The sequence below is a fragment of the Ruditapes philippinarum genome, unplaced genomic scaffold, assembly GCF_026571515.1.
Source record: "Ruditapes philippinarum isolate M1 unplaced genomic scaffold, ASM2657151v2 ctg2565_1_1_1_1, whole genome shotgun sequence".
Classification (NCBI taxonomy): domain Eukaryota; kingdom Metazoa; phylum Mollusca; class Bivalvia; order Venerida; family Veneridae; genus Ruditapes; species Ruditapes philippinarum.
In genome coordinates this window covers 269-72,357 of record NW_026866921.1, presented here as the reverse complement: position 1 = coordinate 72,357, position 72,089 = coordinate 269, and the positions used below count along the sequence as shown (strand labels likewise).

The following is a 72,089-nucleotide window of genomic DNA, read 5'->3' as shown; positions in this document are numbered from 1 at the left end:
TATGTAAAAAATCAAAAAACAAAAATTAAATGGTATTTTGTAATTTTTGGCGGCCATATTGGCGGCCATCTTGGATTTTTGTACCTTTTCCCGGGCTGTGTAACTTAAGAAATGGGTTTTTAGAAACTACTAACAATATGTTTCATAATGGCGATGTTTCTTTTGGTGATACGGTAAATTGCAATAAAACCCCGCCATCTCTTGGACTAATAGGGATGAAAGAATAACATACAGCTTATGAATACGTTTGTATTCTTTATTTCCTCTAGTACAATTCATGAATGGAATAAAATCAATCTGAAAGATTACAATCTTGCTTTATTGCACAGCTCTCCTGTGTATTCTATTGTTTCTGTTTCAAATGTGTGACAAACTTACTCCGATAAGATTCGTCTCACGCACTCCTGAATATATTGACTTCAATTTATTTTTGAAAAAGAGTAAGCTATCTCTTTTTGACTGCACTAATATTCAAAGATAAATGAATGAAAGGGCAGTGCATGAAGGTACCTAAACTCGAGTAAAATTGAGCAAGGAACTTAAGTTTGTGATTAACAGAAATCATTTTTGAACATACCCACCATCAAAACCTTTCAATATTGCACGATATAGCACTAACGTATTTTTATGGTTTATAGAAACTGTGACGTGTGTGGCCACTGTGCGGGCGTTTACGATTATGATGACTACGACAGCGATAATTTTAGAGATCGGCCAGAAATAGAACCTAAGATAAACAGTAACTTTGGAAGAAAGAAAAGAAACACAGACATACGTATCAGTGCGACAGCTCAGAAAAAATGCATTCGTTTCAGCGTAAGGTAAGCATTTTCTGTATAAGCTTTTGGCTAAGTAAGCATCACAAAAATATGTATTTTTTAAGGAAGCACATTTAATTGAAAACTGATAAGATGAAACATGTGTCTGCCGCTAACACTTTTAGATTCTCCGTCATCCAGGGGTCGCTACCAAGATCGTCGGGCAAGACGAAATTGTCAGAATAAATTTTCTTTCGAGCATTGAGTCTAATAGTTATTTGTCTATCAACGCTGATTCAGAAATTATGATGAATAAGTAATTGGCTACTTGCTAGTAGTTGGTGATTTCTTCTTAATTATACAGGAAAGTGGGTAAGGTGGACTGTTTTCTCACATAAACCAAAAAAAAAACTGTGTTAAAGATAGACGTTTAAACAAGATACAAGTTGTCAATATGCACCAGTCGTACATTCTTAATTCGGTATCAAAAACGATGAATGATTTATTTGTAAAATGGTAACATTCATTTTATAGTATTTTAATTTCAGTTAAGGTCATATATATATAACCTTATATAATAATATGAATTGTATTGTAAAGTTATACAGAAAGCGTTAAGACCATATCGGGACTATGCTGAGCAATGTTGTCCGTTAACACTCCGTGCAATAATTCTCAATTTGAATATCAATTTTTGTATAAATTGTCGTTTAAGGTAATATTTTAACAAGAAGTATGATAATATGTGTATTATTGCAGTTTGCTGTACAGTTAACTTACAAGATTTCTATTGAGAGTTCGATTCCATTTATAGATAAGCTGAAGTGAATTGTTTTTTCATAACCCTGCGCCGCTGTGTAATCATCAGAATATAAATTCACAGATACATGTATACCGTGTTTGAGACATTTTCTTGAAAGTTTGTTAAGATATTTAAATTATTCTGTCAATAACAGATTGTAAATTGAGTCGTCATTGGTGGCAGAAGTGTGAAGAAGATGTTTTATTTGTATTTTTGTAGCTCTATGAATGATAAAACATATGGTATGTCTATTGTGAAGTTTGGACTAGAAACAGGTGTTGAAGTGATCAAGTCTGATATAGAAAAGGTTAATATTTTGTTATTCAAATTTTTCTTGATGACTAAATAATTCTCACACTGGTTCTAGGTGTCAGTAGTGTGATGATACACTTTCCATTTAATGTCATGATCCATGTGAGTCAAACTTGATCAATGATTTTTAGGGTAACTATAAAGTGAAACTATCTTATTTTTGTTCGACAATACATGCATTTTTGTCATGTTCGCAATGAAAATGTCAAAAGCAATATGAAATAACTCAAGGAAGGTCTTTTCATGACTATTAATAAGTAGATGATTATCTTCTATGAGTAAAGTGTTAAAACATTTAAGTTCAGTGGAGGCTTGGTAGAGTGGTTAACGAGTCGGACTAGTAATTGAATTACTGTTGGCTGCGTGGATTTGGACCCAGTCAGGAGCAAGACGTTTTTTTACTTGAGCAAAAAACTTAACATTCATTGCTTAATGCTAATTGGCTCGAAAGTGTTTCAATAAGCTAAAAGCTTCCAACACAATTGAACTAAAATAAATTTGTATAAACAAGCAGTTATTCTGCTGTTTGTGATAAGTGTTCACTTTGCCATGATGCTTTTGATTTAAATTAGAATTTCAAATAGTTAAAAAACATTGTCTCTTCACATGCCTTCATGTTATATTAAGAAAACTAATAAACGGTTGTAAGACATTTGTTAAAAGGTTAAACAAGATTTGTTTGTACATGGCAGATAACTATATAAATGATTTGTTTAACAGTTCTGAAAGTATGGTTCGTAAGAAAACAATTAATATGTTTTTGATACTTCAAATTAATAAATAATCATTTTTTATTGCAGCTCGTTAAAGAGAACAACACAAACATTGCACACTACGAAATGCCATCTGACGGAAAAGGTTTTATTGTGTTCTACTTACACGAGGTTTGTTCTCATTTCCATTGCTGCTGCATTTTAACAAAGCACAAACTGCTCAAGATGGGCTATTGTGATCACACACAGTCTGTTCATACATCCATCTGTCCGTCAACATTCTCTTCAAACATCATACCGTTAACTGTTTTGCAGGAAGGTACTTTTGATGAATCCCGGCCTGATAAATATATTTAAATAAATACATATTTATTGAAGGAAAATAGCTGCAGTGGCATTTTCAAAACAAAACTAAAGTAATATATGGAGGATAAAATATTGAATGAGTGCAGGTTCAGCGCTGAATTTATTGAACGAGTTGAATTAAATAATATGCAAGAGCCTTTTGCGAGCATTAAATTATTCTTTTCAACGAGTGAAGTAAATTTTATAATTTCCGACGATATTTCCACTTATTTAAGATACACTCCTTTTATTGGCATTTAGATATAGTCGATGTACAACGAAAATTGTATTTCTTTAATTTTTACTATGAAATTATCAAAATGTTATTTCTCTTATTACTAGAAAACATGTGATTAAATTGATAAATTGTTATTATATTTATAATGGTATAAAGAGAGCAAAATCAAGTGACTTGCAAAGTCAACAATTACCACCATCCTGATATCAAGGGCAGTTGACCCAGAACCCCAGCTGTGAGGAATTTCAATGAATTTTTAAACGTGAATGTAATGTATTAATAAGGAAAAGAGGGATTGAAAGTAAAAGGTGGAGGAAAATACTCTTACACGATTGAAATATATCTGACGATAAACCATTTACAACTACACAATTAATTGATAGCATCAATCCATTAATTAGAACAACCAATCTTTAATCAGAAGTCATTTGATTATTAAGGATTCTTTATTCAACAGTATCTGAAACCTTCTATCAGATTTGAAAATGGCGGAAGAATACCGGAAGTTATGTCGGTCTTTAAAGCGTCCCATATCTACGGTTTCCTCCACCTTTTACTTTCAATCCCTCTTTTCCTTATTAATACATTACATTCACGTTTACGTATTTTACAAGATTTAGGATGAAAAGACGAACACTCAAGATATTAATGAATATCATTCTTTTGTTTATGGAGTTTAGAAGATCATCTATAAACCTGTTTGAAAACCCTTAATATTATTCACAATTTTTCACTGCCGAAAGTCATTTAACAAGAGCCTTGTTTGAGCCGGGTGATGCTCCCCGAATAGGTTTTGGACACAGGAAAGTACACCTCTCATAGTTTCAGAGTTATGTCCCTGGAAAAAGTTCAAAGTGCAATAATTCGGAAATAAGGCAAGGCAGAGTTACTGTTCTTTGCACTGTACTTCTAATCAATGTGATCGATCAACCTACAAAGTTTCCTGATGTACCTCTTATGATTTCCCAGTTATGTCCCGGACAACTTCAAAAAGTAAAAATAAACAAAGGGCAATAACTCCAAAATTAGGCAAGGCAGAGTTATGGTTCTTTTGCACTGCACCTCTACTCAATGAGATCCATTTACCTACAATGTTTCATCTTGATATCTTTTATAGTTTTAGAGTTATATTCCGGACAAAGTTCAAAGTGTTAAAATTAACAAAGGGCAATAACTCCAAAATTAAGACAAAAAGAGTTATTGTCCTTATGCACTGCACATCTACCCATTGAGATCTATTGACCTTCAATGTTTCATGTTAATATCTCGTATAGTTTTAGAGTTATGCCCCGGACAAGAATTTTCTATAAGGGGAGATAATTCAAAAAGCGGGCAAAATAGAGTTATGGTTCTTTGACACTGCACTCCCCCTCAATGCCCTCTACCACTGTATGAAGTTTCAACAAATTATCTCCAAGGCTTTTCAAGTTATGCTCCGGACAAGACAACGAACGGACAGACGGACAAGGCGCAGACTATATGCTCCCCCAAAATTTTTCGGAGAGCATAAAAAGTGATCCTAGATAATAAAGAAATCACCTATTTAATATTTCCTTAGATATATATTTTTCTCAAAATTCATATTAGAAAATATTGCTAATTTCTATATAACCTCTTTATAAATAAAAAAAATATTTTGACGGCACACAAAGTAGATAATTATGTTATTTTTTTTGCAATCCTTCACGCTGTAGGTGGTCACAATATGAATATATAGTGTCATTAAGAAACTGACAGTTTTTTATAAAGAAAAGACCAACTTTACTTGACCTGTCCTAGAGAAACACAGCTTCCAATACATAGTTTATTCATTCTTTATTTCAAGTTAGTCACATTCAGTAAGAATTTGGATTTCAATAAAAAAAAAAATTTCTTTTATTAACATATTTTACTCAAGAGTGAGCACATCTTTATTATTTGACATAACATTTAATACAAGTGTACATTCAAGTAATCCTTATGTTTTCATTTATACTTTACCAGATTTCTTCTAAAAAGAGACGAAAATTCATATTTTCGGGGGTTAGAGGACACTTTTGATGGAGAAAAAGTTTCAAGACAACCATCTTCAATTTATGTATAACGACTACTACAACCCAGGTTTGTTTGTTTTAGTTGTTTAATATAAGTCGATTTTAACACATTTTATTCATATATTTGCTGTTGCTCAAGATTACCGAATTTCCTTGAATTAAAAAAAAACATTATTCTCTAGCTTTTCCACAAAAGGACTGACAAAAAAAAACACGTGATGTCTGAATCAACGGTAAGATGACTATAAACCATGTATTGACAAGAATAACTAAATTCAAACTAAAGGACATTACGCCTGAGAAATCGATATTTTGTAATCCTTTAGAAATGACAAACATGTGTTTAATGATGTTTAAAAAATGGATTCATAGCGATGTTAAATGTTTTACAGCTGAACATGCAGTTATGTTTCATAAAGGTAGCAAAATGTAAACAAAAAAAGTATTGTGGCAAAATACTTATTTACTATAATTATTGTCAACAGAGATAAAGATGCGTAGCCTCCATTTTTAGCTCACCTGTCACAAAGTGACAGGGTGAGCTTTTGTGATCGCTTTTCGTCCGGCGTCCGTCCGTCGTCCGTCCGTAAACTTTTACTTTCAATGACATCTCCTCATAAACCACTAAGCCAATTTCATCCAAACTTCACAGGAATGTTCCTTTCGTGGTCACCTTTAAAAATTGTTCAAAGAATTTAATTCCATGCAGAACTCTGGTTGCCATGGCAACCGAAAGAAAAAACTTTAATTATCTTCTTTTAAAGAACCATAAGAGCTAGAGCTTAGATATTTGGCATGAAACATCTTCTAGAGTGAGTGGTCTACCAAGTTTGTTCAATATAAAAGCCCTGGGGACAAAATTGCCCCGCCCCCGGGGGGTCATTGATTTTCCTATATGCATATAGTAAAAACTTAAAAAATCTTCTTTTAAAGAAACCCAAAGAGCTAGAGCTAAGATATTTAGCCAATGAAACATGTTCTAATGGGTGTCTCTACCAAGTTTGTTCAAATAAAAGCCCTGGGGACAAAATTTGGCCCGCCCCCGGGGGGTCATTGATTTTTCCCTATATGCATTTAGTAAAAACTTAAAAAATCTTCTTTAAAGAACTCAAAGAGCTATGGCTAAGATATTGAGGCATCAAACATGTTCTAATAGGTGTCTACCAAGTTTGTTCCAGATAAAAGCCCTGGGGTCAAAATTGGACCCGCCCCGGGGGTGTCATTGATTTTCCTATATGCATAAAGTAAAACTTAAAAAATTCTTCTTTTAAAGAACTCAAAGAGCTATGGCTAAGATATTTAGCATCAAACATATTCTTAATAGGTGTCTACCAAGTTTGGTTCAAATAAAAGCCCTGGGGGTCAAAATTGGCACCGCACCGGGGTCCATTGGATTTTCCTTATATGTGTATAGCAAAAACTTAAAAATTCTTCTTTGAAAAAACCCAAATAGCGCTAGAGTTAAGATATAAAGCATGAAACATCTTTCTAAGTAAGTGTCTGCAAAGTTTGTTCAAGATAAAAGCCTGCTGGGTCAAAACTGGCCCGGCCCCAGGGGTGTCATTGTTTTTAACTATATATGTGTATGAAGTAAAATACTTAAAAAAAAAATCTTCTTGTTAAAAAGCCCAAATGGAAAGCTAGAGCTTAGATTGTTTAGCATGAAACAGGTGAGCGCCCTGCAGGGCCATCATGGCCCTCTTGTTTGTGATACTACTCCGTCCGTGCTGTGAACATTGTGTCCCATCTCTCTCGTCTCTCGTCCCCCCATGCTGCCTCGCTCCCTTCCCTCTCTCTCTCTCTCCTCTTCTCTCTGCTCTCGTCTCATTCTCTCTTCTCTCTCTTCTCCTTTGTCTCGTCTCTCTTCTCGTCTCTCTCTCTCTCGAGTCCATTAAACGCATTGAATTAATATCATTCAGGATTTTTCGGATTTTTCTGGATAGTTTTTTGCCTTTGGCACCATCATGCATTTGTTTTCACAATTTGATTATGCCAATGTGGAAGCAATCTGAATAACCAGTTTCGACAGGTCTCAGTTTGCAGATAAAATTGGTGAACCACTGGTGGGGTGTCCATTATCATGGAATATGAATTTTACCGGATGTGATAAAGATTTCGCTCTCTTCTATAGATCATATTTTTGTAGTCAAAGATTAACAGTTTTTGATAAAAACCATGTATGTTGTTCTTTTAATTTTTGAATGATTTCCATTTTAATTTATATAAGAGCATTTAGGATTTTTTTTCATCAGGCAATTAGCGAAACTTACGAAAAGATTACTATTTATAAGGAGAATGGGTGTCTGTACAGGTTTTTACCTCCAATTGAAAAGCTGGCAAACTTATTATAAATTCATTACTTTCCACCAGTTAAAATACACGCTCAGTTCCCAAATCTGTTCCAGACCATAATGAAGATATTTTAAACCTACTTCTTTCTCTTGCTCTTCGTTTATTTGCTGTATTATATCAGACATTTGACGTAAAAAACATATTTACATTTTTTGTTTTAAATTCTTTTTCCCTCTACAGATAAGGCATTGGTACTCAGATATATGGAACTGGTCAAAATAAGGGCAGACAGTGTCTCGTACAAATGCGGAGAAAAAATACAAAAGGAAATGCAGGTGTCTTGACAAAGTAAGTTTTTGTTAAAATTTCTGGTTTGGCTTCTTTGGTTTTATTTTTTAGAAGATTGTGGGGCGGGTTTGGGTGGGTAATTCAATTCAAAAATGTCAAATCAAAAATAAATAAACACAAGGAATGTCACAATATGTTGCCACTATAATATTGTCTATAAAGTATGATATTTTTTATTTTATACGCATTGAACAAATTTGTCACCAAAGAGTTTTGTCAGAATCTGACATAGTTTGTAAGGGCTTCATGATTCCTTTTTGGGTAGCGTTAATAAAGTAATTAATGGTCTTTCAATGGTGTTTTATTTAGATAAATACAATGTGTGAAGGTAAGTTAAAGGTTTAACATTAATGGGTTTTCGTAGGTAAATGATTGTGTTCAGCCAGTTAGAAAGAACGAAATTGCAAAGTTTGGTCAAAGAAGAAAAAACCTGGCACTTAAATTGTAACCGATACACAAAATGGGGGGTTAACTTCGGGGCGAACAAAAAAGCAAACTATTGGTTAAGTTTTATTAAAAATTTTTCTTTTTTAATTTGTTTCCAAATGGACTGCTAAATAAAAGAAAATTGTATTTATTCGGATTCTTTGAACATAGAAAAATGTCTATAATGGCATGATTGCATAACAATTTATTTGATGAATATAATCTAATGAAATGATAAAAATTATTTTATTCTATTGTATAAGACATTGTTAATCCGGCATTGCATTTTTTTCAATTAACATTTTTTCACTTGTATATAGCATTTTTATTGTGATTTATTTCATAAGCAAGGTTGAAATTTCTTTATCATTACATAATATGTGTCAAGCTAAAAGCTTATTTGATTTTGTTTCGCTGGCGTATCACTGAGTTGTATTAATAGAAGCACTGTTACTTAAAGATTCAAGTACATTTATATTGATCGTCTGCTTGTTTTTGTTGTTGTTTTTTGTTTCAACAAAATTTGGGTAAAAAAGGGGCACCCTTTTTGTAGTGTTACATGTATTATAGATGATTGGTAAGGGAATGGGAAAAAGTTTTCCAAAATGAGCCAAATAGCGGTAAAAAGGAAAAAGGCTTATAAGGAAAAACAGTTTACGATACATGAGTATTTTGTTTTAAAATGTTTTTTTTCAATCACTACTTAAAATGAATTACAGGGAAAGTATTGTTTATCAAGCATTTATCCCCCCTTTAGTCATTCTTCGGATAATGAATAGTAGAAAATGCGTATCGATTGAATTTTTTTTATCGAGGGTGAATGGGGAAAACATTTGGGGAATTTTCTTAATCCCTACAGTTTAATTTTTCGAAATAAAAAATTTTTATTATATACTATAATAAAATTTTAGAAATATTGATGAATAAAATGCGTTTTTACTGAGGGGAAAACATTTTTTTTGTTTTTCAAGGGTGTTTGGGCCCGGAATCTTCTTCAAATTTATACCAGTAAAAAAATTAAGAAAAATTTTTTTAAAATTCAAATGTAAAAAAGGGAAAAATGTATAAGTAAACAGAAAAATCAATGTTTTTGTTAAAAAACATGATATATTTTTCATTTTTGGAATAAAAAATAAATTTTACTTGGTAGGGCCCTACTTGAAATATTCATTTTCTACCACTAAATGAAAAAATTTAGTATTTATAAAAAAAAAAACTAAATACCTGTAAGGAAAACCCATGACTGTCTTAGTGACTTTGTTTTTTGCTATCGGGAAACATGATGTTATTTTGTCGTTTGAGAAAATTTACGGTGAATTCACATAAAATTTTTTTAAAAAGGGATCATGCTCTTGTCAGACACATGTTAACTTGCCAAAATTATCATGATGACATGTGCAATAAAAATTTAAAACTTGTAAAAGTAGCGTTGAATTGGGGGCCAACATTTTACTTTAAAAGTAAAATTTACCAAAAAAATGTTAAAGCGACTGTAAATTTTAAAGACCGGTTATCTTGTCGAATTATCGTGATGACACGTGCGAACAGCATGCTTGTCAGAGTATCATGATGACTTGTGCAAACGACATTATTTCTACATAATCACCATTTCTATCAAAAATCTTAGTCTATATTCTAAAAGGTAATTTCATCAATTACAATTTAGCGTTAAATATGACAAAAATAAATCTCTAAATAAAAAATGAAAAAAAAACTGAAGAGAAACTTTTAGCAAAACGTTTGAACTGAAACCCTCAGGCAACTTTAATAAATAACTAAACAAATAAAATAATAATTAAATAACCGGACATTTTTTATTTTAAAAAGTCCGTACCGACTATCAAGTTATAAAAAAGTTTTGAATTTTAAACATTCTGTCAGATTTGTTAAACAAAAAGATAGGGATGAATAATCCCATTATGTAATCTTCCCATTACGCTGTAATGGGGTATCTTTCCAGTTACGCTGTAATAAGGGATTTTGTCCCATTCTAATTTACAATAATTTAGGGAGATTTCTCTCATTTTCTTATTGGGTAAGTTCCGCCAATGGAAGGATTGCATATTTTTTTTAAATATGTTCCTTAAATACTTACAAGCTCGTAATAAGTATAGAATAATCAATACATGTGAAAATACTTAGGAAAATATTTTTGTTTTCTTCCATTGATTTTTAATCCCAATATATGAAAATTGGGTTTTAATCTAACTGGAGCTCCATAGGGAAACGAACAATACAATGGGAGAATAAAAAAAATCCATAGGATACAACACTTTGAATGCTAGCCCAGCGCTTAATTTTTGTGCTATCTTTGTACAAACGGTCAATAATCCTCTATTTCCATCCATTACTGTCTGATTTATTGTTTTGTTTTGAATTTTTATTATAAAGGGTAGTTGAGTTTGTGAAATCCGGATTTGCAAACTTATTCCGGAGGCTGTTATATATTATCATGATGACATGTGCAAACAACATGTTAACTTATCAAAGATTAACAATGACTTGTGCAAGCGACATTTTAACTTGTCAAAATATAATGATGACTTGTGCAAACGACATTTTAACTTGTCAAAGTATCGTGATGACATGTGCAAAAGACATCTTAACTTATCAAAGTATAATAATGACTTGTGCAAGTGACATATTTTGTGCATGTCATCATGACATTAAGACAAGATAATATGTCGTTTTGAACACGTCATCACGAAACTTTGACAAGTTAACATGTTGTGTTCACATGTCATCACGATAGTTTGACAAGTTAACATGTCGTTTGCGCAAGTCATCATTATATTTTGACAAGTTAGCATCTTGTTTGCACAAGTCTTCACGATACTTTGACAAGTTAATATGCTGTCTGCACATGTGATCATGATAATTAGACAAGTTAACATGCTGTTGGAACTGTTCAGCATGGTCCTTTGACAAGGCATAATGTAAATTGCACATGTTAACATGCTTAAACGACAAAATAATATGATCTTTCAAAGATAGCAAAAACATTGATCTCATAAGACAGTCATAGCATTCCATAATACATGTACTACTCTATTTATTCAGTCGTAGTTATTCATCACGACTTCCTTAAAACAGATAACAACTTGCATATGCAACTAAATAAATTTTATTTCAGCTGTACGCGTGAGAATAGAAGAGGTCACATATAATGTTGACAGCGAAGATAAAATTGCAAGAGGCACCGTAGTGCAATCTATCAATCAAGGTAAGAATAGCCAAGTTATATTAATATATAACGCAAACTTGATAAAGAAAATTATATTTAAACCTTAAATTGTGATTTTTCCTCTGCTGTGAGAAAAATGTTGCACATTACATTATATCTAAATGGGCATACTAAATTAAACTGAGTCAGAAGTTGTCAGCTACTCGCTTCGTAACATTTGCTTCTGAGTGATTATTTTATTTAACGACTTCAATAGAATAAGTAATGAGTCTACACAAATTTTCTATTCATAACATAGCCTTACAGTAAAAAAATACTTTTTTTGTCATTGACTCTCCTATAGTGTTGCGCTAACATTACCGGGTCTTTACACTATGTCTGAATAGCGCAAATAACATCCTCTTAAAATAATTGTATGAACGGCCGTGCAATATCGTTTTTCAGAGTCGTAAAAGCGGCAAGGATATGTGATAAATAGCGTTATGATATATCACGGCTTGCATTAAAATAACGAGCGTTTCTAAACGTTTGGTTACGTTTGCCTGTGGCGTTTTAATTTCTGTCTCACATATTTTGTATTTACAGCACGTATTGTGTATGAACATGTAGATCGCTAGGAAAATGTCGAAGATTTTTTTATGTTCCATCTGCATTACGTATAAAGAAAAGAAAAAATATACACGACACATTTTACGTCATTTTACAGGGATAGAGGCTCTTGAAAAAGACGACGAGATGCAATTTTTCTGGAAACACTTTTGTGACTTCCCATCATTGAAAGAGAACAAAACTTACATAATAATAGGCAGAGATGGCAATAAAGTTAATGCTGATAGCGGAGTAATGTAAGTAAACCAAATGTTTCGCATATTGGGTTTTGAATGCCTTTGTTTTGAATGAATGTTGATCGTACCCTACGGGAAAAAAGGAGATTTAAGATAGTGTTAAAATGTATGGTGAATAAAGTGATTTCAGTTTCTTTTAAATCAAACCCTATGTTTATTGAATGGCAAACACAAACCCAATTTTATTTACGTTACTAACATTTTCCTTCTTACTTAAAACACCGTATGTAATTGATAAAAGATTTTTCACAAGTTAAATATTGTTTAAACTTAAATACATGTATTTATAAAGTAAACTTGATAAAAAAATATATATTGAAATCTTCAATGGTTTTCTCCCTGTTCTGTACAAAACCATCACACCGTGTTGTGAGAATTATTGCACATGGCATTACATCTTACGAATAGACTAAATAAAAACCGAGTCGGCAGTTGTCAGCTATTCGCTTCGTGACCTATGCTCCCGAGTGATCTCCCCTTTTCAATACTGTAATACTGGTGACTGTTATCTCACTTTTTCAATAAGGTTTTACTGGCGACAGTAATCTCCCGCTTCCCATACTGTTATACTGGTGACAGTGACCCACCCCTTTCAATACCGTTATATTGGCGACAGTGATCTCTCCTTTTCAATACTGTTATACTGCTGACATTGATCTCCCCTTTTCCATACTGTTATACAAGTGACAGTGATCTCCCCTTTTCTCACGATAGCAGGTGTCAATGATATCGGGTATTCAGGTGATAGACGGCGTTATCTCTCATAGACGGACTGATTAAAACCAAATATTTCGCTTTTATTATACTCACACGAATTGCGCGGTTTTCAACTATTTGCTTTGTTTATATCACAGGGAATTCCCTTTTGTCCGTATTTGAATGGCTTTCCTGTGTCACCAGCATTTAGTGCAAACACCGCGCACCGGTTACGCTACGGCCAATAATTTAATCCTGTTAGGGGAGTTCACTGTGTGGGAGATTTTAAAATCATAAATCACGGAATAATTACTAATATTACAGACTTGATTTGAATGAGCCTGTTTATGGACGACAGTAGAAAATTAAAACCTATCAAAATTCTCAGAAACCATAAGCCATTTTGTCATTTTAAACATACGATATGTTAAGATTACATGCGATATAAATGCAAAGTTGTTAAAGATTTTCTTTATTTACAGTTACCGGTATCCATTAATGGGATCAACATTAGTCATGGAGTATATAAGCCCTAAGCAGGCTAGGAGAATGGGAAGGAAATATAGAATACTCCGCACGGTCCAGACCAATTTCGAACACCTAATGAAAGCAGGTTGTCAGCTCTAGAAAGAATTTGTCGACTGTCATATTATTATCAAGATTTTTAGCAATGAGTGAACAGTTTTTTAAATTGTGATTATAACGGGGCATCACAAATAAAAAGCGTTATGGACATAAAAAAATGAGCTTTTAATGTAAGGTCTCGTGCGTTTAAAAGTGCCTCACAAAAACAATTACAACTGGAAATACTTCGATTGCATGACCATGTGCTGAATGAAAATTATTACATTCACATTAAACAGTGATAATGTTAGTTTTACAGATTTTATTTTCAAAGAAGCTTAAATGTGTCTTATCATGGTAGAGGTGTTTCTCTCATGAATTCGAGTATCGTTGGATACCCAAGGTTGATGGACATGTTATCTAATAAAAATTTTAAAGGGACTCCACTGTATTTTTTTCACATGGCGAGACTGGAAATTATTTTCCCAGATAAATGTTCCTGGACCATCTGAAGCAGTCAAGACCAATTAACTTTGTGCAAAATTTCAGATCATTCGCTCACTCAGTTTTTCCAGAATATTTATTCGAATAAATTGTTTAAAATGACCCTTTTTCAATTCTGGCTAAGAAAAGCACGAACAATATAATTTTTAATCTATTTCTAACTACCTGTGCATATATTCCCGCTATTAGTGCATAAACTCATTTATGTAAGAAATTCAAATTTTATGTTATTAGGCTTTGATACCTTCTAGAGTCCCTTTAATGATTCGGGTGTATCCGAAAAGTCATTGTGAATGTTGTGTCGAGGATGACATGTCCATGATTAGGCTATGTACATTGTATAACAAGCAAAAGAGAATAGCCATGTCGACTTAGTGCCAATACTTTCAAAACAAGTCTTTTAATGTTCAAATGTCTTGTAAACAAAAGCAACAATTAAATTAAAGTTCTAAAACTGTTTTAAAGTGAGGCTTGTTTAGTCTACATATTTATATGTAATAAAGAACAATGTGCATTTAGTTCTATCGAAATTGATTTATGTTCTTTGGAGGTGGTTCTTTGTAGAACAATATGTGTGATTCCCTGACTATAGCATATTGGTGCAATTGTTACATGTATTTTGTTTTTTGAAGGAACTCCACTGAGGTCCAATAGCCGAAATATATGTAATGTGAAATTCTTAAAATATAAATCTACTTAGACATTTAAAACAGATCACTGTCAAAATATAATTAATAAATATACTCAGAAATAAATCGAAAAACGTGTTTTTTGTATTATTCTTAGTTCGAATTTAGTGCAACACTATTCAAGTTTGGAATATTTTTCAAAATTAGAATATTTATTCTGAAAAAAAGATAGTGAGCTTGGCAGACAAGTTATTGATCTATTTCAAGATTAATTATTGAGCATTAATCTTGAAAAAAGAAATATTTTCAATCCCGTCGTGTCAAACAAAAAAACTCACTGGAGTCCCTCTAACGTAACAGAGTACATGTACATATTTCATAGGAAAATTAATGCCCTTGTTTGACACTATGATATATTGATGAAAAAGAAATATTGATATATAACTATATACTTGTAATGATTTGTTTATTCACCTTTATACTTATTTTTACCTATGTACCCGTTGATAGTCATTTCCCATAAGTATTTTCTTACCTAACGACTATCACTTGTACAGTTTAATTGTTAATTTCATCTAAAGTTAAGATTGCATGTCTTATGAATATCATAATTGTTGCTTTAAAGTGACCTTATGCTTTTTTTTTCGTTGTCAACTTGAGCTGAATTGGTTATATATTTAAAATGATTGACTGTTATAACAGCCATTGGCCAATAGTTGATAATATAAAATGTTTAGGATGAAGTATAACAATTGTCTATAATACAAAAATAACAGCCCAACTCTTTTTCACAATTGAATGTTGAAGATATTTATAGCATTTTATGTGAGCAACGTTGGTCATATGCACATGACCTAAAACAATTAGGTCTATGCCCAAATTATTTTGACTTTGACATGTAAACCCACCATTTACACTTGCATGGGCATAATGTCACTTTAAGACCTTATATTTTTATAGATTTGCATTTTCTTTAAGGGTATATGATATGTGCAAGATATATTCTGATACTTGAAAGACTAAGTGTATATTAAATTTTTGGATTTTTCTGTAACATTCTTCTTTTCTCCACACTAATCTCTAGGTGAGAATTTGCCAATATTGCATTTTTTCTATTTTGCATTTTATTCTTTTTCATAGTTATTATTAATATCATTATTTTGCTAATCTGCCATTCATGTTTTATGTTCTGTGTTAGATTAGATCTAAAAGTTTAACAGAAACTTAATTTGTATATAATTTGTGTAATATTTACATGCAAAACACATTCTTTAACATTTTGCCCTGTTCAATTTGGCTCCCGTTTTTTTGTTTGCATAACCCTAAGAACTGTCGTACACCTTTTGAATATGTGAACAATATGAGCAATAATGGATTAGGACGTTACTTTGTCGAAAAATTAAAAGTATAAAGACTTTGTTCCGTAAACAGCGCCTGCAATTCTCGCTGGTACCCATTCCAGCTAGTTAGTGAACGGACCTATATTTACAGAAATGGGCAATGCTTAATACTTATCGATTCAGCAGGTGAAGGGTTAAACTTAAAACAGAATGATATTAGATTATTATATTATTTTACTGTTGAACATTATTCATTTTGCATCAAGCTGGCCTGCCGGTTTTACTTCACGCTAAATGATTGGTCTTCTATGATTTGCTTTATATCTGACTAATTAATTAATTTGATATCCCTTGCTTGCTTCATGCTGATTGATTGTTTAAGCTGACTGATTGATTGAGCATATTTTGCTTGCTTAATTTCTGACTAACTGATATGGTATGCCTTGCTTGCTTTATGCTGGATGATTTTTTTAAGTGACTTGTCCGTTTGCTGATTGATTTACAGTACCTCGTTCACTTTAAGCTGATTGATTGATTTAGCACACTTTGCTTGCTTTAAATTTCTAATTGATTGAGTTGAGATGTCATACTCTGCTCGCTTAATGTCAACCTATTGATTAGGAGGCATGACTCGTTGCCTTAGACTGAATGATTTGTCATCCATCGTAGCTTCATGCTGACTGATTCATTTGGCATGCCTCGTTTTTATGCTATCTAACCTGACTTGGCATGACTGACTTGCACTTTTATGTTCATTCTAACTGATTGATTGTCATGCCACGTATGCATCATTCTAACTGATTGGTTCTCATGCCACGTATGCATCATGCTAACTGATTGATTTTCATACCACGTATGCTTCATTCTAACTGATTGGTTTCCATGCCGCGTATGCATCATTCTAACTGATTGATTTTCATGCCACATATTAGTTAATCTAACAGATTGATTTTCATGCCACGAATGCATCATGATAACTGATTGATTTTTTCATGTCACATATGCATCATTACTGGTTGATTTTCATGCTACTTGTGCCTCAAAATGATTGATTGATTTTCATGCCACATATGCATTATTCTAACAGATTGATTTTCATGTCACGTATGCATTATGATTTATGATTGATTTTCATGCCATGTATGCATCAAGATTGCTGATTGATTTCCATGCAATATATAAATCATTACTGACTTATTTGATATGCTTTATTTGTTTTTTGCTTACTGATTAGTTGGTCATATACCGATTCACTTGGTATACCTCGTTAGATGCGTGCTTACATGAAATGTTGTATGCCAATTTGACGATACAAGAATCAAATCCAACTCCAGTGACTACGAGTCCAAAGCGAAAAAATAATGATGTAATGCTTTAATGATAACTTTTTTTCTGCGAGATTAGACAAAGTCAAACCAAAGTGGTTTAATAGCCATTGATATGATGAGAAATTATCAACTATTTTAATAGTCTGATCTCTCCTTTTATCTATTGATTTGACTTGATTAAAGCGCCCCGTGAGTGCATATCTTTCCTATGGCGAGGAAACAATTACATTTCACTTTGGATATGAAAGATGTTTCATTCGCTTTTAACTTTCTTTAAGGCGTGATATTGATTTTGCACAATCTTAATATATAGTTTTCGTTTAAATAAATATTTATCGGATTATTAAATCTTCAAACCAAATGTAACAGTGAACCGTTTGATTATCATGGTGTTGAGATTTTAAATGAGCTCCATGTCGCTACTTCCGCATCGTCTCGCAGCAAATCAGGCAAGGTATAAAATTGATTTTTAAAAGCCTTCCATTGTTCTGTTAAATTATTGACATTAAAATCAGGTAGTGGGTGCCGTTTCTGTCAAAGAACATACTTAAACGTTGGCCATTATAATTACTTTCTTCATGGATAGACTTCATACCTGCACGCAATAACCCATTGGACAAGACCTTCAAGTAGACCAGACTAAACTTGACTTCACTTAATATAAAATTAGGCAAAGCCTATGAACGGGGAAGTTTTTACTTTACATTTTCCATTTTAAAGGTGGCATTCGGTATTTCATGCACCACTTCTGTTTTCACTTGTAACAACTCGAAGTCGAAAAGTTGCAATTGATTTTTTTTTCTATCGGAATACTCCGCCTATTATCATAGACTTACATTGAAAATGGCGGCCCCCAACTAGGTATGACACTGAAAATTTCACTGATAGTATATATTTTGAATGCTTTTTATTTGATTTTTTTTAAATATACGCATGTAGTATATAGCCGGGCAAGCCAAAGTCCGGGCCCGTTCCGCGGATCCGGCCTTTGACTTCCCCGTATAAATTGCATTGACCTTCAAGGTAAAATGTTTGAAGATTGCTTAATTTTTGCTAAAATAGCTATTCCTTTGTTATTTACAAATGGAAGGTCTTCATACTTGGGCACAACAATCCCTTGGACAAAACCTCGAAGTAGACTAAATTGATAATGACCTTTACTCTCTAGCTCATCACTCACCTTGACTGCATTTTGCATGTTTTTGTTCAAACACTGGTTACAATTTTGTTATTTATGAATAGATTGTTTCCTTAAGGACAATTTTTCATAAAAGATGAAATTAAATTTATTCTTGACTTATAAATGACCTTGATCTTGAAGGTCAAAATATTGTAGTTTCATAGTATTTTTGCTATAAATGGTTATAACAATCCCTATGATATGACATTAAGTGGATAAATTTAACTTGACATCGACCATTATTTGACCTTGAAATTACAGGTCAAATTATTGAATTTTGCTACCATGTCATAACTGTTCACATTTTCAGATTTGAAACTTATGTTATTGAAGATTTTTAGCCAAAGTTTAACAATGTCCGTACAGAATATGCCGTTTGCAGCTCTGTCTGGAACAACCAAATAATGTTTATACATACATTCTTTTAACAAGTCTTACATCGTTGATCATTTTTAAACATTTTGCTGTATTCCGGCCGAATGTTTTATTTGTAACACTTTCAACAATGAATGAAGTTATCAAGTGTTTATATACAAGATTGTGAAGATTTAATCAGTCAATCACTAATGAAATTAAAACCCGAAAACATGAGTGATAATATTTATATTAAGAAGCACATTAATCACTATATACTTATCGCGTTCAATATCCTTTTACCTCGGAGCAGTGTAATATGCTTACCTTACAGTTGTCTCTCTTTTCCGTTTTCTACTTTTAAACTAGTTATGTGTCGACTCGTGTTCAAATTATATCTTGATTTGCATTGATCCAACGTTTTCCAACATGTTGTTTTGTTAACCTTTGACCTGCTAGAACTGCATTTGATTCACTACCTTCGCTACAGTAATGTAAGCAGATTATATGCAATACTTTCAGTTTAAAGATAACCTGGATAATGATAAAATTAACAAAGAGGCATATTACAATTTCATAGTAAGGGAAATAGGCCCCAAAGTGGTCACTTGAGGACTAGATATGTGAAGATGTAACCACATGGAACGAATGAAGTCCCTATGTGTATGCTTTAACACTTTATGGCCCGTTGGATATCTGATATATCAAGTCCAATGACCTTGACCTTTTGACCTGATAATGTATGTGGTAGGTAGAACTTATCAAGGTGTCCGAATGAGAAGTTTAATTGTTATAGGTTACTAAGTATTGGAATGAATGACAAGTCCTATACAAGTCAATATAAATCAAGTACCTCCTTGGGTTGGCCAAAGTATTGGTTTCCCTATAAAATACATCATGTAAACTTTCAAACTTTCATCTTCACGAAAAGGAGTATTTACATAAAGATTAGCAAAGAATATCATTAATGAATAAAAATATGAAAAATTATGATTTTGATTGGATGATTACCTTAAATGTATTTCATTGGCCGTAACAGAGTCATCATGTAATAAAGTTTGGCGGGGTTTGGTTATTGCAGTTATAATTTTTAATTACCAATAAATAAAGGAATTACCATTCTGCTAATAAATAGATTGGATTGCAAAATAAATCAATGACAGATCTGATTGGCCCCCAATGTATGTTGACACCCCAAAACCTATGAAAAACATTATCATGACAGGCAATAAATTACGTAACATATTACGCAATAGAAGATCAGATCGATCACCCTTAAATCAGATTGAAATAGCATTGCATGTTGTGAAAAACACAAATGACCCCACTTTGGTTATATCACTAAAAATAAAATGTGGATCATTTAGCCATACATTAAATACATACAATTTATAAAGGAAATTAGTTCTAAAAAGACGGGACTTTTTGATTGTTCAGTGGAGATTCGCCAATTTTTTGCCTCTGCTATCTTAATTATAACTCTTTTTTTTAGACCTTAGAAAGGTCTCTATTTTTTCTTATCATTGTACTGTGTAAATGGGTAATTATACATTTTCTCTTGTACTGGCGGAACCAAACATTTATGCAAACATTTTGTTATGTTCCCCATATTGTATTTTAAAATGCTTGGGTGAAAATGAAAGATATGTTATTATCGGTTTTATGAATGATTATGATTTTATTAAAAATTCAAAATATCATCTATTATATCAAATCAAAGTTGTAAAACATCACTCACTTTCTTTCTGAAGTAATGTCTTCATGCATAATAAGGGGTCGAAATGTCTGGTCAATTAAATGGGTCTAAGTGTCCTAATTGTCCTGGTATAAAGGGATGAGATTTCAAAGAGTCGGTTGTATAATAATTATAAATCTCACTGAAATCACACACAAAAGAGCTTATAATTGCATATTCAACCATGATGCCCTTTATCATACCTCTTTAAAAATCTGGTCAGATGACATTAATTGACAGAACAGGATGCGAGTTCTATCTGCGGCTCGTTTGTTAACAGGGGTAAATGAAGCTTATGGTAATCAATTAATATACACTCGGATATTTATGGAATTCGGATCAAGAAGTGCTGATGACACACTATGTAAACACGTAACTGAATAAATAGACTGTATCCTTCATTTTTAAGTACAATAGATGGAATTTAACTAAAATATTTGAGTTATTTCTTTAATAAATATATTTGTGCCATAAACGAATATCTATTTTATGTTTATTAACATGCAAAATAGTATTGTTTTAATACGATAGTATGAAATACGACGAGAGAGGCATCATTTAAGATTTATATCAAAATAACGATGCAGTAAACAATGAGACTAGTATGGTTACTCTCTTTTTTTTGGCAAAGAAGGCTTAACCTACCGTCTGTCTGTAGGCAGCGCCTACCCAATGCAGGCATTGCCTGTCGTCTTGAAGCCTGTCTGTCTGTTCAATGTATATTAATAACAGATTGAAATAACAGATAATAGATTGCTTAATAACGCATCATTTTCAAATCTTGAATACAATATTTCTAAATCATCAATAGCAGATGAATGTGAGTAGAGAATTAGATATTATTTGAAAATGTATAACACTAACGAATAACAAATGTATAAACATGATATGTTTCTCTGTATCTGAATATCAATTGTATCTTAGGAAAACTTGATGTTCAATTAAATACTTATTCCGCATAAACATATTTACAATGTTCATCGCCACTGCATAAGTATATGGCGAATTTAGAATTAAATGTATGTACTTGCACGAAAACTTCTCATACAGGTATAAATTTAACGCTTTGTTACGACGGAAGCCAATATTTTGACATGGATATGTTGTCGATATATATATACAATAGTGAGTTATATTCTGAATAAAACCATTATTATAGTTTGTTGTTATAGATTATTCTGACTCATATTGAAAATAATACAGTATCACATATGTACGTTTTACGCAAAAATACAAAATTTCAAGTAATATAAGCCTTGACAATCAATGACGTCACATAACGGGAAACCCCCTCTTAATTTAGGCTTATCATGCATACATTTACAAAGGTTAATATTTATGTCAAAAATTGAGACTATATTTCTAAATCTCAGACGAACTATACCCTAAGGCCGCAAACACGCATATTTGAGCCGCGTCATGACAAAACCAACACAATGCGTTTGCGACCAGCATGGATCCAGACCAGCCTGCGCATCCGCGCAGTCTGATCAGGATCCATGCTGTTCGCTATCAGTTTCTCTACTTGTTATAGGGTTTGTAAGCGAACAGCATGGATCCTGATCAGACTGCGCGGATCTGGATCCATGCTGGTCGCAAACCCATTATGTTGGTTTTGACGTGACGCGGCTCATATAATTGAAAACAGATGAGAATAAATCCGCCAACAAAAAATACCGACAGTGTAAAAAAGCCATTCTTAAGCTAGGATATATATACTTAAGGACAATGAAAACGCGCGGTCGGGATAATTGCATTTTAACAAGGAAAATATATTTCTTTTAAATATTTTTTCACTGTTTCATAAAACCGAATGCATTCCGGTCATTTAGATACCAAAGTTATGAAAAATGATTGCATTTTAAAGAAGTTATTGCATGATAAAGTCAGTACCCAAAAAATCAAAAGTAACACTTTTGGCTAATTGTGATCAGATCTCAACAGAAAACGGATTGAACCAATTCATGGCTACTTTATGAAATGATTTTTTAACTGTTGATTGTTGTTTTTCACACCTTAAAAGAAATGTTAGACACAAATGAGCAATTAAAATCTTTATGAAAATGAATAATACACTATGCCAATGGTCAGTTTTAGAAATCGTAAAAGCTCATATTAGAAATTACATATATATGTACACACTTTTTCTCTATAAAAGTTGCTAAATTTCAAACACTAAAGTACTGAAGATTTGCTAGCAAATTGTATGCAATGGTTCTACAAAGAAATATCCGATGGGTAGATTTAGCACAGATTCAGACTGGTCTATCTTACAAACAAAGCGCCAACCTTTTTTGGTGTCCATCGGTCTACAATTTATCTGCTTCACCAGCGTTTTCGCACTACACTACCGGCCGAATGGCGTCAGATTCCACAGGCGACTATCCGCACCGTAAGGTCTATGAGGCAACGATGTACATCTGTAAGAGACGCTGATGGAGGACATTGTCTAAGGATCCCGACGGTGACATTACGAAAAGACATTTATGAGTGACTTTTTGGATTTTCATTTTGGTTTTTGCCTTTGTTAAGTTTGCATTACTGTGATGACAAAAGTGTGATTTTAAGATTTTCACCTTAGGTTCTTCGATTTCCTAGTGTATATTTGATTTTAAACATTTTGAATTATTTTCAATTGTTAAGTTTGCGTTTTGTATAAAAGTTATAATATATAATGGAGTTGCTAGTGTTTTGTTTTCATGTAATATAATGCATATAGAGCGAGCGTGCGTTTTCATTGTCCTTAAGTATATAACAAATGTACACTATTGTTCATGTACATAGTTAAAGAATAATTACAGGTTAAATATCAGATACTTTGACGCGGAAACAAACAAAAACAAAAAATCAAATCTAAACGTAATTCTTACCAAAAATCACGCAGTACACGGAATGACGCAGTCAAAAACAATTACCTTCAAGTTAAATGAAATTGACCCGACAAGAATGCAAACGAGGCATCATTCTTCATCTTATCTATATTCATGGACCAATCTTAGTCATATTTCGTACAGAAAACTATGTATTACGAATATTGCTATCCAAAATTATGTACATGTATAACACAACTACAATACAAATGTTTTTTCTTTTTTCTTGTTTTTGTTGTTGATATTGTTTTTTGTTGTTGTTGTTTATGTTGTTGTTGTTGTTGTTGTTGTTGTTGTTGTTTATGATGTTGTTGTTTAAATACTATATAGAACAATTTATTGTATAATGTCTTGGTAAAACATATGGTTCAAATTAAAATGCACAGTTTCTTTTCAAGTATTTAAGTGCATTTATACACAAATATAAAGAAGATTTACATGTATTGAAAGAGTATTTTAAAGCAATTTCTGTGACAAAAATTATTGCTGAGGGTTAATCCAAAAGTAGTTAGATGGGCATGCGTCTTGGCGTGTGGACGTTGACTACGTGGTCGATCGTCTTCGATGCCCAGTTGCTTGAAAATGTTGCATAAGGTGTCGAATAGCAGGAATAGAACATCCAATATTCATCATAATACCAACATTAAGCATGCCAACGGCACGTGCGCGTATATTTTGCGGAATTTTAGGCATGTCAAAATTATAGAAAACTGGGGAAAAAATCATTTCTTTTTCATATAAACATGAACGTCTATAAAATTTCACAGAAAGGTTTCTTGAAATTTACTTTAATCTACTGGTCCGTGCATACACGTGAAAATCGTGTTCAGCCGATTTCTCCTGCAAAACGAAAAAAAAATCGAGTTAAAATTTTGTTTAATCGGACATATAATTGTTTGCCCGAACATATGGAGCGCATTTCTTTAGATAACACTATATCTCCGCTTAAACACAGAGGGAGTTTATTGTTGTGTTCAGTATAAAATATGCAATACAAAAGAAAATACTATCGCAAACGATGTATGAAACAATAAACTTAATAAAGGTTTAAAGTTAGAAACTAAGTATATATTTCAAAAATTTACATGGTCGCTTACATCAATCTTTCCCTTTCAGAAAACATATTGCCTCTTTACTAAATTGGATATTAAGGCTAAGGCCAGCAGTCGGAATCAAGTAAACAAATAAAACAGTAAACACTCCGACAACCTGTGAATGACCTGCTTCACTACTGGCGAATGAAAACGAAGGATATTTTTCACTGGGCCGCAGAAATCAGCTATTGATAAGAGTTTTCAGAACTTCTTGGAAGAAGTTTATAAATAAAAGTAAAACGCGTTAATGATCTTGCAGAGTTGTGTAAACATCTTGGAAAACTGAAATTTGATAGTTCAAGGATCATGGGAAACTACACATTGGTTCCCGTGAGGGAATCGGTATAATTTGAAGATAAATTATATAAGAAAGAAATAAAAAGTCAAAAGAAAACTATGCCGATAATGTTTTGCATTTTTATTGATTTATTTGAATATCTATTTGTTGTTTTTGTTGTGTTTTGTTTGTTGGCTTTCTGTTCATTCATTCATTCATTTATTTAGTCATTCATCCAGTAATTCATCATTCACTAGAATTTATTGATTTATTCATTCATTCAATTATGTATTTGTTCGTTCAATTATTCGTTCTTTTTATTCATATATGCCTTGCTCAAAATATTAAGAAGTCAGTCAAATTTAGTATTCTATCGATTATCAGAATCAAAATGCCAATGTGCCGACTGGCTTTTTGTGTTGTTATTTTCCATTTCCGCGAACTTAAGTGAATTCACAGTATCAAAATTTGCAAAAGCACAAAGAAGAATTTTAAGCGTAAACCAGCTTGGCGAGTTTTATGATAGGTCTTATAGATTAGTTTAGTTGTATGTTATTTTATATTCTGCACATGATAAATTTACACAATCTAACATCATTATCTTAAGCATCAATACCACGCTCATACAACAAAAGGGTAGGACCAAAAGTTATCCCAACACCCCTGAATAAGTCTAAGGGTAATCCAAGGACAAAACAAAAATATGTGCATTTAATTTAGGGCTATTATTGCATAAAAATACGTCTGATTCGATCATTTCAATTTTCGTTATTTGTTTTTCGTATTAAAGATCCTGTAACGCAATTTTTTCATGTTTTTTTTCTTAAATATGATGCTCAAATTCAGATTTGTCAATGTTGTAAGTTCCAATCAGCATTATTTATAAAGATATAACCCTATTTAACATTTCAAGTAAATAAAGGGAGGTAATTAGAAATCAATTTTCTATAACTTCTAAGCCAAATTTTCCAATAAGAAATGAATGCATGTAATTTATTGATTAAATATAGTTTGCACAAATATTTGCAGTACACATTTTACATATTCTTCGATGTTTGATACATATATTATATTTTGCAAGTGTGGTTTACGCACAGTAACAAAATCAACAACAAAAAAAACATACAGGATCTTTAAGAAATTGATTTTGACATGCTTTGCACGTGCTAGTATGATGTCATTTGTCATTTTTGCTTTGAAATTGAATCTACTGGGGCCGCCATTGCACTGAGCTATTTATATGGCATTCCTAATTACAGGTAAAAGCTGCTAGCCTCTATATGAGACATAATGTCTCAAGGAAATATTGTGCTAAGATCTTATTTTGCTGTAATTATCATTATGTTTTTTTTTACTGCTTGACTGACACAGTTTGGGTTATTTCCTAACCTATTTTTGGTAACTTTGGTAGATTTTAGTTCCATTTGCAATGTGTACAGTGTACATTTCTCTATTTATTTTTTTGATATTTTTAAAAAAGAATCTTCAAAATTAGCATGAATCTGGAGGCATGTTTTTGCTTTAAAAGGTGTAACAACGACGCGAGCGCACGATATTTATCCTTCAATGTAAATTTACTTCTCCTTTAATATTGCACCTGTGTGAGAAGTTTTCGTGCAAGTACAGACATTTATATATTAAATTCAACATATACTTGTGGCGAAGAACATTGTACATATGTTTATGCCGAATTAATATTTAACTGAACTTGAAATTTACCTAAGAAACAATTGATATTCAGTAACAGTGAAAAATATCATGTTTACACATTTGTTATTTGTAGATGTTATACACGCTTCAATTTCTTATTCTCTACGCACTTTCATCTGCTATTTCGTCACTGATGATTTAGAAAATATTATATTCAAGATTTGAAAATAATGTGTAATTAAGCAAACTATTATTTGTAATTACAATCTGTAATTATTATACAATGAAAACACAGACAGACACACAAATACACACGCGCGCGTACGCACGCGCACACACAGACTTGGAATATTTAAGGATATTTTTTATTTTTTATTTGGAATTGTTATTTTCTTTAAAACACGCCCTTCAGAGTAATTTTAGATTTTATAAAAAAGAAAAGCAATCAACAATTTACCGTAGAACCTATTATTGTTATGAATGGCCTAAACAAAACTACGGCGCAAGGTTTCCCAGAAAAGAGTGCACTTGTCCTAAATTTGGCTCAAATCCGGGACGCTGCATACGATAAATGCTGAATATTTTACAAGAGTAATCATTTGTTGCCCAGCAGTGGAGGCGAAATGATGTTGTTTTTATTTCTTTTATTAGGGATTGTTGTTTCGGGGGTGCATAGCAGGTACATTTTTTTTCATTTTCGCATATCAATAACGTCGTTTAAGTGATGTTTTAAGAGATTGACTATAAGTTTGATGTTTGGTACTTGACAAAAATAGCGTGTAATATAATAATTCGTTACAAAAGTAGCAAATGCCTTCCATATAAAATAAACTATATCATTCCTACTGTACTAACTGCCAGAATGTAACAGAAGCAAAAAAAAAGGTTCAGATAAATGACCTATTAATTTATGTTTTGTTTTTTTTTTCTTCAAAGTTTAACAGGAGACTAAAATAAAAGTTTTGCATTAGGAAGGAGGGAGCGAATGGGCCTTTAATATCATTTTTTTATTTAACAAATCAAATAATATTCGGTTATAGAATAGTTTTGTTGTTTTTTGTTGTTTGTTGTTGTTGTTTCTTTTGTTTGTTGTTGTTTTTAATTTTTTTGTTTTCTTTTTTTTTTGTTTGCTGTTGCTTGAAAATATAACCGTTTTAAGAGAGTTATATCAAACAGGTCCTCTTATCTCAGAAAAGTGCGTTTTTCTTTAAAGTAGGTTAACATTTAGTAAATTAGAGAAATTTAATAATGCGAAGGAATTGTTAGAAGTATCAAGTTTCTAACATCTGTTTCAAGATTAGCCAAAAAATTATCCTATCATGTTGTAATAGGCCTTTGAGAACCTAGATAATGGACACAAAAATAAGCAACAACAACAATAATAACATCATCTAATATTTCTTTTTTAAATTAAACTTGATACCCGTACTTTAGTATGTCTGCGTCTATATACCCCTATTTTTGTATTTAAATGTAATAAAATGGAATCTTACAGATATCTTTTATTATTATTATTATCATTATCATTATTATTATTATTATTATTATTATTATTATTATCATTATTATTATTATCATTATTATCATCATCACTATTATATTCATTATTATTATTATTATCATCATCACTATTATATTCATTATTATTATTATTATCATCACAATTATTATCATTGTTATTATTATTATTATTATTATTATTATTATTATTATTATTATTATTAAAATTATTATTATTATTAGTTTGAGTATTATTTTTATTATTACTTTTTATTACTATTTATTTTATTATTTTACCTATTATTATTATTATTATTATTATTATTGTTGTTGTTGTTTGTCCTTGTTGTGTTTTTTCTGTTGTTGTTGTTTTTCCTAAGCATCCGATTTTTTACCGATTAATAATTGGTATACAAGCCATTTTATATGTTTTTCGAAACATTAGAAAGATGGTTATATATTATATACGAGGCAAGCAACCAGTATGCCCCTTGAACCTGCATTATTCCGAACAGTGCATAGCCACAGACGCTTGGGGGTCAGACCCTGCCACCCAACGTGATACGACCTTGTAAACATTCTAAAAAAATATTTCAATATTTATAAAATACTTTATTGAGACTTTGATGGTACATGTATCAGGTATTTTTTTTCCATGTGTGTAAAAATTGTTTGAAAACAAGTTTTATCGTTATAACAGATGTCCCATTTTTGTAAAAATATTAAAATATTTTTGAAAGAGAGTTTACAAGGGCATATCACGTTAGGGGTAGAATCTGACCCCAAGCGTCTGTGATCATGATCTCTGTGTTTATATGACCAGTTTAGTAAGGGTCGAGATGATCGGTTTCTGGACGGTATCCATTTTAAAAGTAAGAATATTTTGGGCTTTCCCAAAAACCGGGGTTACAAAAATATACTTAAACTTTTCAAATAAGGACAACGGGTTAATTAACTTTTCATTAATTGATCAACTAATTAATTAATTCATTCATTCATTTATTCATCCATGCATGCATTCATTCACGGTAAAGGTTTGTTTGTACCGGTTTAAGCTTGGAAAACATTCGGTAGGTTCCATTTTTCAACTTTTCTAATTTTATTTTTTACTTTATTTATTATTGTATCTTTTTCCACTCTATCGCTTTTCAAACGTGATGCTTATAAATAGATCTGTATTTAAAATTTTCGGCCCTTTCCGTCAAACTTCAGATTATTAATACATGTAATAGCCAATTGTTAAATGTCAAAAGAGGCAATTAAACAATTCCCCCCCCCCAATCATTTGACGGATCCTTACCGTTTATTTGAATAATAAAACAGTAAGCCACAAACATTGACATGTGTTTTTTGTTTTTTGTTTTTGTTTTTTTGATAACAAATAAATACTTATCTTAAGCTATGATATATTTTCAGTGGTTACTACTTTGTCACAGCCCCAAACGTGTTAAGATTTGACCAAGATGAGACAGTTGTTGTCAGTGTTTTCGGAGAAAAGAATTCACTTGTAAAGGTAATGTATTTATTTCATGTCTTGTTATTCTATTATGACATCATTATTTATATCACACCTTCTTTCAAATAACTGTACATGTATGATATTTTATTCTTTACATTAATAAGATACATGTATAAGTATTGTACTCCACAATTGTAATGTATAATAACCTTATAAAATCACATACCATGTCTTCTTTCTCCCCTTTTTGCAGGTTTAGTTTAAAGTTTTATAAACATATGTAATTGTGATTGGTATTAAAGGTTTGCATTTTGTTTCGTTTCATTGTTTTTCATTTATCCATAACAGGTTTGGCTAGAGTACGAGGGCAGACAATTTTCGCAGAAAAGCGTCACCGTTAAAGACCAAGGCGAGTAAACTTATCGAAATTTACTTTTGAAATTTATTATTTATTATTATTTTATTATATAAAAACAGTAACTCCTGTAATGGGGAAAAAATTAGCTAGATGATATCCAGTTACATTTGAACCTTCTTTAATTCTGTCCGATAAATATTACATATATTAAAGAGTGGGTACCAGGGTTCATCTTTTTACCCGGAATGACTTAATTAATTACCCGCAAATATGAATGAATAATGGGTATTTAATTTGATAATATGACACAATTGCCGTGAATATATGTTATTTTGTTATTTGAATTTTAGAAACACCAGTTTATACGACTGTTAAAGTCACGGAAAACGATATATTTACCTCTGTGGTTGAGAAAAAGCCGAGGAAAATCAAAATATGTTCGGAATGGAAAGGAACGAAACGATCAAGAGAAATTATTTTGAGCTATCATTCAGGTTACCTGGTCGTACAGACGGACAAACCGATCTATACACCCCTGCAAAAGGGTATATATGTTTAATTTTTTAAAGATTTCCCTTTTAAGTTTTGTTTCCAGCAAGACAAGTGAAAATACGTAAAATGAAACTACGCATTTTGTTCTATTGGTTATTGCTTAATATTTCATTTAAAAGAATATAGTTTATCAACATTTTACCTTGTTTTGTCGCAATTATTCAGTGGAAAGTTTTCAAGGCTGAATTCATTTTGCGCATAACGAATTCAAGTATCACATAGATCTGCATGTTAAAAAATCAAAGTGTTTTCCTATTTCAGTCAAAATAAGAGCTCTAGCACTTGATGAATCATTGAAAGCTGTCAAGGGTTGGCAAGTAGGCATGGATATTATTGTAAGTATAAACATGTGATGACACTTGACTTTATTTAGATGTAGAAATGATTGTGAAAGAAAAAGTCCATGTTTATATAAGTTTAACAAGAAACCGGAATTGACGACATAATTCGGCTTTCGTTATAATGCTTACGTTACGATAGATATTTTATGCGTGTATTTCTGCGTTAGAAGGTCAACTGAGAACATACGACGACGTACTCCTCTGCAAATTGGTTGAATGTTCCACCACCGTTCACTATCTTACAAAGTAATGGTAGTATATGCAATAAGCTGCTAGGGGTCCGTACTCTCAGTGTCATATAACAAGAGATTTTGCATAAAAGGTATTCTGAGTAATGCAACTATCTTGCCCTGATATATTTAAAGTAGTTCACTGTTGGTTGATATCAATAAAAAAATGCATCAATTATAAATCATAGTTCACCGTTAGTTGTGTTGACCTCAATATCAAAATGCATCAATTGTGCAATCATGCTTTACTATTAGTTGTGTTGACCTCAATATCAAAATGCATCAATTGTGCAATCATGCTTCACCATTAGTTTTGTTGACCTCAATATCAAAATGCATCAATTGTGCAATCATGCTTCACCATTAGTTGTGTTGACCTCAATATCAAAATGCATCAATTGTGCAATCATGCTTCATCGTTAGTTTTGTTGACCTCGTTATCAAAATGCCTCAATTATACAATCAACAGAAAATTGTCCTACAATTAATTGACCAAGGATTTGCATTGTTTACGCAATCTACTGGCCATATTGACTGGGTTTAAAGATTGGCGTAATACCTGTATCGTCATAATAACAAAGAGAACATTTTAAAAATATTGAGTATAAATCTCCTTATAATAACTGAATGTTTTATCAAAGCAATCTTATCTGTTAACAGTCATTCAGCAAACCTAAACACAGTAAAATGACATTGTTATATATATGTTTACACATTTCAATTACAAAAACATTTATTTAGTCACATATGTTCAAACCCCGTCGGGGGCAAGTCGTTGTTTCCTTGAGCAAGAAACTTTACACTCATTACTCAGTACTGGTTGATTTTTGGAACGGATTCGAAAGGGTGACCATAAGCTTATAGCTTCCTACACAATCGAACTAAAATATATTCTGTATCAACTAAAAACTTTTATTTAGCTTGAGTGCATATCATTTAAATGTAAAAATCAACCTCTCAATGGTTTTACATTACGGGCTCTAGATAAGAGAGTGACTTCGCATGTTAAGATATTACCCGAAATAAGTCGATATTTACCGGTAATATGCACAGGCGCAATCTGCGAATGACTTTTACAGAGTTAGACCCGCATGTAAATTAAGTGCTGACTGTAATGTCGGGCAGTCAGATCTATTCTTGTAAATAGACAATTGGTAACTGAACAAGTATATAATTATGAGACGAGAGCATGTTCACATACACGTATACAAATACGCGTTCTAAAGTCATATCACGAAGTACCGCTTAAATAATTTTTAAGTAAATAAACTATACAAGAACGTCGACACTGTAACATACAACATTTTTTGTTGTTGACATCGTTTTTTTTTTCAATTGTGAAGATCCCGTGACGGCCTCTTACTTAAAGTATGATAGACTGATATGAAATGAAGATGCAATTTCCGACACTTAAACTGTTTTGTTGTCAGGTACTTTCACATAAATGTTTTGTTCAAGGGTTTTTCAAGTATGAGAGTACTTTCGTCATGAATACTTTTTTATTTTCTCTTCCTTTTTGTTTAAAGCCTATAGAAGGTTATTTGCTGTTTATTTATTATCCTCTTAGGTTATATTTTTTCTTCCTCTTCAGTTAAGGCCAACAAAAAGCCGAGGGTGTTATTTTCGTTCAATATAGTTGCTTACATTCAGTATTAGCCTGCGAGTCAACCAACAACCTTTTTATAATTATACCGAATTAACATTCTAATGTTATGTTTTTCGCTCTCCTTGAGCCATCGGCCAGGGGATAGAACTAGAACATTACCTTTACTTAAATTTATATTGATTACTCGCCCCTTTATACTTTAAACTTATAAACTAACGTAAGTTGATACTGCATTGTCAGCCATTTTGTTTTCGCTAAGTGGTACCAAAGTGAAAGTAGTCCAAAATTCAACGCTCACAATGCAAAATGATAAAAAATTTGCAAATTCACTTCTAGGTCAATGTTTTAAGGGTAATTGTAAACAAAAATAAAAAAGTTAACAATAAGAATATATACCTTGAATGTGCTAATTTTCTGAAAACCAAGTACATTTTTTTACAAAGTTTTATGCACATTTCATGGGTTTAAAGTCTGTTTTAGTGCAGACAAATGCTATTTTTTGCAGCAAATATAATAAACTTGCAAAAACTTAAATTTAAGTTAAGTAGTTTATCTGACCTTGACAAAAACATGGTATGTGTAAAAATAGTACCAGAGATATAAACATCTTTTATCTATTTCTTGTTTAATGAGAGACAGACACACTTTACTATTACACAATAGAAAGATTAATTTTTAAAATTTGAATGCTATTTTCATTTTAATTGTAGTTCATAAGGCTATAAATGGTGATTGCCTTCTTGCACTACTTTTTTACAAACAATAATGGAGGACATGTGCTTTGAAGGACATGAGATACTGCTTTATTTGGAATTGAGTTTTGCAAGTTTTTTGTATTTGTTGCAAAAAAGCATTTGTCTGCACTAAAACAGACTTGAAACTGGATTTTGCCATTCATGAAATGTGCATCAAAAAGATTGTACTTGATCTTCAGAAATTTAGAGCATTCAAGATAAATAATCTTTTTGTGATCATTTATATTTTTGCTTACATTCGTCCTTAAAACATAAACCTGGAAGTGTATTTGCAAATTCTTTATCATTTTACAGTGTGAGCTTTGTTGTTATATGAATTTTGGCCTACAATCACTTTGGACCAATATAGCGAAAACAAAAATGGCTGACAATGCGGAATCCCCTTAATACGCTACACTCTTCATAATAGAGAGATTCATTAAAACCAAATCTGCATTTTCACATATTTCCTATGGTTATTGCTCTCGATTGTTGTTCCAGAACATTTTCCAGAAGAAATCATAGTTCACTGCTGTGCTGTGTCATAACCACGAATGTCAAATACAAAGTACTCTGACTTGCATTTTTGGCACAAGGGTCACGTGTTGTATAATGTGTTCTAAGTGTATTTGAAATTAGATATATTTCATTTATCTTTTGACGGAAATTTTTAATGCAAAATGTACATGTGTTTAACTATTATATTTAATTTGATATTGTATAATATGTTTCTGTTCAAATCCATCTCAATTTTAATGTGACTCTGCATTGTTAGCCATGTTTGTTTTCGTTATGTGGGTTCAAAGTGAAAGTAGGCCAAGAATCATTTAACAACAAAACTCACAATGTAAAATGATGAACAATGTGCAAGTACACTTCCAGGTCTATGTTTTAATGATTATTATAAACAAAAAAAAAACAAAAATAAAAAAGTTAACAATAAGAATATTTACCTTGAATGTGCTAATTTTAATAACTCTTTTTACCGTTTCAGAGTCCTTCAAACTTAACTATGGCAAGAAAGTTGATTAAGGAGAGCGAAACGGGATTCTTTCAAAATGACTTCAACCTTCCGCCTTACCCTGATATGGGAATTTGGACCGCAAGAGCCTTTTATGATGGACAGGTAAACTTTCTTTATGTATATTTATTGCTTCCCAAAAATTAAGAAAACATTTACTCACCAAATGTCGTAACTGTTAAGATTATTTGTGTGACCTGGTTAGATATTAATGATATCTTACAAGTGCAAATATCAAAGTATTCGTACAAGCTAGTCAAATTTTATACAGGTAGAAAGGTTAAATAATATGTATGATAATGATAATAGATATAATGTTTACTTTTTATTGTCATTGCACATCATTATCAAACATATATATACTTGTTAAACTTATTTAGCAAATACTTCAATGTTGACAGTATATTATAAGGGCCTGCTTTGTACACGTGCTAGTGATTGTCATTTGAATCCAGTGATTGTTATTTAAGCCTAGTGATACTCATTTGGGTTCAGTCTTTGTCATATTGACAAAGTGATTGTCGTTGTGGCCTCATGTTTGCCATTCCGGCCTAGTTATTGTCATTTTGGCCCATTGATTTTCATTTTGACCTAGCAATTGTCTTTATGACCTATTAATTGTCATTATGGCCTAGTATACGTTGAAATTCTTATTTTGGTCTAGTGATTGACATTGCGGCCTAATAGTTGGTAGGCTATAGGGTGAAATTTTGGAACGCTGAATGTCATTTCGGCAGAGTGGTTGTTATTGGGTTATTGTATTATATGAATCATTAAATGCATACCATATTTGCGAGATATAGACATCTTGGTTTTGTTTGCTTTTCAGTTCGAGACCGAGTCACACGCCCTCTTTGAAGTTCGGGAATATGGTAAATAATCTGTTTTTATTTAATTTATTTTTCACATTTGTTCTTTTTATTACATCATGCGTATTATCATATGTATTATGAATATATAGAAAAAGCGTTTACTTCCGCTAAGAATTGTGCCCAATATTGTAAAAATGAACTCTCAAATAATGTTACACGATATACCATTAGCTGTTTTGTTCTGTTGTTTCACAGGACCTTTCTTCTTTTTATTCGTTACGTACTTAAATAATTGCATTTTCATTGGCTGCGCAAAAATAACACAGGTTGCCTTTCTTAACATTGGCTTCGTACTAAAATCTGCATTCTTATTGCCTGAAAGATCGGTAACTATTTCTTGCAAACAGATTTGTATTGATTTCAGTTCTTCCAACGTTCGGAGTGACCGTTGACGTTGACGTTGAGTTCCTCCTTCCAACAACAAAGTCGATAACTGTCATTGTTAAAGCCAAGTAAGAATACAATATACTCTTTCATTTTTGTAAATATAAAATTTGTCATTGGTGCGTTCGTTGAGTTTGTTGAAATAGTTTACGTTATTTTTTTCCGAATAAGAACGAAGCTTAAAGTTCATGAATATGATGTATTAGTACAAAACAACAGGAACTTGCCATAGAGACATCAAACTTTGCGTTTACAAGAAAAGTAGGCACTTTAGAGAACATTCCTGAAAAATCTCGAGAAGGACTTTGTCTTACTTTTTCAAAAATGGTTTATTTATTATTAACCTAGTTTTGTTAATTCATAACAGGCAAAAGTTCATGGACAGACAATAGTACCAAACCATTACATATATACAATATAAGATTATTTACATTATCATCACAATCATGTGAGCTGTAGATTATATGAGGAAGGTACCCAGTTTGCTTACAGGCCGATTGTTCTTCCGTCAGAAATGCTCGAAATTCGCTGATAGCGGTATTTGTAACAACTTCCCCCAAAAAAAGATATGTCATTTAAAAAAGCAATTGTTTTTCTTTAAAGATATGTTTACGGCAAGGCTGTCCAGGGAAATGCAAGACTTATGCTGAAATTGAAAGGGGAGAATAAAGAAAGTGACTTTATTCTAAATGTCGACAGAAAAACGGTATGTTGATTCGTTCTCGTTATTCATTTTATACATTTTATTACACAGGCATATCATACCGATCCATTTACAAGACCCCCTGATAAAAGTTGCCCTGAATGTGCAATAGTGTGTCGTAAAGATAGCAGTATATAAACAAAGTACAATGTAATATTTTGACCTCGATACAAAATAATTCCAATTGCTAACGGAGCAAAAAAAAGAAGATTGATCATCTTTGTGACAAATGAGTATTTTTGTGCCTGTAACAAGAAGAAAAGAAAGTGTTGAGAATTAAAAATAATAGCATATCTGAGGCAAAGGAGGGGAAGACTTTAAAGTTGCATGCCTCCAGATGAACCAAAATATTTTAAGAAAATCAAACCTGTGAAAAAAATAATATAATTTTAAGAAAAGTGAAAAATTCAAGATTTAATAAAAACTTACATGCTCTGTACAATTTATTACTGATTTTGTAGAATTTATCACCATATTACTACTACGTTACTTACGCAGTAAGGGCTATTTTTGCACATTTTTACTTATTTTTGGTAATTTGCATAGGTTATAAGTTCTCGGTCTTATTTTGCAGTACAAATTATCACAAGTTTTCCAATTGATGGAAAACACATGACTTCTCTTATTAAGTGTTGAATTAATTCGCTTTCTATTTTTTATAGCTTGAAATCAGTCAGTTTGATGGAAGTGTGACAGAGTTCAATATCGAAGTTGATAACATACTGAACTCCCCGTTGCTAATAGGCAAACCTTTTCCCTCCAACAAACGCCTAGAAGTGATTGCAATGGTTTATGAAAGTGCTACGGGAAAGGAGGAATCGCGAAGTCACGACGGAACCATCTTCACAATGAATCCATACGTGTTCAAGTTCACGAAATCAAAACTGAACTTCCGTCCAGATTACGAATATTATTTGAAGGTAAATGTACTAGTTAATGTTACAAGATATAAATATTGTAAATGTGTCTTCAACTTTTTTCTGAAGACGTAGGTTTTTCAGCAGAAATTTAAATGATGGACTCGCCGACCGCCCTGGCAGCAGCAGTGGAAAGGGAGCTGCGACCAAGACAACTGCGGCGGATCTTATCAGCCAATCATAACCAAGAGCGTGTTCTCTACACTTTTGGTATATATTCTATTTCAAAATTTGAAAACCTTAACTTTAACCTGATGTAATCGAGAATTATAATAAGCCTGTGTCACCAGACTAGACCCAATCCAGTCAGCACTTCCGTGTAGTCTGACCAGGCTCTTTATTGTGGATAGCTTCTTTATATTTTTTATTTGAATACCTTTAAACTTCAAAAAACTGTCCCAACTACACAGCATTAAAGATATTAAGCTAAGGATTAGATTAGATTACATTGTATGGCTGTTCTGTAAACAATTCTATTTTTTTCTTTTGATGCAAAAGATATTATTTTATTAATTTTGTAATTGATTTTTTTTAGGTTGAACTGCAGTATGTTAACGGAAAACCTACTTCTGACAAAGACATTTTAGTTAGAATGAGCGAAAATGGGCAATTCAAAAAAGAGCAGAAAGTGACAACAAACGACAACGGCCGGGCAACGAGTATCTTTCAAACGGCACAGGGCAAAAATACAATCTCTTTTACTGTAAGTTTCGGGAGGATTGTAAAATTTCATTTTTCTTTAAGTCAAGCAAATGAAACAGAGATCACGATTTTTCAAGCAGTGAAAGGTAATTTAGATTGAAGGAGTACGCCCAATACTTTGCTAGATTTTACCCGCTATTTAAAGTTCACTAAACAGTGTTATGATTTTGCGCGTTTGTTAAGCAAGTGCTGTCTGAAAGCTGCAAATTTCACATATTTTCGCGACTTAATTGAAGAAGGGCATGGATAATGTAAGAAAACTTATGTATATATTCATCTGCCGTTAACTGTTGTGCTATATTTCTAAACATACAGGTATCTACTGCTGACAATCAATACGAAAGTGACGTGTTTGAGGTGACTGCATATGCTGGAAAAAATCAAATCCAAGTTGAGCGTGTGAAGACAGTGAGTATTCTTAAATGTTTAATTATAGCTTAGGGCGTCCATGTCCAAGGGTTTAAAGTCTTTGTACCACTTGCCTCTCACCGCTCCAGCGCTCACCGCTGTGAATTTCCGTCAGAGATTTTGAATCTTCTTTCAGATGTGGAACTTACCAGGTAGCCTACCGATCATCGTCGGTTCTGATCAGGTACCAGCTTTTGCCTGACAAAAAATGAAAAAAAAAATGTACGAATTGGCGCCTTGGGGTCTTCCTTTACCAGTAAAACTGACAATTTTTACAATATGACCTGTGAAAGTGTTAATATGACTCATCCAAACTAATTTAGACATGAAGTTACCACTTGTGTTATCTACAATAAAAAGGACACCAGCGACGTTTACTTTGCCTCAACTTGAAATTTCCTTCATGTTTATTTGATATAAGAAGTTAAAATATAAGTGACTTATCACGATAAAACAATAGATAAATGGGCTGTAATAATTGTTCGATACTTTCGTAGGTTTGTTGTAATGTTCATTCCCCTTGTGGCTGAGGGCTTGCTATTTAAGTGTTGATGCATCAGAATTGCAGCAACAGTTTATCCCTGCGTGATCGTAAGAGACGACTAAATTGAGTTCCAATAACTGAAGCCTATGAATCTTTTAGCTCTAGAAGGTTATGTAGTTTGGATCCAGGTTTGAAACACTCGCGGTTAGCAAATATAATCTCATTTTTGGGCGTTATATGAACTAAATTGTGCTGTTGTGTCTTTAAAAGGAGCTATATTTACTGGGCATGTGTTGTATGCATTCACTATAACTCGGCTTTCGTTTTCTAGGAAATGGAACGCCAAATATGCCTAATTATAAATCGCTTATTAAAAATTCAATTTAAAAATACTTTCTAGATATTCACCAGCTATATCAGTGGGTACACGTTGTATTAGAAATTTTGAACGCCTTTGAAAGTAATATTTTTATTTACCCAGGAGAGGAACGTGATGTTGATGCGGGCTTTTACAAACATACACGGGAATAAATACACCGGGATGCTTTTTGTGGTATGTAAAATTTCACCATTATCTACATATCATGAAAAATCATGACTCAAATTTTGATACTTAGGTTACTACATTATTTTTTGAATGGCGAACATAGTCTTGTTATTTGATAACTAACTACGATTATGATGATAAATGAAAATTGTAATAATGATAGTTTTGATGATAATGAAGATGTTTGTTTTGATGATGATTACAATGATTGCATTGATGATGATGATGATGATGATGATGATGATAGTGTTGATGGTGATGATGATGTTTAATATGATTATGGTGGTGGTCGTTATGGTTTTGATGGTGGTGGGATTAGTTCATTAATGATCTCGTTATTGGTGGTGTTGTTGTTGTTGTTGATGATGATGATGATGATTGTAGTTATATTAATGATGATGAAGAGTGTTGTAATAAAAATTATGATGCTGTTTATGATGATGACAATAATTGGTTCAATAATGAGGATGGTGGTAGTGGTGGAGATTGAAGAGGTGTTGGTGGTGTGTAAAATAATAGTAACACATGTATGATCATGCTTTTTTACGAATGATGATTATGATGATGATGATAATGATGGTGATTGTTGTAGATTTTTAAATGAGGATGATGATGATGACGATGATGATGATTATGATTGCTGTAGATTTTTAAATGATGATGATGGTGGTGATGATTGTTGTTTATTTTTAAATGATGATAATAATGATTTTAATGATGATGATGATGATGATTGTTGTAGATTTTTAAATGATGATTATGATTAGGATGATATGATGAGATCATTGACTGCTGTTGATATTACAGGTTATTTCACGTGGTAAAGTAATTCATACACAATATAAAGATGCAGGAAAACAAGCTAGTGTAGAGATAACGAAGGATCTACAAGAATTAGTCTCACCTGATGCAAGACTACTTGTCTTTTATGTTGATACATCTACAAACGAGCTAGTGGCAGATTCTATTAAGTTTGAGGTTGACAAAAAATGCCGCGGTAAAGGTGTAAGTAAATTGAAATCAAGGCACAGTATATAAATTATAGAATTAATTATCAAGTAATTAACAAGTAAAAAAAAATAATGAAAAAGTAGTGTATTGAAAATATCAATAACTATTGATAATAATTATTGTAACATGTCTATAATTAGTTTGTTGGTTCAGTGACACAGAATTTACTTTCCCAAAGTAATTTTGCATATTTGATACGTTGGTTGGTTGGTTCAGCCCTTCACTTTGGATCTGAGATTTGGGGGCACCATATGGCCAGGGATATAGAAGTTATACACACGAAACTTTTACGACGAATGATCAACCATCCTATCGGCACAATATGGTAAACTGGGCGTTTTCCCCTAGAAATTACGCAGAAGATCACTATGTTAAAATACTAAACGCAAAATTCTCTAATTTTACAGATATTCCTAATGCTTAAACATTGCACTGATTTGATTAGGCTTTTCGCAAGAAGTAATAGGGCGTACTAAACCCAGACTATACCTGTACACCATGGTTTTAGCTATATTTTGGACCACCAATTTGAAATCGACATTCCATTTGATGAAATTAGGAACATAATTTATGATTCATACATGCAAACATGGTATAGGAAGATTGATAGTTCAAATCGACTTCATTCATACGCGATAACTAAAAATGAATTCGAGCTTGAGAAAATACCTTAATATTATCTACGAAAATAAAAACCGAATAGCATTAACTAGATTAAGAATTTCGTCACATAGCGTAATTTGAAACCGAGAGATATAACAATATTTAAAGAGAAGATAGATTGTGTAGGTTATGCAATATGAATCAAATCGAATAGGATTAGATCTACCGTTTTCTTCTAGTTTGTCCTTTTCAACATAATTTAAAGAAAGAATATTTCAGCTTTACTTCAGTCACTGGCCGAATATCAAGAAATTTCAGGTTCTATTATCATCACGTTCGAATAAAACTATTCGTAATGTAGCTAAATTCATATACTATACGAATTAAAGTCGCGCAAATAACAATTTATACAGCATGTACAATCTACAAATTTAGATATTTTAGCTCATCTGAGCTAGCTTAGGGTGTGCTTTTAGGATCGTTGAATGCCCGTCGTCCGTCTACATTTTTCCGTTAACACCAGAGTGGTCACATTTTTGCCTCAATCATCATTAAACTTTCTTAGGATGCTTCTCTATGTGATTGCTCGGATGCGTTCGAACAGGGATCAACTCGGACAAAAACTAGGTCACAGGGCCTAAAAATAAAAAAATCTTGTAAACACTTTAGTGACTACTACAGTCATGTATTTTAATCCAAATATTCTTGAAATTGGTCTGAAAAATTATTTTGATCATATCTACATGATCTAGGAGTCGATAGGTCAGGTGAGCGATCTAGGGCCATTGGTCTTCTTGTTTCGTATTAACAGCCTCTCTAAAATATATTTGCAAATCCGCAATATTCGCCGCAAACTCAAGTACACTTTTAAATATAGTTTCAATACAAAAAACAGTTAAATCAAACAGTAATGTGGATGGAAATAGACGATAATTGGCCCTTTATATAAAGAAAGCACAACCAATTAGCACGGGACAAGCATTCAAAGTGTGGAGTTCCATTGGATTTTTACATTCTCCCATTGGTTTTAACTTGTCCAATGGGTGTTACAGTGGGTTAAGAAGCCCATTTTCATAAAAATGGAGAAAATATCCGTGGGAGAAAAACATTTTTCTTAATATTTTGTACATTTGTTGAACATTATTTGGTTATAATGAACTTATAAGTATTTAAGAAATATATTTAAAGAAATTTGCAAATCTCTCATAAGCGGACCTATCCCATATAGGAAATGAAGTTTTTTTTTGTTTACTACTAAATCTGTCTTCAGTATTGATGCTCTTTAACATATACGCGCACCTGACTCGCATTTTACGCGTGGGAGGTTTAAATAGAAACCTTGTGTAGCTTATTTAATTTATATTTAAATGGTCAGTAAATATAATCAATTAAGTACAAATGTATTAATCATTATTGACAATCATGTACTTTTCTATGAACCATGTTCTCTTTGTATATGTATACTTTGTTAAATGTTTAATGCTGGATAATCTATTACTGTATTGCATTATACTGCATTGTATTGTATTGTATTGTATTGTATTGCGTTGTATTGTATTGTATAATGAAATAATAATGATCACAGAAGTATGTTTGTCTTATTTGATCTATGATTATGGAAATATTCTCACATGTTGCATACATATTTAATTATACTCATATGTGTATGTTTATCGCATTATGCTGACAGGTTTATGATTATCTATTTATTTTGACAGGCGTTCCATTTTCTAACAAGTAAAATGGTTCCCTGCGGTGAACATTTTAATGATATAAAATTATTTCATTTAACTATTTTCAACATTATTTGGGGGGGAACGACGTTTATATCAGGAATTTTGTTGACAATTGAATAAACGGTCAATATAGAAGGTCTTTGGAAACTGGTGACCATTGAAGACCAGAGAAGGTCGGAAATAAACAATTATTTATTTTTAAAAAAATGATTAAATAGGACTACCATTATATGAATACTTCCGAGCAAAAATTAATAAAGTAAACACACAAGTTTACGCAGAAAATATCTCTATTTATTATGGCAGATGCCACTACGAATATTTCAATTTTGTAGAATTTCTGTATTGTTTGTAAAATTTGAGATAGATATCAAAGAAACATTGATAATTTTCATTCAAGTTTTTCCACCTTAAACGGTAAAATAATTATAGAAAATTAGAAATATCACGTAATAGTTTTTTGTTCTTAATTAGGTTTAATTCGGACTAATTCCCTACATGTAAATCCGTAACCGGCAAACGGTATTTAGCTAGGTTTTCGAACAGGTCAATTAACCAATCGTGTACGGTTTACAGATCACATGCTCCTCCATGTACCGAAAACAGGTCACGTGCTCCTCCATGCCTCAAAAGTTAAACGCGTACCAATACCCTGCGGTCTCAAGACCGCAGGGAATAATATTGACTATGAATAGTGTTTATTTTATAATTCTTACACGTGTATTATTATCTAATAATATTGACCCGTTTATGATTATGTAATAATTCTATAAATTGTATATTTATCTTAAAATGCTGCCACATGTATGATTATCTGACAATGCAGACAGTTGTATGATTATCTAATAGTGCTGAGAGTTGTATGATTATTAATGCTGACATGTTTATGATTATCTAATAGCGCTGAATGTGTATGATTATCTGATTATCCTGACAGGTGTCTGCTTATGTAATTATGCGGTCATGTGTGTTCATAGAAATTTTCAGTATACTTGTGTGTGCGATTATTTAATTATTCTGCCAGGTTTGGTGTTATATATGCTAACACTGGCAAGTATTGTCTATAATTATTTATGTGTTAGATAAAGTATGAACATGCATGAGTTGATTGCTGTTGTCTTTATCAAGTCCGTTTCAAGTTTCTCTATAAAAGTTACTGTCATATTTATTCTGAAATCACTAGTAAAGTTTCTTTTCACTTCTAGTAACACCATACAAGAATGTGCATCAGTGTTTGCTGATGAATGTTTAAACTAGAATATATCAATGACCGTAATCGTTTAATATTGATGTATTGTTAAACTTGTGCAATATGATGTTTAATTTCAACTTTTTAGCTGAAGTTAGAAACGATGAAGAAGGAGGTAGCGCCGGGAACCAAAGATATGTTGACTGTAACTGGAACACCTTTCATGCACGTGGGTCTAAATATAATGGACAAGGCTCTCCTTTTACTGAATGATAAGAATGTTCTCAGGAAGAACAAAGTAAGAGATTAACAAGAAAAACTATGGAATAACATCTAAAAATGATATTTAATACACATGAACATTATATGTATACAGAATAAAATGTTATTGTAGAAAATATTATTCAGCAATTTAAGTAAGGTTTTTACCATTAAGCAATTATTATAAACTATGTGCATGTACCTTTCGCTTTTTGGCAATAAAGAAGCATATTCTTTATACAGGCTTTTTGGAAAAGTTTTTTTTCAAAATCCTAAGAATAGTTTTTAGCAGATACAGTTTATATAGCTAAAAACCCTTTAAGCGTCATTTTTAGTACGTACATGAAATTAATAAAATTTGGTTGTAGTGATTTTGGTGTTGGTAGTTTTCACTCCGGATAAAGGCAGTAAGCCACATTTAGTTTTCAGCGCACAGTTCAGCTGCCATATAGTACCTTGGCATGCTGTTAAGTATTTTACCAGTACTGGTTGCCCTCGCTTTCACATAAAACTGGTAACTTCTGTACGTGCCAGAGCAGAGGTACAATGTGAATGACCGTAGAAAGAATTTCATGATTATATTACAATGAACGTAACATGCACTTTCTGGGAATCGAACATGGGTCGCCCGATTCATGGTGCAACTCAGTATCTATTGAGCTAACCGGACGGCTATAAAGTGTTATAGTTGTAATAGTTGTTGGCGTCACACGACTGATTTTATTTTGTTATTTTATCAGATGTTTGAGACTCTCCAGTCACATGATCTTGGTTGCGGAGAAGGTAGTGGCAGATCGGGAGCTGATGTTTTCAAGGTCAGAAAATAATTCAGTTGAGTTTTTCTTTCGTCTGTGCTCACAAAGCAGAGCCTGAGCAACGCATGTTATAGAGAACACGTGTTCATGTTGTAGAAGACACTTGTCCATGTTATAGAGAGCACGTGTCCATGTTATAGAGAACACGACTTTGTAGTAGTGAAATTTTATTTATTTTCAAGCGAACAGGATGCAAATAAAATATTTTCAAAACATTCAAATTTCAACGTAAAGTACATAATCTATATTTGGTATTAAAACTGGTCAAATTTTCTTACAAAATTCAAGCCAAATTCAAAGTTTATTTGCGTTCAATCTAATCAATTATTATTTAAATTATAAACGACAAAGCACCAAATCACGCTCAAAACACTAAATGGCGCTCATTTATTTGACGTCACCTTGACTTGTTTGTACTTTCCTGTGTTATGAAAATTATAATTTTTCACTCGTTGCTACTGCAACTCCTGAAATATTCATTTTCATACCACTCGATGAAAATAAATCCCGTATTTATATAGAAAAAACTTGTATATCCGCTATATATACTCTATATCAATATTTTTACGTCACGATTATTTTAAGACATAGATATATATATTTTTTAAATATAATTGTATCTCAGAAATCCGGCCTGACAGTGTTAACTAACGCTGCCGTAAATGAAAATGATTTAGTACGGACCACTGACGGCTGCAAGGCAAATACCAGGAAGCGACGAGATGGCGACTGTAAGTAAATGCTAGGCTTTACATTGAACACATTAAATACAAAGATTATTTACTTTTTTTACACCCACTGTATTTTTATAAAATCCTACCCGGTAGGATACATATTAAGACAAATGTTTATGGACCTCATGCTCGTGAGTCCGAATCTTTTCAAAAACATATTCATTATACCTTCAAGATTTACTCGACAATTTACTTTTATTTTAGATAGAGTATTGATTGGTGTGTACATTAAACAAAATAGTTCTTTTTCAAGTTTATGTATTGATTTTTGTGTATGGCAAACAATAAAATAGGTGTCATATAACAATGTACATGAAATTATTTAGTTCTGTTTCAGATTGTGTATTGCTTTTTGTGTACAGAAAAAATATAGTTCTCTTTGACATTGTGAATTAATTTTTGTGTACAGGAAGCAATACAGTTCTGTCTCAGATTGTGTATTAATTTTTGTGTACAGGAAGCAATACAGTTCTGTCTCAGATTGTGAATTAATTTTTGTGTACAGGTAACAATACAGTTCTATCTCAGATTGTGAATTAATTTTTGTGTACAGGAAGCAATAAAGTTCTGTCTCAGATTGTGAATTAATTTTTGTGTATAGGTAACAATTCAGTTCTGTCTCAGATTGTATATTAATTTTTGTGTACCGGAAGCAATACAGTTCTGTTTCAGATTGTGTGTTAAGTATTAAATGTTGAGCAAATTTGTTTTAGCATGTTTATATGGTGCAACTGAAACATGTTGTCAAAAAGGATTCGACTTGGCGGAAGAGCTTTTCTATGAGTCAGATAACCCAGCGGGCATGAATCCATACGCAAGTTGCTACCCTGAAGCACATAAATTGACGGTGGAAAAAAAGGTTTCGATCAAATGCGTTACGGCGTTCTTTAAAACTTGTATAGATGAGCTGCAATATCTTATTACTGGTTAGTACCCACCCTGCTGAGCATTTGTAATGTAAATTTTAGTGTAATTTTCACTATAACAATGAATACCATGCATTCATTATTCATTTAATCATTTATTTATCATTTATTCATTAATTCATTAATCGATTAATTCATTCATTAATTCATTTATTCATTCATTCATTCATTCATTATTATTTGAAGGTTTTTAAACACACCGACACCCTTTTAGTCACAATGCGACATTGTAGTTATACTGGTGAGGAATTATATCGTTCATTATTAATGATACACAGACCGTTCAGTATTTATTATACACATACCGTGCATTTTTTTATACATACACTTACCGTGCATTATTTATGATAAACATACCCTGCATTATTTATTATATACAAACCATGCATTTTTTCATACACACACACAGAACGTGCATTATTTTAGAAACAACGACCGTGAATTATTACTGATAGACAATGCATAATTCTTTAAACCTACACAAACTGTTCATTATTTTTGATACACAGACCATGCAGACCGTGCATTATTTATGATATTCAGACCGTGCATTATTTTTATACATACACAGAGCCTGCATTATTTTGATACACCGACAATGCATTATTAATGATACAAACAAAGACTATGCATTTAAGTTCAGCATTTACGTATAGCAAACCTATTTCTAATTTTCGCTGTTCGTGTCATTATCTTATGATAGAAAATGGTAGACATATTGGAAAAGATATAGATTTAAAATCTTGCTTTCATTGCCTGAAGACAAATATTTATATAGTTGAAAATGAATATAATTTTTCTCCGAATTTCAATATATATCAGAGCTATCTACTTCATAGTTACATTATTGTTCGCCGCGTTTACTTTATTCCCTCACGTTATCAAAACTAACTGATGAAGTAATATCAATCGCTAAATATTTGTGTCATGCAATGAATATAAGACAGAATTGAATTGAATTGAGTTGGAGCTTTATACTGTATAATCATTTTGTTATCCAATCCGTAACATTTAGCTACAAATGTATTTGCAAATTATCTATTGTTAGATTGCTTTTTGTGCCTGAGACTTATATTGCAAATATTACTAAAATAAACTTAATTACAGCATATTGTTTTTATTGAAAATAAATAATACTAGAATGTTGTTTTTGTTACAGATGAAACATCGATAACTTCAAAATCATTGGATGACGAAAGTGACTATTTGGAGGACATCGCAAGATTGGCTGATGCTGGTATAACAAGTAAAACTAGGTCAAATTTCCGCGAATCTTGGCTTTTTGATGTCTATAGTCTGGACAAGTAAGTCATCCATTGCTTCAAATTTTACCCTTAGAACGGCCTTCAGCTTTTATTTTCTGTGATGTTTCAAACTACGTATTTCAGTAATTTTATCTTGCAAAAGTGCCGTCATTAAACTTTGGTAAAATAGTTTTTCATTTAAGATTGAACATGAAAATATTTGTTGCTTAACTGAGCCACTCTGGACTCAAATGCCTTGAAACTACCAACATCGGTCTTATATGAGGAAACATGTTTGTGAACAGTTTGGGTTTCGAATCAGCCTTGACTGGGTTGAGAAACACATAGTTATCAATAGAATCCAAACACGAGGCAATCTTATTTTTACGAGGTGGAGTAGCTGTATCATAGTCAAACATGAAAAAAACGTTCCTTGTTGTCATGATATGAAATCCCGTCTCTCTGCCGTCAGAATTAGTAAACCCAAATAAAAAGAGCCAATCAATGGGAATGCTCTAGAGTGCGTGTAACCTTTACCTGCACTTCAGTTTACGCACTGTGCATGTATATGAATTCGATTTAACTCTGACCCATTTTCAACAGAAAGGTCCCCAAACTATGATACAATCGTAATATGTTACCCTTATATTCATTGTCACAAATTATTGACGTTAAGAAATTTCCAATCTATGATGTTGGCATGTAAACACAATGTTTATATCATATCACGGTTTTAATCTATTAAAGCTTTGTAAGAATGAGTTTATTTGAACCTTTTTTGAAACTCGTCCTATAACAAGAACCGCTGACATGATAAATTCGTAACTGCTTTTGAATTTTAGGGACGGGCAGAAAAAGACGATGCTAAACGTTCCAGACTCTATAACAGAATGGCAAATACAGGCTATTGGTAAGTTGGTAAAGGTCATAACTAAAACTTCGAAATGATATACAGGAAATTATGAATATCATTTTATTCTTACCCGTGGTCATGTGTGACTCAATAAGGTAGAAGACTGTTGATAGGTTATTGTATAGTTTTCTCTTTAACTCCACCCGTTTCAAAAGCACATTTGTCCTATTTTTACTCTTTTTTGTTTTAAAAAAAAATATCAAGTTTAAAGATGATATTTTGTTATGTTTTGTCTTTTATACGTATACTTTTTCTCCTTTAATGGGTAGAAGACTATGATTTTAGTGACAAATACGGTTCCATATATGGAAGTGACGGACTTTTTTTTCTTCTTGGTTCACAATATGTAGCATTTTGAGACGGGAACCAAAGCCAATCGAAGGCGTGGCCTCTTTTGCAAATATTTTACGTATTGATCCGTCATTTTTAATTTTTATTACTTTACAGCTATATTTCAGTTTCTAAAATAACTAAGCGAGGTTTAAAATATTAAAAGTCTTTTTTTTCTCAAACAACATAGAGAAGTATATTATAAAAGGATAATTATGTTATAGTAGCTTTCTGAAGCCATGCATATTGCTACACGCAACATTTGGAAATAATATCCCTCTCGTCCTTCGGTCTCGCGAGATATTAAATTTCCTACGCTGCTCGTAGCAAAATACAAAGCCTTAGAAAGCTTTAAAAACTGTTTTCCGAATCTACTGTATGTTATTGATGTATAGAACAATAACATGTGTGCACATTTTGAGATCATTCCCTTTCCCTGGTTTTCAAGATTGATCATTCTAATTGTGAAAATAAACCAAGAATTAGAAGTATTGGTTTTTTCGGGACAAAAAAATACATGACAATACGATTTTCAATTCTCATTTCCTAGCATATTTCTTATTCATTTTCTGCATATTTTTTGTTTTAAGTACCCCAGCTGATGATTGTTGGAAGAAAATAAATATTATGTTTCTAGGCTTTTGGGTTCAGTGAAGTTCCTGAAAATGTTAATTAAATATGAACACTTGATTTATTTGCTTTCCATTGCGTAGAACTCTTTAAGCTTATTGTCAAACTCTCGAATCCGTTCCTGAAACAAACCAGTACTGAGCGATGAGTGTCGGCAAAACAACGACTTGTTTCTTGTTTGAACCCACGCCACAATCGATCCTTAGATTATTAGTCGGTGCTTTTACTAAACGCCGCCACCCAATTTTCTTCGGGTGCTATTTCAGCTCAGTTAATTAAGGCTATGTTAAAATATTGCAGGTATAACGAAAGATGAAGGTATGTGTATTGCTGACCCTTTCGATTTTAAGGCTTTCAGAGATTTCTTCATTCAACTTGATCTTCCGTACAAAGCATCTCGTTTGGAACATTTCAATGTTAAAGCAACGATATTTAGTTACGGTATGCCGGGGTCTGACAATAAAGTGGTAAGTATGCATTTGTAAATCCAGTATTTATAAATCCTTTTAAAATTTTAAGTTGATACGAGTTTGAGTGAATTATTTGACTACTGTCATAAAATCGTTGAGTGAGATATATAGTTAATGCTTCAATAATGTGCAAGTAAACGTATTAATAATGCATTAGTTAACGCATTAATCATGTTCTAGTCAACAAATTAATAATGTGCTAGTTAACGCATTAATTATGTGCTAGTTAACACATTAAAAAGGTGCTAGTTAACGCATTAATAATGTATCAATTATATGCTAGTACACGTATAAATTACGTGGTAGTTAACGCATTAATGATGTTTAAGTTTACGCGTTAATAATGTGCTAGTAAATGTATTAATAATGTGCTAGGTAACTTATTAAAATGTGCTAGTAAACGCATAAATAATGTGCTAGTTAACGTTTTAATAATATGCTAGCACGCGTATTGATTACGTGCTAGTTAACGCATTAATGACTTGCTAGTTAACGCTTTAATAATGTGCGAGTTAACATTTTAATTTGATAGTACACGTATTAATAACGTGCTAGTTATTGCATTATTATGTGCCTGTTTATGTTTTATTAATGTGCTACTTTACGTTTTAATAATGTGCTAGTTATTGCATTAATTATGTGCTAGTTAACATTTTTATAATATGCTAGCACACTTATTAATCACGTGCTAGTTAAAGCATTAATGACGTGCTAGTTAACGCTTTAATATTGTGCTAGTTCACGTTTTAATAAAATTATAGTACACGTATTACTTACTTGCTTGTTAACGCATTAATTATGTGCTAGTTAATGTATGAATAATGTGCTACTTTACATTTTAACAATATGCTAGAAGAAGTATTAATTACATGCTAGTTAACGCTTTAATAATGTGCTAGTTAACATATTAAAATGTGCTTGTTAACGTATTAATAATGTGCTAGTTAACGCATTAATAAAATGTTAGTTTACGCATTGATAATATGCTAGTACACGTATTAATTACCTGCCTGTGAACGCATTAATTATGTGCTAGTTAACGTATTAATAATGCGTTGGTTTACGTATTAATAATGTGCTAGTAAACGTTTTAGTTTTGTGCTATTTAATGCATTTAATATGTTCAAATACGCAGACCATGCTAAAAAAAGTGTGTTTTTGTATTTCGCTTTTGAAATCTAATTAATATTGAATGATCCCTAATTCGAAGCTGCGAAATTCCATTACACACGTCCACTGGTAAAGGTAAAATAATTTATCTGGTCTTCATGGTCTTTTACTGGTGTACATCTGAGAGGGTTTTGTTTCCCGCTTAAATCCCGAGTTCCGCATACTAATATGTGCATTAAAGAATAGATAATTTGCATATGATTCATAAAAGTAGTGTATCTTTTTAGGCCAATGTTTACCTGCAAGGAGTTCAAAATTTGTGTTATAACAGCGACCCAGGGAAACCATCACCTCGAGTCAAAGTTGAGCTCCCGCCGAATAGCGCACAAACAGTAACCTTTCCAATGATACCTTTAAAGGACGGCCTATTTCCTGTAAAAGTGTCTGCCATTGTTACGCAAGGAGGAATACCGGAAGTTGACGTCATTGAAAAGAAACTATTCGTTGTAGTAAGTGTTGTTGAAACACGTTTTATAGAGTAAAAAATATGTATTTACAGATTATACAATTTCAAAAAAACTTAATGCAGGGAAGTTAAGGCTTTGGCTTGTCCAGCTTTTGATTACACGTGTATATTTAAAAGGAAATCAAATAAAAAAGCATTAAATTATTGAAAGATTTGTATACCTATCGGTAAAATTTGCCAGTGTCATTTGTTGATCATCGTCGCTGCCATTTTAATTTAACACAATGGTATTCGACTAGGTATTCCTACAACTTTTCTGAAGCAATCACTGATGTGTTCTGATTGAGAATGGAAACGGTGCTTTCAAAAACTGAATGACACAATTAACAAGAAATGTTGTCTAAAAAACAATGGACATTTTTTTTTGCTAATTACCTTGTTCATTGACTTTACTTAAGTTCATATTAAATCATTATACACTGTTAACAATAAAGGTAAAAACAGGAACCAGTCATGCGATTTAAGATGAATTTTAAAACACAATAATATATTTTTCAAAACTAGGATTATCCATCAAAGTTTAACTGTCGCATTCGTATATCATTCAAGTATGGTAAGGATACTACGTCATCGCGCACCTACGAAATGCTCACAATTTGACTGTAATTTATGGGGTTTATTTTTGTAAACATCTCGTCGACTCGAAGTTAAAAATATATTATTATTATGGGAAATAAGTATAAAAAAGTGCTCACGGAAATTTTAAAAAAGATCTGTACACCTTTTTCTTTGTTATGTATTTCAGAATGAGGGTATAGATGAAAAAATAACAATTGTTGTGTGTTTAGATCCAATGAAACAGAAAGAAGATTGTAAAAATGATATTCGTGTAGTTAAAGACTGTAAGTTAGTGGTAACAGTACTAATTAAATGTCAACAATTTTATCTTTCATTTTAACCCACTCATTCCATGTATTCAGTTATTTTGCCAAACTCTGTGCATCTCATATCCTGTAAGGGGAGATCACTGCGTGGTAGAAAGTTATTTTGTTCTAAGTGTCTTCCCCTTTTGTAGAAATTGGTAGCGTGGCTTCTTATATCTTAATTTTACAATTTGATGCCAGTGCATTTATTGTATTTTCAAACCTAGTGTCTGTGACAGATATTCACTTACAACATTAATTTGTTTTCTTTGCTTTCGGGGAAGCTTTCCTATGTCAGAATCACCTCTTTCTATTGTGTGACACATCTGAACGATTTTTTCTTTCATAATAATCAGGAAATATATTATCCACTTATCTACAAGAATACTCCTTTATAACGACAATGAAAGATACAAATTTAGTTAAGTGATATCAAACTTATTTTTTTGTCTGTCAAACTGGGAATAATTAGTTGTATATTTCAAAAGCTTGACTATCTAAATGGTGATTGAACTTTATTTAGTATTGATTATTACATTATGTTTAGGATAAAATATAAAAAGAAATACCTAAACCATAAAAATTGCCCCCATTCCTTTTATTTATTGAACATTACCGATAAATTCCGAAAGATATTTATAACTTATTTATTTTATTGATTACTCAGCTGACGTTTATTATAATTTATAACTGAAAAACAAATATAACAACATGTTAAGTTACATTAATATCATCTAAATACTTACTCAAGATCTTGGAAGGGTATACTGTAATATATTAAGTAAATTAAGTATACGCATTTCTCTTTCATAATATTTATTATCCGCTAAATTTTACGAATTTCTCTCTATGTATGCAAAACTATATCATCAAGTCACTTGTCTTTTTTGATTACTTCAGTTCAACCAAGCAGGGACGTAAGACAGTACGAAGTAGATCTAACGCTTCCAAAGAATAGTATTTCACAGACAGGGGCAGCTACTGCGTATATCCAAAGTAAGTACTAACAAGTGAATTCATTTTATCATGAGGTAAGGTTATGTAATGTAATGTAATGTGAGGTGACGTTAGGTGAGGTGAGATGAGGTTAGGTTAGGGTAAGGTAAAGATAAATTTAAGGTAAAGGAGAGGTAAGCTAAGGTCTTACTTAGAGCGTAAAAATAGAAGTTGAAAAAGATTTACATCTGCGGTGGAACTCAAATCATGAAACCTCCAAGATTTGACTGCCCTTGATTTTGCCTTAAAAGGTTAATTGCAAATGCGGGAAATTCAAATGAAAAAAGTATTTAATTAAAGAAGTTTCCCTGAGAAGTACATTTTTAGAAACTTTAAGGCAAAGAAGGAAAATTTTAATTCTAACAAAATAAAAAAATGACAAAATCGTTAAATTTACATGTTTGTTTGTTTTGTTTTGTTCTCTTTTTTTCTTTTTTTTTGCGTAAATTAATATCGTTCTCATTTTCTATTCCCATTTCCGTGTCGGCAATACACTAGTTCTATGACATAGTATGTTAAAATATTGCGTTATGGTATTTGCCAACTTATTCAAGGCCCGCAAGAACTTTGCTGGAGCGTTCCTGGAGCGGTAAAAAAATTCATCACCGCTCGTTACTGTTCACCAATCGTTGTCCCCCGTTAAGGCAACCCCGTATTCGCTCGGTCACCGCTTATGGTCCCTCCTACCGCTTCAAAAGTTTTGAGCTGCACAAAATATTGCGAGCGATGAGGACCGGGCAATTTTTCAACTCCGACAAAGATAACTTCCGCCACAACAACGCCAAGTCAAAGTTTGGCACCGCTTAACGAAAGTTCGTGGACGCTTGGGCCAACGCAGAAATCTTAAACACTGGACCAACGCTGCGTCGCAAGCTTTACCCGGGAGGTGATTAAACGTTGCACAGACTTTGGTGGAGCGGGTCAGACATTGGATACTGAGAAGGCCTAAAATAGACTGTATGACGAGCTGATGGTGAAGCTAAGGAATGAGAATCCACGAGCCTTCCTGTACTTCATGAGGATGCCGCAAGCCATGTTTGATGAAGTTGAACAGAGGCTGACCTTCAGAACCTAGTCTCAAAGTGGCAATCACCCTACGGCACCTTGCGTCTGGTAACAGCTCCAGAAACATGAATTTCACCTGGAGGGTTCCCAATAACACCATTAGTGTGGTAGACAGAGAAGTGGTAACGGCCATCATTGAGGAGTACACAGATGAACTCTTGTTTTGCCCAACAACTTAACAAGGATGGAGGGACCTGGCTGACCAATGGTACCAGAGATGGAACTTTCACCACACAGTTGGTGCCATTGATGGCAAGCACGTGGCCTGTAAAGCTCCTCGTATCTGTGACTCAGAATTCTACAACTACAAAGGGTTTTATAGCGTTACCAGTCAATAGCTCATCCTCAGATGGTCAGATCTACAAATTAAGTGATCTCCGTCGTGAACTGGACCAGAACATGAGTCATGCCTTTCCTCAGCCACACCCCCTATCCAATGACAATCAGAATGTGCCTCACTTCATCATCGGGGATGGCGCCTTCTCACTGCGGACCTACCTCATGAAGCCGTACAGCACCAGAAACATCACCTATGAAAAGCGCATCTTCAACTATCGGCTGTCCAGGGCAAGACGGGTCGTGGAGAACGCCTTCGGCAACCTAGCCAACAGGTTCAAGATTCTGCACACGACCATGCAACATCACCATGAAACTTTGAGAATCATCGTGGAAGCTTGCTGCGTCCTCCACAACCTGATGCGCACCCTCTTCCCAGTGCACAAGAACAGACTTCTGAACCGTGCACAACCAGATTTGAACCTGCAGGTTCAAGCATGGAGAGAAGGACGGAACTTTGAGGACACTATCGTTGTGCAAGGCCCAAACACAGCCTCACGTGATGGGAATGGGCGGCGAAACCTACTCAAGCATTGATGCAACTCCCCAACAGGATTAGCGGACCAGCAGGAGAGAATGATGGCTATTAACTAAACGCTGTGCAGAACACTGAGGTGACACTTGTGCATTGTTCATATTTTATATACTCATGTTGATTACTTTGTTGTAAATGTTATTTGACATTGTTAAAGGAAGTCGAGCGATTGTGGGGCCCTAATATTGGAAATGTAATGAATAAATTGTGTGTTTGTTTAAAACGTTATGAGGGATTATTAAAGAAACTTGTGATACGACTCATTTAGATGTCATACTATATTAATCAAAGTACTTTATATTTAAAATACTTGAGGTTTTTTTTGTTGTTTTTTTAGTTAGAATTGCCAATAAAGGTCTTTAATCTGATTGTTGTTTCAAAGTATTCAATCAGGATAAAAACATGTATCAGCACAATGGCTGTTTTACATCATGGTCCTGAAAAGGACAAAATAATACAGTAACAACAATATAAATATAAGATACAAAATAAAAGTAGTCAAGAATAGTTTAATAAAAATGTTGTTTATTAAAGCTCAAGTCTTTTGAGACCACCTAAACACACAAGTGCACATGCAAACAAAAAACAGCAAATATCAAAACAGCTGGCAAGCTCATCCCTTAAACAAAGATAACATGATATATCTGAGCAGTTACTTGAACACATCACAAGCAGTTTCAATTCTCCTCAGTGGTAGCCCTCATCTCTGCAAGTACATCAGCAGTCCCTTGAGCTGAGGTGGTGATTAGAATGGGAGGAGCGTTCATCTCCTGCCTCTGGAGGTCATGGAGATTCCCCCCACCTTGACGGTGCTCATGATGGTGTGGTTAAGGAAAAGTTCTGTAAGTTTGACAACATGAGGCTTCGTTAGAGCTTCTTGGGATTGAAGATGACTGGCTGACTCTGGGTGTCTGCAATTGCTGGAAGTGCTGAGTCTGATGCTCAGACTGAGTTTGTTGCTGGAAGTCGACATGCTGCTGCTGGAAGCCGTGATGCTAAGGCTGAGACTGGAAGTATTTCAGCTGCTGCTGGAAGACAGCGCGTGTGGGTTTCGCTTGACGTTGTTGAGCTGGTCATTCTCTCCACTCTGAGCTGGTACTGAGCCTCAGTTAGTCGTTGGAGAGACTGGGACGTGTACGTGATGATGGTCTAACTTGCATGGCTGATCTCCTGGGCTTAACCCAGTCTCTCCATGAGAGCGTTGGTAGCCTTCATACAATCCCTTATCTCTAGCATCGCAGGGGAGTCTTCTGACTCGGGTCTGGTGGCGGCACCGCGTGGTCTGGTGGTGATGGAGAAGGGAACTTGTAAGGGGTGTCCTGGGACCTCGTGACTACCGCTTTGAGTTTCAATGAACGAGAGTGAGTCCTCGTTGTCTTTCTGTTCCTCGAAGTCGCTAGATGTGCTGTATTGAGCTGTATTTTTTCACAGTTGTTAAATATTACTTGGCACAACCAGTGGACCACATATATTTACCTGACTACATTGGTTCAGCTGCCTGCTCAGTAATGATCTTCTTTGAGGCTGCTGCCTTTCCTTCCTCTTCTTTTGTCCAAGTGGAATGATGAAAATTAACTTTTGACTTCTATCAAAATCTTTCAGAACTTCAAAACGATCCGTTCAGCTCCTTAGTCAAAAACGGTATGCCGCTAAACCAACTTTAAACCCCCGCTGAGCCAACGCCCGCTAAGCCAACACTGTAGCAACACCTGCTGCACCAGTGCACCGCTAAGGCAACGCCCGTGATTTCGATTTTGTTTTCACATTTTGTGTGCGCGAAATTTGTTCTTCTCTCCCTCCCATTCAAGGAACACTCCAACAAGGATCCGGCAGTGGTTAATAAGTGTTAAATTATACGTTTATACAACTGTATTGAAAGTAAAAAAGGTTAGTCAACTAAAAGTACATAATAGTTTTGCCTTTTATATAATAAGAATACTTGGAGCGTACATGTATGTAGTATTGTATTGATTCTTCCGTTTTTGTGCATAGACCGGCCTGACTTATACGGGTTATAAGGACAGAAATAATCGTCACTACAGATGATGTTGACCATAGAAAAGGCAATACAATTTTCATACTTATTGTATCCGGAAGATCTGATACTTTGATGTCTATTTTTAAATCAACAGGTAGTGTGATGACTAATATTGTCAATACGATCATAGAGGGCGTGGATTCTTTGTTTAAACAACCTGCCGGATGCGGTGAGCAGACGATGATTAGGCTGGCACCAACTGTATACGCCATGACCTACTTAAAACAAACAAAACAACAGACCGCTGACATAGAAACAAAGGGAAGTCAATGGATAAGAGATGGTATTTATTTACATTATTAAGTGTGTACCTGTATTTTATAAATTGCTGTTTGGATAAATATCATTTCAAAAATGGTCTTATGATTTCAAATATTGTCTTATGATAGCATAACATTTACAATCTTATAGGTTTTTCAGAAGAAGCCGATACTTCATAATTTCTTAAAACTTCATGTTTTATTTTCTTCAATGTTTTCCCTTGATTTCCAAGCAAAGCACACTATTGTATTTTAACAGGTGTAAACAGAGAGGTTTCCCAATACAGACATACCGACGGAGCATATTCTGCCTGGAGACACCGAACCGCTAGCACTTGGTGAGACTATTGATTATAAAATATTGTAATTACTGTAGTTACTAACTTTCAGGAACTACTGAACACCGACCCGAGTCACATTTTTTTTAAATACAAAAATATTGTGTAAATTTTAAAATTCAAAACTCACATCATAACGTTAACAAACAAAATGGCGGAATCATGTGACTAAAGTGGTTCGAATATGTCGCCCTATAATGTCAAAGATCTATTGCGAAGCATAATAGCCGAGTGGATTAGATTGTGAAAGTTTCATGTGACAGTTTCTACACAGACAGTATATTTATTTATCACATAAATTGCTGTTGCTTTTGCGACTCCGTAAAAATGGTATTGCACGGCTATGCATATTTTGACATGACGCCATTTGTGTTATACAAACCCAGGGTAAAGACGCGCTATGTTTTAGCGTTATGATTTTTTAAATGATTTTTTTCTCTTTAAACAGTCTTTATATTGAGTTTTGTCATAAAAAATGATATTATATTCAAGTAAGTCCATTACTAAATTTATTGAACTCGTTGATAAAATATTATTCAACTCGTTCAATAAATTCAGTATTGAACTAACTCTCATTCAATATCCTCTTTATACTATGTTATAGGCTCACAGCATTTGTTGCCAAGGTGTTCTGTCAAGCCAAGAAGGTTGTAAATGATGCTGTTGATCAAGAAAAAGATGTAAAACTTACAATTGATTGGCTGAATAATCATGCTGAAGCTGATGGATCATTTGTTGATAAAATGCCAGTAATACACCGAGAAATGATAGTAAGATCAAACATTTAAATTCTATAGATATTAGCTCAGGATAAGGATAAAGTTCTGTGCCAGTTTAAAGGCACAAAATTCATTATTTTTTTAATCTGAGAAGGAGACTGTTTGATCAGGATTTGATTATTTATTTCAATCAAGTTTCATATTTAATACAAAATGTTAATGATATAGATTAAATAACAACAACAACAATTTGCACAAAATCCGCCTGTTAAACCAAGTTAAATAAGTTTTATATCAGAATATTGACATATTGTAAATATTGTATCATGACCACATTTAGTAGCTGACTTTCTGAAATGTATTACTTCTAATGTGATGCTATTTTTCTGGTTTGTTAAATGAAAATGAAAGCTTTGTTTATTGTATATTAAATGAAAATGAATGCTTTGTTTATTGTACAACTAAAAACTCTGAAAACCGGACCCTCTGAAAACCGGAATCCTCTGAAAACCGGACCATTTTAAAAGTCCCGTATTTTCTCCTTATATGTTCATTGAAAAAAATCCTCTGAATACCGGAACCTCTGAATTCCGAAAACCGGACGATTTTCTATGGTTTCTAATGATAAACATGCATAAAAAATCCTCTGAAAACCGGACAGCAATTTTATGTGTCAATGTTCTGTGTATTTTAATGTAGATTTAAACATAATCTTAACTGGTGACGTGTTCAATTACCAATTAATGATCATGTCTTTCTTATCTATGCAGGTGTGAAAACTCTTGTCAGTGTGTGTTAATTTCTTATTGGCAACTAAATTAAAGCTCTTTTATAATAATTGTGTCTTTCTCTGTATAGGTATGATTTTTCAAAATGTTTTAAATTTGTTGTGTGGTTTTTTAGCTCACCTGAGCATATGCTCAGGGTGAGCTATTAGGATCACTCTTCGTCCGTCGTCTGTCGTCCGTCGTATGTCGTATGTCGTACGTCATCTGTTGTCCGTTCACACTTTTCAAACAACATCTCCTCTGAAACCATAAGGCAGATCATAATGAAACTTCACAGGGATGTTCCTTGTGTGAAGCCTTAACAAAGTTGTTCAAAGAATTCCATTCCATGCAGAACTCTGGTTGCCATGGCAACCAAAAGAAAAAAACTTTTAACATCTTCTTCTAGAAAACCCAAAGAACTAGAGCTAAGATATTTGGCATGAAACATCTTCTAGTGCGTGTCTACCAAGATTGTTCAAATAAAATCCCTGGGGTCAAAATTGGCCCAGCCCCAGAAGATCATTGATTTTCCCTATATGCATATAGTAAAAACTTAAAAAAATCTTCTTTTAAAGAACCCAAAGAGCTAGACCTAAGATATTAAGCATAAAACATCTTCTAATGAATGTCTACCAAGATTGTTCAAATAAAAGCCCTTGGGTCAAAATTGGCCCCGCCCCAGGGGATCATTGATTTTCCCTATATGCATATAGTAAAAACTTAAAAAAAATCTTCTTTTAAAGAACCCAAAGAGCTAGACCTAAGATATTAAGCATGAAACATCTTCTAATGAGTGTCTACCAAGATTGTTCAAATTAAAAACCCTTGGGTCAAAATTGGCCCCGCCCCAGGGGGTCATTGATTTTCCTTATATGCATATAGTAAAAACTTAAAAAAATCTTCTTCTAAAAAACCCAAACAGCTAGAGCTTAGATATTTGACATGAAACATGTTCTAATGGATCTCTACCAAGTTTGTTCAAATAAAAGCCCTGAGGTCAAAATTGGCCCCGCCCCAGGGGTTCATTGATTTTCCCTATATACATAAAGTAAAAACTTAAAAAAAATTCTTTAAAAGAACCCAAAGAGCTAGAGCTAAGATATTTAGCATGAAACATGTTCTAATGGGTGTCTACCAAGATTGTTCAAATAAAAGCCCTGGGGTCAAAATTGGCCCCGCCCCAGGGGGTCTTTGATTTTCCCTATATGCATATAGTAAAAACTTAAAAAATCTTCTTTTAAAGAACCCAAAGATGTAGAGCTAAGATATTTAGCATGAAACATCTTCTAATGAATGTCTACCAAGATTGTTCAAATAAAAGCCCTGGGGTCAAAATTTGCCCAGCCCCAGGGGTCATTGATTTTCCCTATATACATGTAGTTAAAACTTAAAAATCTTCTTTTAAAGAACCCAAAGAGCTAGAGCTAAGATATTTAGCATGACACATCTTCTAATGGGCGTTTACCAAATTTGTTCAAATAAAAGCCCTGGGGTCAAAATTGGCCCCGCCCCAGGGGTTATTGATTTTCCCTATATACATAGAGTAAAAACTTAAAAATCTTCTTTTAAAGAACCCAAAGAGCTAGAGCTAAGATTTTTAGCATGAAACATGTTCTAATGGGTGTCTACCAAGTTTGTTCAAATAAAAGCCATTTGGTTTAAACTGGCCCCGCCCTGGGGGCCTATGTACAGGTGAGCGACCCCAGGGCCATCATGGCCCTCTTGTTTAAATATAAAATGTCTTAAAGAATTGGGGAAATATTGTTAAATGATTCCTGTTTTGCTTAAAATTTTGACCTTGAAGTTATCTTTGTTTGAATATTAATTAAATGCAAAAATAGTAATACTAAATTACATTAATTACATATTTCAAAAACCAATTAAAAGGATATATTTAAGACAATGTGTTGTTTTAATTTCTGATTTTCAGAATTATATTCATGGATTTGCATAATAAAATTACTAAAAGACATTTATTGCAAAAAGAAATTAAAATATGACTTAGACAAAAGGGTTGAAAAATGAATACAAAATGTTTGAACAAAGTCATTGTTCAAACACATTATAATTATCAATAAATGTGTAAAACCTCTGAAAACCGGAATCCTCTGAAAACCGGACTTTTGGTCAAGTCCAGACAGCGTCCGGTTTTTAGAGTTTTTACTATTAAATGAAAATGAATGCTTTGTTTATTGTATATTAAATGAAAATGAAATATATGTTTCCACATGTAGTTCATAATATTAAAATGAAAGCTATGTTTACTGTTTATCAAATGAAAATGAAAGCTTTGTTTATGATTGCCGAGATGAAAATGAAAGCTATGTTTATTGTTAGTTTATAAAATTAAAATGAAAGCTTTGTTTATTGTTTGTGAAATGAAAGCTTTGTTTATCGCTTCTAAGATTAAAATGAAAGCTATGTTTATAGTTCTTAAAATTGAAATGAAATCTATGTTTATTGTTTATTGAATAAAAATGAAAGCTTTGTTTTTCGTTTCGGAGATGAAAATCAAAGCTATGTTTATAATTCATGAAATGAAAATCAAAGCTATGTTTATAGTTCATAAAAAGAAAAGGCAAGCTATGTTTATTATTTTTGCGATGAAAACAAAACCTTTGTATATAGTTCATAAATGAAAATGAAAGCTATGTTTATAGTGAATAAAATGAACATGAAAAATCATGTTTACTGTTTATAAGATGAAAATGAAAGCTATACAATTATGTTTATTGTTTATGAAAATGAAAACTAGCTAATCGTTGATATGGTTTGTTTATTTATTCTAAACAGGGACAAATCAATGAAAGAGATCCTACCTTAACAGCCTTTGTACTGATTACCTTACAAGAATGTGGTAATAGATCTTCTGTAAGTGTTGTGTTTGTTTCAATAATTTTCATATTTTATACTAATTATGTACACTTGTTTTATTTAATTATTTAAAAGTAGTTTTGAATTAAATTACTCTAAGAAATAAACAAATAGATAAGGAGTGATTTATAAAGATATACTATGCTCAAATTTTATATTAGAAAATTTTGATAATTGCTACACAGTGTTTTAGCAAATTTAAAATAAACATGTTTTATTCACATAAAGTAGATATGTTATGTTTAAAATTTTACACACTAAAGGTGGTCACAATATAAAAATATAGTGTCATTAAAACAATGTCAGTTTCTGTGTGTGTTTTTTTTTTAAAGAAGGAACAATGGAATTCAAAGCATAGCCTTCAAGTCAATTATTGAACTTTGCTTAAATTGTTTTTTATTTATGGATTTATTCTCAGACGAAAGAACACTTATGACCAAGGACACGTGCTGATTAATTCATATGTAAAATTTGACATTGACTCTCAGTGTCAAATATAAAATTAAACTTATATTTTGTATTCTATGATAATTCTTCACACATATTACCTCTCCGACTTTGGTTTGCTTCAGAAATAAACATTCGAACGGAGCAGCCGCTGGGAGGTTCCTCTTGCTTACTTTTGTTATCATTGTTCTCGATGGTACTCTTTTTGACATGATTTTCACATCTGACTTACCTTGAAGTGTTTACCTAACTGCTTCTGGCCTGCCGATTAGAATTCGAGAATAAATCAATTGTACGGAAACGTAAAAGGGTCTCCAAAAAGTGAGATGATGATGTGTTTACAAGTCGACTGTTTTTAATTCGATTTAGTTATAGACGTTTTAACACAATAGATTTATTTTATTCACAAATATTAAAAAACGGTTTATTTTGCCGAACTTTTTACGATATGCTTTATAGTTTGTCTAGGCGAAAAGTTATCTTTTATAAAACATTAAATTTATTTTGTCGTTTTGACAAAAATTCACCTTGCCAGTAAGCTTCAAGCATTTTGAGAAAAGTGACTTAGAATGACAAAAAAAAATGGTATAGTCTTTGTGAAAAAAATGAATTCATTTGTGTTAATCATCTGATCAAATCGAACAAAATTCAGTCGTCTCACACACCAGGATCGCACTAAATGAAGGCCCTTTAACGTTTCCGTACAAGTGAAAACTAACCAAGAAGAAATATTTTTTGGATGTCGTTTTCTTTTTTTCTAGCGTGTTAGTGCAACCGTCAACAGGGCAATTAAGTTCCTTGAAGATCTTTCCGATAAAATGTTAAAGAAAAATCCTTACCTGTTAGCAATAAGTACATATGCTTTAGCCTTGTCAGACAGCAAAAAGACAGATAAGTTTTTGCAGTACTTACATGACATTAAAAGAAAAGATAGGGGTAAGTTTTTCTAGTCGTCTTTTCTTATTCTTGTTGGGTCTTTTTACTTTATTGTAACATTGAATTAATTAATACCCGTTATTCTATTTCACTTTTTTGTGGGTAAGTTTTCTTTTAATTTGGATTCCAGAGTTTGTGTATAATAAGACCTAAAAAATTAAACTACTGACTTCACCTAAAACATTGACGGATTTAAAACTTCATATCAAGTGTTATTAAGCAAAAACACCTGTTCATTAATTCATGATTAATGTTCTTATGTCATATTTTTATCCTGTTTTAGAAATTAGTAATAGTAATTTTCTTCATTCTATCATAACTTTTAATTTGTATAGTAATTGGATTCGGTGGTGTCATAAATGTGTAAAAACTGGTATTTTGTAGAGGGAACATTCTGGGGAATCCCGGGAGGTAAACCAGCAAACGCTCATTCTGTTGAAACAACTGCATACGCTCTTCTTGCAATGTTGCAATCCCGGGACATAAAAACAAGTTCATCAATTGTAAGTTGGCTTACCTCTCAAAGAGATGGCACAGGATCATTTAGAACAACGCAGGTAACTTTGATTTCGGAAATCACATCCTTATCATAATGTTCATCATTCGGCTGTGAATATATAATTTTCTATTTCGTTCATCTTACTATTTTGATTAATTTAGTTATTCTTTTTCTTTATATCACAAATATCACATCTTTATCATTATAATTTCTACTTTTATCATCATCATCATCGTCATCATCATCATTATTACTACTAGTATTATCAATATCATCATCACCATCATCATCATCATCATCGTCATTATTATTATCACTACTACTATATTTATCATCATCATGGATATTACTTTCCTCTTCCTCTTCTTCCTTATTATTTATATTTTATTAGAATTAGAAAGGATCTTCGTCCGTGCATACGTGCGTTAATGCCTCCGTTCCAATTTATTTCGGAGCAGAACTCTTAAATTTCTTGAGCGATTTTATTCAATTTTTATACACTGACAGAGCACATGGACGAAATAAGTGCAGTGTTCAAGAACAATAACTCTCCCTTACCTACTTTTAAAGTAATTCCCCTTTATCAGATTTACTTGGCATACTTTGTCAAAACCATATCTCCAAAAGTACTTGGGGAATTCTCTTCAAACCTTTATACACTGGCATAACACATACGTAGGAAGCGCAGTGTGCAATAACAATAACCCTACCTTGCCTACTTTAAGTGTTGTTTCCCGTTACCAGGTTAACTTGTGAAATTTAGTCCGGAGCACAACTCCAAAGAAGGTGATTTTTATAAACTTCATACACATCGCAAGAAATTGCAGTGTTGAAGTTCAATAAATCTGCCTTGCTTAGTTTTAGAGTTATTTCCCTTTATCAGATTTACACGAAAACTGTCGGACGCATAACTCCTAAAATATGACGGATGTTCTGCAAACTTAAGACACTGTCAAAGCACATTGATATTAAGTACAGTGTGTAAGAACAATAACTCAACCTTGCCTTCTTTTAAAGTTATTCCCCTTTTTATATATTTTAGAGCGATTGATTTTCTTCAAACTTAATCCATTACTGCATAAGCAATTTTGTGAAAAATGGCTATTTCATTCGAAAGCCTCCTGCTACAAGTTCAAATTGCTATGAAATTATTAAATATTCTTGAATATTCATCAAACTTGGTACAAATGTTAACTGGACAGTAGCCTTTGTAACGGCATGCTCAATCTTAAATTTCCTGTTACCATTAAATTTCATGTTACCATGACAGCGACGGGACATCTTAAAATTGCCAAAAATCACTATTTTGCTTTGATTTTTCCATCAAAACTGACTGAAGTGCTGCAAATTCTCAATGGATTAAGATAGAGTCAAAGGCTTCTCAGCGTTGATTACACGTTACCTTCTGCTCGATCTGAGGTCAATTTTAGCCTGTCACAAGTCTTAAATCTTTGGCGATCAGGGGGGCTTCTGTCCCTCTTCAAACCCTTAAACAGAAAGGGCACATCCCCCTCTGGCTCCCCCTGATGAATCTATTTGATAGGCGACGGCGCCGAAAGGGTGGACACTTTTTAAAATCATTTCTCAAGCGAGAACAGATATTTGGGATTATAAAGAGAGCATTTTTTCACCATTTGATGCCTCAAAAGGGGGGGGGTGAATATGCATGACAAAACGTCTTTATGAAATAATGGGTTAATACACTGACATAAATAAAACAAGATTAATTAAATCACATATTATTAGTTATACTAACCTACTCTTTTTGTTATACTTGAAAACTGTACTTAGCATTAGTATCATGACCTTAATTTTACGGCTTTTTAAAAATATCCTCTCACTAAGTAATAACATTTATGTTTCTTCTTCAAGGCGAAGGGATTAACCTTGTGTAATACCTTGTTATTGCTATAATTGTGGTCGTCAAATGAATATAAGCATCATTTTTATATCCTTTACAAAATATTTGCACAATAAATTTATTGTTGAATGTTTTTGTCAATTGTCTAGGATACAGTGGTCGGCCTGCAAGCTTTGTCTCAGTACAGCATCGTTACCTATTCTCCAGATATTGATCTAGTGGTCAAATTTTTCGCAGACCAATCGGTAATAAAAGAAGTAAAAGTGACTAAAGAAAATGCTATTGTTCAACAAATTATACCAAAGGTAAGACATATTTTCAAAATGTTGACAGTGGACTAGTAGTAAATGGCATTAAATCCCATTTACTTGCCTCTAGTCGTTGTGGATAGGAATCGTTTCAATGTGATGAATCCTTAATATGGAATAAGTAGCTAGCTCTTTGAAGATCTGTGGTCCTACTCATGATTATGGTATGCATGTCCGAAGTATTGTAAATGGTTTAAACATATTTATTTAAGCTCATTTGCGAAATAAGTTCTTGCAACTTATATTAATCACTTTCTAAATTGTAAATGGACGGGTACTTAAAATCTGGAAAGTTACTATGTGACTTAAGCAGTATTGACGCATGCGTGCGTGCGTGTGAGAACAAATCAAAGTAAAAAATAATATTCTTTAGAAAAGTAGAAGACATAGAAAATAAAATGAAAATATGTGGCGTGTATGTCAACTAAGTCGTTTTCTGTTCGAAAAAAACCTTTAAAGATAAATGAAAACATTAAGGAATAATATGAAATATTGCTGATATTCAGTTTGCTTAATTATATATAACGCTCAAATTTCATATAAAAATATTGATTATTGCTAAAAGTTTCTTAATACATATTAAGTTAACATGTTTAGTCGTCACACAAAGTAGATATGTTGTGTTTTAAACTCTACACACTACATGTGGTCACAATATAAATATATAATGTCATTATAAAAACTTTCATATTTTTTTATGAAAATGCCAACTTTACTTGACCTGTTATAGGTAATGTAGCTTCCCATACAGAGCTTATTCGTTCTTTTATTCAAATTAGACATATTCAGTAAGAATTTCATAGATTTCAAAACATTTATGTGAATGAAATTTTTTCCTAAGAATGAGCTTAATATATCTTTAAACTAGATGGCCTTGTAAATAAAACTTTTTTTCCTTTCTTCTTTAGTTACCTGTTGAGACCAAAGATAACAAACTTACGGTAAAAGTTCAGGGAACTGGAAGTGCAGTTATGTCAATTGATCTCCGTTATAACAGACCAGCCACTGCGGAAGAATCTTGTCCCTTTACCATCACTGATATTGATGTTCAAGACGTGGAAGATCTACCGATTGATATCAATTTGGCAAAATCAAGGTAAAAACATAAACCATTTTTCGATTTTCGTTTATTAGTTAAACCTTTTCAAAAATTTAACTGTGTATATTTGTATATAAAATACAACAAATATATCAATGCTATCAATTAAGAATAACTTTAATGAAAATGTGAAACACATAACTTTATCCGTATTCTGTTGTTTCTACTGTCCTGTTTTAAATGTGTGACATATTCAATCAGATAAGATTCGTGTCACGCACTTATCAAAGTGATATTTTAAATAAGTTTATCTTAATAAATTGAATTAATGTTATTAGCCGAAAAGAAACGATTTTGAAATTCTAATGAATCACTGTATGTAACGTTTAATGTATTTGTGTAGTCAATGTTCAACTGCAACGTTGAAACGATTTCTTTGAATGTAAGTGTATTTTCAAAACATTTCTTGGTTATTTCTTCAAATAATTATATAGGGATGATAGAATAGCAAACAGCTTGTGAATAGGTCTGTATTTCCTCCAGTACAATTCATGAATGTAATGAATCAATTTGAAAGATTTCAATCTTGCTTTATTGCACAGCTCTCCTCTGTGTATTCTATTGTTTCTGGTTTCAAATGTGTGACAAGCTCATTTGGATAAGATTCGCCTCACACACTCCTGAATAAATTGACTTCAATTTATTTCTGAAAAAAGAGTTTGATATCTCTATTTGACTATACTGATATACAAAGATATGTAAATAAAGGTTCAGTGCAAGAAGGTACCTAAACTACAGAAATCTTTTTTAAACATACCCATCATCAAAATATTTCAATATTGCACGATCTTGCACTGACCTCTTCAAATATAAATTATTTATCTCTGGTTTACAGAAACTGTGATATATGTGGCCAGTGTGATGCGGGCGATAACGATTATGATGACTACGACAGCGATAATTTTGGAGATCCGCCAGAAATAGATCCTAAGATAAACAGTAACTTTGGGAGAAAGAAAAGAGAGGCAGGCAACCGTCGTGTTCGTGCGACAGTTCAGAAAAAATGCATTCGTTTCAGCATAAGGTAAGCATTTTCTGTATAAGCTTATTGCGAAGTAAGCATACAAAAATATATTTATTTTTCAAACGAAGCACATTATATTTAAAGCTGACCAGATAAAACATGTGTCTTTAGCTATCGCTGTCAGATTCCCCGTTATCCAGAGGCCGCTGGTTAGATCTTCGGGCGAGAAGAAATTAATGGGTTAAATTTTATCTCGAACATTGAGTCTTATAGTCATTTTCTATCACCACAGAAATCATGATGGATAAGTAATCGGCTACTAGCTAGTAGTTGGTGATTACTTGTAAGTTATACAGGAAAGTCGGTTAGGTGGACTGTTTGCTCACATTAACCCCAACAACTGTGCTTCTTTGCTCACATAAACCCCAAAAACTGTGTTTAAAATTGACGTTTAAACTATATACAAGATGTTAATGTGCATGAGTCGGACATTTTAAATTCGGTATTAAAAATGATAAATAAATGTATTTGTAAAATGGTTACATTCATTTTATAGTATTTTATTTTATTTTCAGTTAAGGTCATTTATGAATTGTTTTTTAAAGTAATACAGAAAGTGTTAAGATCATATTGAGACTATGCTGAGCAAAGTTGTCCGTTGACCCTCCGTGCATTATGAATTCCAAATTTAAATATCAATTTTGATAAAAATTGTCGTTTTAAGTTATATTTGTACATGGAGTATGATAAAAATTTGTATTATTGCAGTTTTCTGTACATTTTACTTACAATGGGACGTTATATTTACATTCAAAGTTCGAATCCATTTCTAGATTAGCTGAAGTGAAATTTTATTTTGATAACCATGCGCCACTGTGAAATCATAAGAATATAAATTTACTGAAACGATAACTAACAGGTATACCGGTATTTGAGACATATTCTGTAAAGTTTGTAAAGATATTTTAATTATTCTGTCAATCAAGTCGTCATTGATGGCACAATTGTGAAGTAGATGTTGTATTTTGTTGATTTTTGTATTTTTGTAGCTCTAAAAATGATAAAACATATGGTATGTCTATTGTGAAGTTTGGACTAGAAACAGGTGTTGAAGTGATCAAGTCTGATATAGAAAAGGTAAATATTTTGTCATTCCAAATTATTCTTGAATACTAAATAATTCTCACGCTGGTTCTAGGTGTCAGTAGCGTGATGTTTTCATTGAATTTCATGATCCATGTCAGTCAAACTTAGTATACGATTTTTAGAGTAACTATAAAGTGAAACTATCTTATTTTGGTTCGACAATACATGCTTTTCCGTCATGTCCACAATGAACATGTCTTGCGTATTCATATGTCAGTAATATCAAAAGCAATATGAAATATCTCAAGTGAGGTGTTTTCATGACTATGAATAAGTATATGTTTATCTTTTACGAGTAAAGTGTTAAACAATTTAAGTTCAGTGGCGACTTGGTAGAGTGGTTTACGCGTCGGACTAGCAATTGAAGTATTGTTGGCCGCGTGGATTTGAAACCAGGGACAAGACGTTTTTTCTCTTTAGCATGAAACTTTACATTTATTGCTGAATGCTAGATGGTTCCAGGAACGGACTCGAAAGTGTTTCAATAAGCTTATAGCTTCTAACATAATTGAACATAAATAAATTTGTATAAACAAATTGACTATGTTATTCTGCTGTTTGTGATACGGGTTCACCTTGTCCTGATGCTTTTGATTTAAATTAGTTTTTCAAATAGTTGACACAACACTGTCTCTTGACATGCCTTCATGTTGATTTAGGAAAACTAATAAACGGTTGTAAGAAAGTTCATTAATAAAGATTTGCTTGTACATGGCAGATAACTATATAAATAGTTTGTTTTACAGTTCTGAAAGTTTGGTTCGTAAGAAAACGATTAATATGTTTACGATACTTTTTTATTAATAAATAATCATTCTTTATTGCAGCTCGTTAAAGAGAACAACACAAACATTGCAAACTACGAAATGCCATCTGACGGAAAAGGTTTTATTGTGTTCTACTTACACGAGGTTTGTTCTAATTTCCATTGCAAAGCACAAACTGCTCAAGTTGGGCTATTGTGATAACACACAGTCTGTTCATACATTCATTTGTCCGTCAACATTTTCTTCAAACATCTTATTGTTAATTGTTTTGCAAATTTCTAGAAAGGTACTTTCGATGAATCCCGGCCTGTTAAATATATTAAAAAATATATTTATTGCAGGATAATAGCTGCAGTGGCATTTTCTAAACAAACCTAAAGTAATAAAGGGAGGATATAGTATTGAATAAGTGCAGGTTTTACGCTGAATTTATTGAACGAGTTGAATTAAATAATATGCAAGAGCCATTGGCGAACATTTTATTATTCTTTTCAACGAATTAAATAAATTTAGTAATTTCTGACGATATTTCCACTTTTTTAAGGCACATTCTTTTCATTGGCATTCAGATATAGTCCGGATACAACGAAAATATATTTTATAATCTTACTATGAAATTATTAATATGTAATTTCCCTGTTTACTAGAAAACATGTGATAAATTGATAAAAAGAATGTTATTATATTTATTATGCCATTAAGAAAACAAATTCAAGCGACTTGTAAATTCAACAATTAAGGCCTGCCTTGTATCAAGGGCAGTTGACCCAGAACCCCAGCTGTTCTTAATTCCATAAGGAATTTCAATGTATTTTAAAACGTGAATGTAATGTATTAATAAGGAAAGGAGGGATTGAAAGTAAAAGGTGGAGGAAAATTAATCCATTAATTAAAACAACCAATCTTTGATAAGAAGTCATTCGCATTCAGATTATTCAGGATTATTAATTCAACAGTATCCGAAACCTTCTGTCTGATTTGAAAATGGTGGAATAATACCGGATGTTGTGTCGATCTATAAACCGCCCCATAACCGTAAGGTAACATACCGTTTTAACATGATTTAGGATGAAAAGACGAGTACTAAAGATATTGATGAATATCATTATTTTGTAAATGGAGTTTAAAAGATCAATTAACCTGTTTAAAAAAAAAACTTAAAATTATTCACACAAAGAATATGTTTCACTGTCGAAAATCAATCACAAGTGATCATAAATAATAAAGGCATCATCTGTTCAAATTTTTCTCAACCCATTACTGTGTGAAAAATGGCTGTTTCACTATTAATCAAACTTGGCAAAAATGTTGACTGGACCATTGACTTTGTACCAATGTGCTCAGTCTTAAATTTCTTGTTACCATGGCAACGAGGGGGCATCTCAAAATTGCCAAAAAAACACTTTTTTGCTTTGATTTTTACCATCAAAATTGA

The 72,089-nt window shown here is 32.6% G+C and overlaps 2 protein-coding genes and 1 long non-coding RNA gene across 3 annotated transcripts in view; all 3 read left to right on the top strand.

Annotated features, from left to right (window-relative positions):
* Window positions 1-5,208, top strand: part of LOC132734211 (complement C4-like) — a 25,857-nt gene extending 20,649 nt beyond the window's left edge. The window contains exons 9-12 of the mRNA XM_060720907.1: window positions 639-821; window positions 1,780-1,867; window positions 2,673-2,756; window positions 5,152-5,208. Of these exons, the coding sequence (XP_060576890.1) occupies window positions 639-821; window positions 1,780-1,867; window positions 2,673-2,756; window positions 5,152-5,208 (412 nt within the window). The remainder of the gene's footprint in view (window positions 1-638; window positions 822-1,779; window positions 1,868-2,672; window positions 2,757-5,151) is intronic.
* Window positions 5,209-11,396: 6,188 nt separating this feature from the next.
* Window positions 11,397-15,854, top strand: LOC132734212 (uncharacterized). The gene is made up of 3 exons (XR_009626280.1): window positions 11,397-11,490; window positions 12,158-12,296; window positions 13,475-15,854. It is a non-coding gene; the product is annotated as an uncharacterized LOC132734212 (long non-coding RNA).
* An 11,183-nt stretch (window positions 15,855-27,037) lies between these two features.
* Window positions 27,038-70,798, top strand: LOC132734210 (complement C5-like; the record flags this gene model as incomplete). The annotated part of the gene is given in 35 exon segments (XM_060720906.1): window positions 27,038-27,196; window positions 29,434-29,530; window positions 29,825-29,885; window positions 30,185-30,379; window positions 30,648-30,721; window positions 34,292-34,423; window positions 35,148-35,190; window positions 35,555-35,642; window positions 36,178-36,280; window positions 36,940-37,197; window positions 37,730-37,897; window positions 38,212-38,304; window positions 39,270-39,341; window positions 40,143-40,340; window positions 44,023-44,172; window positions 44,876-44,950; window positions 45,576-45,681; window positions 46,398-46,610; window positions 47,770-47,914; window positions 48,697-48,764; window positions 50,028-50,194; window positions 51,595-51,816; window positions 52,579-52,675; window positions 53,597-53,692; window positions 57,761-57,949; window positions 58,186-58,264; window positions 58,869-59,034; window positions 62,547-62,624; window positions 63,836-64,010; window positions 64,395-64,567; window positions 66,520-66,675; window positions 67,587-67,774; window positions 68,613-68,801; window positions 69,791-69,878; window positions 70,715-70,798. Coding segments are annotated over 35 exon segments (4,542 nt in total), but the record flags the coding sequence as incomplete, so codon positions are not given.
* Window positions 70,799-72,089: the final 1,291 nt, after the last annotated feature.